This window comes from Sceloporus occidentalis, unplaced genomic scaffold (assembly GCF_023333645.1).
Source record: "Sceloporus occidentalis isolate IW3139 unplaced genomic scaffold, rSceOcc1.0.p SCAF_12, whole genome shotgun sequence".
Lineage (NCBI taxonomy): Eukaryota > Metazoa > Chordata > Lepidosauria > Squamata > Phrynosomatidae > Sceloporus > Sceloporus occidentalis.
In genome coordinates, this window is record NW_028316992.1 from 10833609 (window position 1) to 10905697 (window position 72089).

Genomic DNA, 72089 nt, shown 5'->3' on the forward strand with positions numbered 1-72089 from the left:
TTTCGCTAGTGTGATAAGGTCCTGTGATTCTATTATTCTACTCTTCAGTGCAATTAGATGCTATGTGTTAAAGAATGTATGGCACTGCCATTGCAAGGGAGGAGGAAGAGATAAAAAATTATAATTAGTTGTGTCCACTACTATTGCCTTTGGCTTTACCTTCCATTGGCCCTTCCTGCATTACTAGTCCCAATGGGCACCAGCTACCAAAGTTCAGGAGTAAGCCTTTTTGAGTTTCATGGGACTCACTTCCAGGTGAGTGCATCTGTGCTGTTATCATTCTTGTGCCATCCACATCACTATGTAAATAATCTTATGCAAAAGAAAGAAAGAAAGAAAAGAAATGTTATACAAATTAACAAGTGATTTATCCACTTGTCATTATTCATAGCTATAAAATATTATAATGCTATAAATAAGTAAAAACATTTTTGCAGCTGTAGCAAATGTTTGATTTGTAGATGTAAACTTGGCTGGAACCACAAGGAACCTTGCAGGAGTGCCAAAAACACAGTGAAGTAATTAGCGTGTGTGCGTGCACCCGCTCCCCCCAATGTGGTACAGTTACTAAAAAAGACTTAGTCCATGTTTAATATTAACCGCACTGATATTGACCCACAAAAACCATCCTTCTGGTTGGCCCTCCAAAGAGGTAACTTTACTCCTCTCTCATCCAAAACGTGTGGACGAGCAAGGATGAAGTGTTACACAACTCAAATGATGTTCCACATTACAGATGTGTAAAACAGCTGGGTGTATGATGTCATTCAAAACACTTTGCCACCTCTGCTACTTGCTGTTATTAAAAACAGACATTAATTTTCTTTACCTAATAACACTGTGTAAACCTGTTGTGTCAAATTCTCAAGTTCACCCTGTTCTTAATTAGCCACGACAAGTAACAGCTGCTTCCCATAAACTTCCTCAGGCTCCTTTGAACTTTGTCATGTCATGAGGCAGATGTGTTTGACTTCTGGAAGGCACGGACTTTTTTATTTGCATAATAGAATCTTCTTCAAAAGCAATTCCGTACACAGACTAGGTTCCAAACCCTCTCCCTGTGGAGTAGACACAAGAAATAAAGGGGAAAGGGATGGAATGCATTCGACTAACATGTTCTCCAGATCAGTTCTTTCTCTTTCGCTCACTCTCTCTCTCTCACACACACACAACCAGTCCAGATGCTTTTCCCATGTAAGTGTCATAACTAACATCAAATCCATATGCATGTCCATTTTTTAAAATGAATTATTTGTTATGGCATGTTCTTATTTTTCCAAAAACAAAACAAAAATATTAACACCTTCAGTGCAGCACACAGAGAGTACTTATTCTTTATCTCTCAAGCATGAAATTAAAGTAGAAGTCAAATACAGAACAAGAGAAAACAATAGAGGATGAAGGGCTCAACCTATGGACATTATCGCACTAGGCTCAATGCAGCAGCAATTGCGGTAACGAAAAGAAAAGAAACAATAGCGCTGTAGTGCTCTATATTTTCACACTTTCATGCAAAAATGCAAGTCAGAAGCTCTACAATTGTGTGATTGTTTTCCAGACATATGAGTGATTGAATCAATGTAACATAGGAAATGGTCATTTTGCGCATGCACCATTTCCATTTCAAATTTCCTGGGATGGCCAGTGCGAAGCTATTTAACTTTTAAATATCTTTAGATGCTGCCAACAGCCACTTGTAAATATAAAAAAGTTTCCTGACCAGTCTTCTAGCCATTTAAACTGTAAATAGCCCTGGCTGCTGCCCATAGGCACTTGTAAATCCCATCTGGTCCTGTAACCTTTTAAAGTTTAAAGTTTAGCCCTGCCCCTTCAAAATGGCCAGATTGCTTGCCCATTACCACAAATGAAGCGCAATTGCCTTTCATACATTCACAATCATGCTTCAATCACTGTATTACTAAGGCTATTCATGGGATACCCCATGAATAGTTTGTTCCTCTTCAGCTGCTGGTTCTTCTTGGGAGAAGTCCAGATTTTGAGCAGTGTCATCTGAAAATCTTCCCTGTGGTTGTGCCATTATCTCTAGATTTCATCTTTTCCTTCCCCCCTTTTCTCCTATGTGATCATGTCCTCATAGATTTTTTTACCATTAAGAAGGTATAGATCAGCTTGAGGACCTACTCTGTCCAACAATCTATTTTCTACTATAGCCAATCTATAACCAATCACTATAAGCCAGTCAGATGCCAATAGAAAGCCTGCAAGCAGAGCAGAAGGACAAAAGCCGTCTTGCATGATCTTCCCCCTTACAAATGGTGTTTAAAGGAATCCTGACTCTGATCTCGGTGGCAACATAATAGTCTTTCTGTCATCAGTTTGTATGATCCCATTCTAATGCTATCAAAGGTGCACTACAGACCATCCTAAAGGACGGCCTGGCGGCGGTGCTGTTTGTGCCGCCACCAAGCCACAGCAGATATACTACGTGGCTTGGTGGCAGCAAGAAAAAGAAGCCGCAAAAAAAGCCTCTTTTTGCGGCGCGCCAGTGACTCCGCAGTGCGCCATTGGTGCACTCACAATGTCACCTGGGCGCCACAATGTGCAGACACTAGGCGTCCGTTACGTCAAAATGGCAGCGCCTGTGTGAACAGGGCGCTGCCGTTTTGTATGTACTCCATACGTACTAGGGTTGCGGGCATCTAAAAGAGATGCACCCAGGCAACCCTAGTACGTATGGAGTACATACTTGGGTGCCTGTCTGTAGCGCGCCAAAGTTGCCTTACATCTCGGGACAGCAAATTCCATATTTTTTCTATGTGCTGTGCTAACAGGAACCACATACTGTAGTGGTGTGAGTGCTGAAGTAGGACTCTGGAGATCAGGGTTCGGTTCCCCACTTGGCCATGGAAACCCAGTGGGTCACCTTCGGCAAGTCTCAATCTCTCTCAGTCTCAGAGGAAGCACAGGCAAATCTCTCTGAACAAATCTTGCCAAGGAACCCCTGCAATATGTTCACCTTAGTGTTGCCTTAAGTCAAAAATGACTTGAAGGCACATAACAACAACAACAAAGCAGAGCTAATAAATATATCCTTTTCTGCCTTGACACTCCAATCATCTGACTTGATTGCATGACCCTAAATTCTAGTTTTAAGAAGGGGAAAGGGAGCCATACCCAGTATCCAAACCATGAGTAAATTGTATAAATCATTATCACTTTTCCTGTTTTTTCCTAAGATAAAAAGCCCTACATGCTATAATATTTCCTTATTACTCAATACATTTTTGGTTAACCCTATTACTTTTTCAACTTTTGCAATATCCATTTTGAGATATGATGGCATGAGGTAAAGCACTGCAAGTGTAATCTCACTATAGGTTTGAATAAAGGGATCCTAACATTGAGTTTATTTTTGGTCCCTTTCCAACATTTTCTAGCTGCACACAGAGTCAATGTTTTCATGGAGCTAACCACCACAATCTCAGGGTCCCTTCCCTGATCAGATGCTATTACTGCTGCTGCTAGCTCAGAGTCACTACAAATTAAAGATCTTTTTGCCAAAATATGCAACATTTTATACTTTTTCCATTGAACCATACATATTATTATTTTAATGACTCTTTGCCCTGTTTTGTAAATTTCCTTTGAGGGCTTGGCACAATTTCTTTGTGTTTTGACTTTTCAGAATAATTAAAGGGATAGGGCTTATCTTTGCAAAAGCCTACTTCATTCTTCTTCAGCCAGATCTTGCCTTTCTATTAATTTAAGATTTTTATTACTGTCCATTCAGTTAATTGGAATAGATGTTAAGCTAGCCTACCTATAATTTCCTGGATTGTACCTGCTGCACGGCCCTAAGAAAAAAATTTGTCTTCCAGAGAGTATACAGAAGTAGAACTACAATATATGGTGTTACACAACATTGTCTCTTGCACAGCTTTAAACAATGTTTAAACAAAGTTTTGAGCCGCTTGCCACATACAGGGTTTTCCCCTACAACCAACAATAACTACAACAACATGACTATTATTATTATTATTATTAGTGTTGATTTTTGGTCTTCATGCCCATTTTTGGTCTCAGCTAATGCAATATACTAGGACAAAAAGAGAGTCCATGCTATTTTTTGGTGGACCTTGATTCACTGAAGAAGAGGTCATATGGTCTGGTTATCAGACGTTTAGTCCCCTTTGAGAAGAATCAAAATGTTGTCCACTGTGGAGAAATAGGTGTAAGGATATGCAACACAATGAAAGAATCACACATTTTCTTTCGTCTGACTTCATTTTATTTTTATTCTGCTTTGTGTTTATTGTTTTCTGAATGTTTGGGTAAACACACATCTGATTCTGCATCCAAAAACATTCATTTGGACACAGGGCATTTTTATAATCCATAGAATATTAGGATCTATAAAAACAAAACCCATAACTCATACATTACACATTTAAGTAATGATACCTTTATTGGAACAACCAAATTGCACAATTACATGTTGCAAGCTTTCAAAGTACACATTTGTTCATTGTACTATGTGTAGGTTAAAATTATGGTTACATTGGGTGCTCCTATAGTGTCTATAGTGTCCTGGCACAGAAGCTGGGATTGGGGCAAGTTATATAACTTGTTACAGCAGAAATGTCACATTTGATTTGAATCATTTCAATTCTGCGAATATTTTAATTCCATTTTAATGGTCACTTTTTGTAAGTTTTAAGCTGTATTTCTTTTGAAAGTCCCAGTTTGGGAGAAAGGGGATTTTTAATAGTAGTAGTCATCATCATCATGTTTGACTTTTAAATAACTTTTAGGTGAATTCCAGCTAGACTAAGAGTGTACTTGAACCCCATTTTGTGACCCTAGAACTCTCTAGTGATCTCCCCAAAACCCTTGAAACCCCCCTTCCTCAGTTTTTTCAAGGCTGATTTTTTGGGAGGTGGTACTTTTTGCCTAGAAATGGACCAAACCACAAGAAAACCACTCATATGGCTTGCCATTCCCATCCCCACAGGACTCTGCAGCCTCTCCCAAAGGCTTTTTCCCCATCCATAAATAGCCAAAATCTGTGACCAGAAGTGGCATAATGTGTCAGTTCTGGCACACAGGAGCATGCCAGTGTGTGGCCTGGTGTGAACAGAACCAGGCTTCCATTCTCTGTACAGTTGCCTAGGCACACCACTTAGGATCAAGTTCAGGGTTGTCTCCCCTCTGGTCAGTTTCATGGCTAACTGATTTAGTATACAGTCCATTTCTTGGCAAAATATAAAGTCTGCTACCTTGGCAGGAAGGATTAAAACAGTTTGTTGCCTGAGATGAAAAACAAAATTGTACCTTTCCCTCACCCTATTCTGCTTAATGACAGAGGCATGTAGCTCTATTCAGAGTTCTGGGACACTTGAGCAAATCACCATGTGATGTACAGACGTTAAAACAAACTCAGCTATGTGTGTTCAAGTGAGCAGGTTGCCCCACTGCAAATTATATATAGATATACGATAACCTCTAATAATATATCCTAATAAGCTTTGAGAGGTCTCCAAGATGATCACATCTAGGGAAGCAGAGGTTGGGAAGGTTACTTTTTGGACTTCAACTCCCAGCATCCCCAGCTGGCATAGCCATGCTGGCTGCAAGGTTCTAAGAGCTGTAGTCCCCAAAACTTTCCCAAGCTCTGTGAAAAACTACAACTATCATACATCACTCTCAGCTGAAAAAGCCAATGTGATTCTAAGCTGCATCACTAGGAGGACAATGTCTAGATCAAGGAGAGTAATATTATAATTCTGCTTTGATCAGACCCCACATGGAATACTGCATCCAGTTCTGGGCACCACAATTCAAGAGAGATATTGACAAGCTGGAGCGTGTCTCAAGGAGGGTGACCACAGTGGTGAAAGATCAGGAAACCATGCCCTATGAGGAATGACTTAGGGAGCTGGGTATATTTAAACCGGAAAAGAGAGGATTAAGAGGTGACATGATAGCCATGTTTAAATATTTGAAGAGATGTCATATTGAGAAGGGAGCAAGCTTGTTTTCTGCTGCTCCAGAGACTAGGACCCGGAAGAATGGATGCAAGCTCCAGGAAAAGAGATTCCACCTCAACATTAGGGGGAACTTCCTGACAGTAAGAGCTATTTGACAGTGGAACACACTCCCTCAGAGTGTAGTGGAGTCTCCTACTTTAGAGGTCTTTAAACAGAGGCTGGATGGCCATCTGTCAGGGGTGTTTTGATTGTGAGTTCCTACAGGGCAGGGGTTGGACTGGATGGCCCTACTCTATGATTCTATGTAGTGATAACTTGGCATGTGCTCTACTCTTCTATCATTCACATTCAATGGAAGTTTTGATTCCCTAGCCATCAATGTTCATAATTCTGGCTGTTACTGATGCAGTTATGAGAAATTACTTATGACAATGTTTTATTATCAAAGAAGATAGAATATACAATCAGTAAAGAGCTAGGACAGCTCTCACAAAGGGAAGATTTTCTGGAAGCATACAATTTATCAAGCTCAAGCTAACTGTTGTAACAAAAGGCCAATGCCAATACATAAGACTAACAACCCAGCTTTACTATTCCATTGGCGTTAGTGGAAGTCCTCTCTTGATTTTAGAGGCCGCCATTGGAAGAGTTCCAAAGAATAAAGGCATTTGTGCACAGGTAGCTCCGGGCTATTTCCATTACTTTTTTTTCCTACCAACAAGCAGCCCATAGCCGCTGCCCAGTCTATGTACTTGTAGTAAAAAAAAGTACATGTCATTCTACATATGTCAACAAAATACATGCTTTTTCCTCCTACACTGTGATTTTCTGTGTAGGAAAAAAGTAATACATGGCAAAATCTTCAAAGGCTTTCCGAGTTAGCATTTCTGCTGTTTAGAAAGTGTCATGCATAACAACGTACACAAAGTAAAGGGCATGAAATCCTCTCTTAATGAGACCAAAGACAAATTTCCCTCCCCTTATTTCCTTACAAAGATCTAAAAATACATGCAAAGCCGCAACAGAAGGAACAAAGCATTGAGAGTAACAGCAGCAGCAGCAGCAGCAGCAGCAAAGCAACAAAATGTATTTATAATACCCTTACCAACAAAAGGGCCCTTGAGAAGCCAAGGCTTGGAAACTATCACAGCCTTGCTTTAAAATAAGTAGCCATGCTAATCTCTCTGGTTAGTCTAAAAGCCTTGCTTTAGTGAAAGTCTGTTTCTTTAAAAATCTGAAGTAAATTTCCAATCACTGCTGGCTTTTAAAATCATTTTAAGAGGGGGTGGAGCCACCATGGTATAGTAGTTTGAGTGTTGGATTATGACTCTGGAGACCAGGATTTGAATCCTTGCTTGACCATGAAACCCAGTGAGTAACTTTGGACAAGTCGCACATTTTCAGCTTCAGAAAACCCCATGACAGGTTCTCTTTAGGGATGTCATAAGATGGAAATAACTTGAAGGCACACAACAACAATAATAACAGCAATGTACAGCAATGGGGAGAAACTGATCCCTGGATCTGGCAAATTTGCTCATCTCAGTCTGTACATACTGGCAGTGGGTTTCAGATAGGAGTCTTCCTCATTACCACCTGAAAATGTCAATGATTAAGCTTGGGACTTTTTACATATAAACTGCATGTGCCCTGCCATCATTATGGATGACTTGGGGCCACCATTATAGCCCTTTCATTCTACTTTAATACTTTTCACTGCATCCTGTATCCAGGGGTTTCTGTATGAAGTGGATTATTTAGATCCATGTCAGTCTGGTTTCAGGCCTGGCTATGGAACAGAGAAAGCCTTGGTTGCCTTGGTGGATGACCCACATAGGGAACTGGACAGGGGGAGTGTGTCCCTGTTAGTTCTGCTGGGCCTCTTAACTGCTTTTGATACCATCAACCATGGCATCCTTCTGGGTCGCCTCTCTGGGATGGGAACTGGAGGGACTGTTTTACATTGTCTTTGTTCCTTCCTGGAGAGACAACCCCAGAAGGTGGTGCTAGGGGACTCCTGCTTGACCCCCTGGCCATTGGCCTGTGGGATCCCTCAGGATTCTGTTTTTTCCCCTTTGCTATTCAACATATACATGAAACCACTGGGAGAGGTCATCCAGAGTTTTGGCCACCAATATACAGATTGCACTCTTTCCACCTCAATCGAAGGTGGCTGTCCTGGTCCTTAACCAATGTCTATCATCAGTACTGGGCTGGATGAGGCCAAACTAATTGAAACTTAATCCGGACAAGACAGAGGTGCTCCTGGTCAGTTGGAAAGCAAATCAGGGAATAGGAACACAGCCGGGGTTAGATGGGATTACAATCCCCCTGAAGACGTAGGTTCACAGTTTGGAGCTACTCTGGATTCAGCTTTGGACCTGGAGGCCCAGGTCTCTGCAGTGATGAGGAGTGGTTTTGCACATTTAAAGATTGTACACCAACTGTGCCATTCCTTGAGACCTCAGATATGGCCACGGTGGTCTATGCCTTTGTTACATCCCTTTCGGATTACTGTAACACGCTCTACTTGGGGCTACCTTTGAAGAATGTTTGGAAACTTCAGCTGGTCCAAAGAGCTGCAACCAGACTGTTAACCAGGGCAGGTTATAGAGATCACACAAGACCCCTGTTGAAACAGCTGCATTGGCTGCCAGTTTGTTTCTGGGCACAATTCAAAATGCTTGTTATAAAGACCTATATGGCTCAGGTCCAGGACATTTGGCAGAGCATATCTCCCTGTATGAGATGGCCCAGGCCCTGAGATCCTCAGGACAGCCCCTTCTCTCTTTCCCACCTCCATCACAAGCATGGTTGGTAGGGACATGAGAGAGGACCTTTTCCATGACTGCTCCTAGACTCTGGAACTCCCTTCCCTGGGAGACCAGAATGGGCCCCACTTTTTTGTCCTTCCGCCAGCAGATTAAGGCCTTCCTGTTCTGACAGGCATTTGAAACAGAATGTTTTAAAAGAACAGGCTGGATGTTGTATTCTTTTACATGTGTTTTAAAGAATATTACCATTTTAACTATATTTTATTCTTTTATATGGAATCTGTTTTAATACTGTAATAATTTAATTCTCTTTTAATGTAACACTTTTCTATGTTTTTAATTGTAATTTATTGTTTTTAATTTTAATTTACTGTTTTAATCTTGTAAGCTGCTCTGAGTCCCAGTTTTGGGGAAAGGGTGGGATATAAATATATATAATAATAGATAATAATAATCCTATGGAATTCTGGGGTTTGGAGTTTTCTTTGATGCACCAGAGGACCTCTCTGGCTGAGGATCCAAAATGTTCCTCCCGAAATTGCTAATACAAGGTTCCATAGGATGCAGCCATGGCAGCTATAGTGGAATCATGTGTGTGATGTGTGAAAGTGCCCAAAGGTGTCATAGCAGTTTCAAGACCCGGCAGAAATTTTATTCCTTTTATTAATTTTCCCACACATTAAAAAGAACATTAATAGAATGCTAGCTTGCAGTTCAGTGTGTTTGGATTGAAAAATACAATAATGAGCTGTGTTGTATTTGTTTCAGATGTCAAGGAGACAAATCATGGTAGGCATCTCTCAAGCCTCACACTCAAACCAGACTTTCATTCACTCATGATTAAGTCAGGTTCTGATCAAGGTTTATTTATTTTATATCCCATCTTTCTCTCCATATGGGACTCAAAGTGGCTTACAATGTGTAGTTAATAGAACTCATTAGCTTTGGGATTTTTCCCACTCCTTCCCCCCAACTTTTGTTGTTGCTTTGTTTCAACATCTGGCTATGGCTGTCTGTACACCAGAATGCTGTCCAAAGTATATGAGAGCTGGTATGCAAGAAAGGCTTTCACCCACTGCAGAGTCAGTGGCTACAAAACACCATTCACCAGTAACCACACACAGAGAGACCAAATTGGCCAAAAACAGGATGCAACTTTATTGGTTGCAGTGGCAAATCAGCCGAGCATCAGCATGGGTCTATATCTAGTCATTGACTGAACCATCTTCCAGTTTGCTTGGCAAAATCTTGTATAACAGATGTGGGGGTCTACATGGATGGTTGCCACTTCATATTTCCCCTGACACTTGGGAATGGGGTAAAACTGGATCTGAGTCCCATGCCAAATGGCCTCCAAATGTTTTGATGAAATACGTATAAGGAAATAGTGTGATAGCATGGGAAACATAAAAAGGGCAGAAAAGCTCCTAAACAGAATAAGGAGAGTGCTGAGAGGCCAGATTGTATAGTCCAGCCCCTGACCAGAGGGAAGCCTGTGGCTTGCTGCTTCTGGTCCCACCTACCATTGAGCCCCGGTGGTGCAATGGTTAAATACCTGTACTGCAACCACTCATTCAAAACCACAAGTTTGCGAGTTCAATACCAGCGAAAGGGCTCGAGCTCGACTCAGGCTTGCATCCTTCTGAGGTCGCTAAAATGAGTACCCAGATTGTTGGGGGCAATTAGCTTACACCTTGTAAACCGCTCAGGGAGTGCTTAAGTGCACTGATAAGCGGTATAGAAATATACCTGCTGTTGATATTGCTATTACCAGCCTTGAACATGACTGGAAAAGAACCAAGAAAACCAGCCAAAATCTGCATGGGATTCTTGGAATAAAAAAACAATTGAACTGAGAGTGAATAGCATGCACCATTGCTCTGCTCCAGTGTCACAATCTGCAACAAGCTCCTCTTGGCAAATCGTTTAGCACAGTTACTGATCCTCTCATTAAGAAATTCCTGATAAGCTTCATAGCATCTCCTTGAATGCAGGTGGAAATCAGGCAGCCCTCCAGATGTTGTTGGATTGTAACACCCTGTTTTTTCACCATGGGCTATGCTGGCAAGGGCTGCTAGGACTTGCCAGCCAACAACATCTGGAGGGCTGCATGATTCTCATATCTAGTTGAGAATGCAGCCTGAAAACCACTGTTGTAGGGCAAAGAAAAACCCAATTTTCTCTTTTCTCAGATCACAAACCAAAGACACGGGGGAAATCTATGAGATCATCATCTCTTTTTGGCTCTTAGCCAGATGCCGGAGTGAAAAGTTATAACTGCGGAGAATCTATCATGAGTTCCTGGATCAGATTGCTTGTTTTATTTGTCTAAGGGAGCTATCAGTCAGAGTGTGTTTGTAATAAACATTTGGCACTTGTTTTAGGGCTTTTCTTTGCTGTTTTTCCCTCACTGCAGCCAAAATGTATAACTAGGGGTTATCAAGGTCATATCTTGGTAAGGAGAGACTTGTATCAATTGGATATAATTTACCTAGTTTTGGACTGCGTGGTATGTCTTTATAACAAATTAGCCTTTATGTTTTCTTCAAGCTTTCCCCTGACATTCCAGATGCATATTATTCATAACCAGCAACAGTGAAAAGGGGTCCCCAGTCTGCTACAAGGGATAGCAGAGAGCTGTGGGGCATTATGGGAACCGGCTTGGCTTTGAAAGACCTTGAGGACCTACATTGCCCCCAAGGCTCAGCCTCAAGGCCTATGCCACAACCCTAGAGGAGCCAGGAAGAGAGCCCACACTGCAGAGCTGTGGAATGTATGGCCTTTCTAACTGTTCTCAAACTGCAAGTCCCATCAACCTTGCCTGTGATAGACAATTGTGGAGAATGCTATGACTGTAGTCTAAGAAGGCTGCATGCTCCACTTTCTGCTCTAGACAGCAAACTCAGTGGGGAGGAGCAGCATATTGGGACATAGCTATTCATCATTTAGCAGAGTGACGAAAGGTTGTTTCTTTGAAAAATAAAAATTAAAAAATCAAGTTTATACTATAAGTAAATAACTTTTCATCACCCCATGGCCAATGGACTAGCATATTTGTTACATTCCTAGAGATGTTCCTTCTCCTGGTTTGGCTTCTCATTGTTGTGTTGTGGTGTCTTCCAACTTTTGGTGCCCCTAAGGTGGCCCTATCATGGGGCTTTCTTGGCAAGTTTCTACAGAGGAGGTTTGCTTTTGCCTTCCTTATTATCCTTCATTAAGGCTGCATCTACAGTGCAGAATTAATGCAGTTTGACACGACTTTAACTGACATGGCTCAATGCTATGGAATTCTGGGATTGGCAGTTTTGTGAAATATTTAGCCTTCTTGGTCAGAGCGCTCTGGTGCCACAAGAAACTACACATCCCGGGATTCCAAACTACACATTCCAGGATTCCCTAGCCTTGAGACATGGTAGTTAAAATGGTATCAAACTGTATTCATTCAAAAGGACCCCAGATAGATTGTTGTGCAAATTATAAGAACAATGGAATCGGAGCCAAATATTTTAAATTTTATAGAGATTTTTTTAATGTAAGTTTTAACTATGTATGTTTTTTTCCTCTTATCTTGTATTCTTTGAAATGGTCTGGAGACTCATTCAATAAAGATGTATTGTATTGTATTCATTCTACAGTGTGACAGCAACCTAAGTAGTTGATTGTTGCTGTTCTCATAATATTTTATGTGTTCTGCTCTCACAACATTTGTTCAAAATACCAGTATCGGTGTGTTTTGCTCCCATGCAGACCCCCATCATGGGAAAGTAATTCACAGGGACATTTCACTTGCACCAGGGGATCGCAAACACTTACAAGGCTGGAAGAACTTCTTGTCCAACAGCTGTCTGTAGGACAGTGAAGGTGCAGAGAGCCAGCAATGGTTCCAGCAACTCCAGTGGGACTTCTGTCACTCTTCCTGCCTTGAGGATGAGCAATCTTTCAAGTAAACTTCCAGGGTGAGTCACATTGCTTGTGTCAGCAGAACATTTTGTCTAGTTGTCCATGCCAGTCTCCTTGGATGCCTCATCAGAATGGGTTACAACTGGGATGGGGGATGTGTGGTCCTCTAAGGTGTTCTAGGCTGTAACTCCCATCATCCATCACTGTAGCTTATGCAGGCTAAGGTGGCTGGGAGTTTCATTCCAACAGCATCTGGAGACCCACACATCCCTTGCCCTTGAGTTAAAGTGTAAAATCCTTCACACGCATCTAAACAGCTGGTATCCTATGCCTTTTAAAAAGTTGTAGCTTGTTTAATCCCATTTTTTCATGCTCACCTTTTAAAATCTCCTTTACCTCTCTGCTGCCCATAGAAGAATTTTACATTCTTAGGAGCAGCTGTTCAGCAACAATCAGCAGCCATAAACTAATTTGACAGAAAGGCCTCATTAACACTGTTGAGTTTATGGCCACCCAGAAGTTGTCGGATTCAAGGTGCTTGGCTACAACTAGCGAAAGTAATTTTGTTTAAGGCAAAGTTGTTTCTAGAATGTAAACACAAAACTCCAGTCCCATCTTTACAGCTGAGCCATAACCAAGCACCTTGATCATCTTAATAATGACCATATGTTGAAACAGCAAGGCCTGTTAACACTCATGTTGGTAAATTTGTACATTTCTGTGAAAGGTACTTTAGAAAATGCCAGCAAAACAGCATTATCTTCATCCAATAAAAAAAAGTAGCAAGGAAACTTCATGAGCATCAAGTGTGATGATTGCGGACAACAGTACTTATTTCCAAACATGGTATAAGGTAGGTCTAGAATTCCCCAAGAGTTTCAACTGTGTGTCCTCTGGCTTGTATAGGGTTAAAGATATTTTATCATGTCACATGTATTAATCACCTCACTGCACTTGATAACAATAGTTAAATTATTATTTATTCATGGCTAATGCTAAAGTAATGGATACTGTTTTAACCCAGTTTGGCATGGACAGTCCCTGTGATCCCACTTTTTCAGCTGCTTCTAAAATGCCAGTTTCTCTTTCTTCCTCCCAGTTCTTCCTTTGTCTACAACTTACTTTACTTACTGCAAAATGAGTTCAGAGTGCAAAAGTATGGCTTATGACAAAATATGGTGGACTCTTGACTTTATCACATGAGCCCCCATTCTTGCTGCAATTGCGTTAAAGAAAGGAAACTAGATACCAATTTGGGAGCAGTTCTTATCACATGTCTTCAAATGCAGGACTGCAGCCATAGCAGCCATTGTCATTCTGGGAATCTCTTTCCCACAATACTTCGTAACTCTTACTCGCTGCCCTATGCTCTGCCCAGCATGCCATTCATTTCATTTGCTTTTTAAAAGACAATTCCACAGTTCTGGTGATGCAATTTAAGGTTTAAAAAAGAAAAAAGATATACCAAGAAGAAGAAAGACAACGAGGCTGCTTGAGAATAGTGAAGGTGGGGTACAGGAGGAGACCCTAACTCTGCATGACTGCCAATCTGGCAACTGCACTGGCAGTGACATTTTTTTTCAATAGAAACCGGAATAAATTTAATAGAGGAGAACTGAAGAGAGCAACAACATATCCACACACCAGAAAGATGCCAGTAACCTTCATACAGGCCATGGAAATTCTGCTAGACTGCAACTTCCATCATCCTTCACTGCTGGCTACAGGAGAAACGGCTTGTTATCCAAAATTATCTGGAGGGCCACACGTTATGCATATCTGTTTTAAAGACTCACATTTCTTAAGCTGAATCATATGCATTGTCAAAGCCCCAGGTACAGAAAGGGGCAAAACAAGGTCTGGCCAAACTTTCATCATTCACTACTCAACTCCTCAAGCATGGAAAGCTGGTTTCCATATTAAACACCAGGCTAGGATTGGTAGAGTAAAAACTGAAGCGATTTCCTGTGCCTTTAATGGTTGTGTTGAAGAAAGAGTTTCAACGGATGTTGCTTGACATGTAACCAGTCCCTCTTCTACCATTAAAGGTACAGGAGCCCTCTGATATTTTTACCCTGATGACTCTAGCAGCACAAGGTAGCAGTCTTGTCACCACCCCTTCTATCTAACTTTTGCCAGCTGTGCCCATTCCTTGAGACGTCAGATCTGACTACGGTGACACATGCCTTGATTACCTCCTGTTTGGACTACCACGATGCACTCTACATGGGGCTGCCATTGGAAACTGTCGGAAACTTCAGTGGGTTCAAAACCCCACAGCCAGAATGCTGACCAGGGCCAGTTACAGGGAGCATATAACTCCCTTGTTAAAACAGCTCCACTGGCTACCTTTTCATTACCGGGCACAATTCAAAGTGCTGGTCATGACCTATAAAGCCCTACATGGCTTGGGCCCAGACTGAGAGACTATATCTCCCCATATGAACCTGCAAGACCCCTAAGATCTGCAGGAGAAGGCTTTCTCTTGGTCCCACCAAGATCACAGGCTTACCTGGTGAGGGCATGAAAGAGAGCCTTCTCAGTGGTTGCCCCCACCCTCTGGAATGCCCTTCCTTGGGAGGCTAGGCTGGCCCCCTCCCGGCTGGCCTTTCACCAGCAAGTAAAAATATTTTCATGCAGGCAGGATTTTTGTATATAATACATAGCAGGGTGGTTTTATGAAGCAGGTGGGGTTTTAGCCTGTCTTTAATTTGTGTATATTTTATATGATTTTATATTGGATTTACATGTTTTAATTGTTTTGAATTTTATTGCAATTTTAAGGGTTTTATCTGTGAGCTGCCTTCAGTTCCTCTGGGGAGAAAGGTGGGATATAAATCAAATAAATAAATAAATAAATAAATAAATAAATAAATAAATAACTCAGGGGACTTACAGAACAACCCTGAGAGTCAAAGGAGACAAGAAACAACTGTTCCCACTGTTCCCTGAGCTTCAGGAAGAACTTTACTGAGCAGCCCTGTGTGAAGAGGGCAGCAAAATGTATGAGGCTTTGGGGAATAACCAGCATGCATAATATTTCAGTTTGTTATAATACAAAGAAACAGGACAGCTTGGATATGGTGCAACAGATAAAAATAAGAAGCATTAATTTAATCCCTATTCTGTACCTAGCAGGTAGAAATCTCCCTTATGACAGAGCCAAAGTAATACAAGCCAATGAGGAATGAAATAAGAGACTAATGTAGGCTCTATGGCCCACTTGTATCCTTGCAGATCAACTGCCTTACTAAAACATGCTATTTTATTTACAGCTGGCATTCTAACCTAGAGTTGCAGATCCATAATTGTTCCATATTCAGCCCGACTATGTGTTCACAATTGTGGCACTATTGCCATTATCATAAATGCCCACTCCCCATGCCTATCTTAACAGCCAGCAGTCACACTGAGCAATGGAGGTCCGTCCAGCTGGCAACGAAAGTGCAACAGGATGTTTTCAGCCCACTCCCACCAGTACATGGGAATGCAACAAGGAATTGCAACAGGTATCCTGCTTCTGATTTTTAGACTGAACGCATCACCATCCTTCACCCTGATCACCAGCTCAACAGACCTCCATTGCTCAGTGTGGCTGCTGGCTGTTACAGTAGCTTGGGAGGTGTGACATGATGGGCTAGGAACTTTTACTTATTCAGAACCAAGTAGGTGATGTAGGATATTAGTGTATATGCTTACTAATGTCCTGTCCTCTTCTCACCACCCTAGTTAGTAAATGATGGACCCTCAAGCTTCTGTGCATCATCTAATATAATGAAAATCGGATATAATGGCAAAGGACAACATTTAGATCTTGTAAAACTACAAATCCCAGGATTTTATTAGAGCTACTCCACTTAAAGTGGTGTCCAACAGCATTATTTCTACAGTGAACATGCACCTCATGTTGCTTTTGCCCTGTTTGTCAAATTATTATTAAAGTTTGTGCAGATCCTCTATGGAAAATGAGAAATAGAATGTTGCATGTCAGAAAAGCAGGAAACAAGGGTGGGGAGAGTGGCCTGTCAGAACTACTTGAGGCTTAAAGTTTGCTGAAGGAGGACACATCTGCCTTCAGACATATTGAACAAAATATAGAACTGCTACTCTCTGTATGTGTAAAATCCAACTGGATAGGCAACAGATTCTTTCTTCAACACTAATGATGGGACAGCAGTGAAGTAGTGAGTCCTGGAAGCAGCATGTTGGTGTGAAGGCAGGAAGTGACTGAAAAAGGACATATACTGGACGTAAGTTTGCACATGTCACTCACAAGATACCTGTCCCGATTACTACCGTCTAGTATCTGCCATGTGAGATAGCCATCTCAGTTTGCCTGATGGTAGAGCCAGCTGTGACCCTTTAATTCTGTCTCACTCTTTCTCCCAGGCTCTCTTTCAGTCCACCTCCTTCATCCCAGAAACTGGTGATAATCCAAGCCATTAAACTTCCAAAACCAAACAAAATACTTATTTTCCCTTTTATTCACACCAGGTTGTAACATCTGCTGATTGTCATCATCTGTTTTTATATATACCTTATCCTTAGTCTTTGAGATGCCTTTCTTCTGCAACATTTCCAGTTTAGGGTGTGGGGGAGGGAGGGAGAGAGAAAGTGAGTTACATGTTAAAAATAGATTAAAATAATGGGAGGTATCAGGTTCCAAAACCCCTGCTCATGCTCATAATAAAACATTTTCTAGTTGCTCCCACAAATGATCCCTGCCTCTGGCCTTTTGTCTGTCGCACTTCATTAGTCCACGCATGGAGATCACACATTCCACCTCTCAGCCATCCCCTTTCCTAGACTGCCTAGCAGCTCAGTGTACTCAGTTAATCCTCCCCAAACAAACATGGATTTATAGTAGAAAAACCAAACAGGTGGCTGAAAGGCAGACTGGAAATGCTAAGCAGTCATAACAATGTAAGTAGAATTCTGAGACATAGCTGTGTTAGTCTGGAATATCAGTACACAAAGGGATCTTATAGCACCTTTGAGACTAACTGTGTGAAATAAATACATAAATAGGTTTTAGCATGAACTTTTGTAGATTTGATCTACTTCCTCAAATGCATGGAGTGAACAGACTGGAGTACAATCGTAGAATTATAAAGTTGGAAGAGACCACAAGGGCCATCCTGTCCAATCCCTTGCCATTCAGGAAGCAGACCAAGAAGCTTATCGCACAGCTTTTCCCACTGTTATGGGAACTGGGAGGGGAAGCTTGGGGCCGTACATGACCTGGAAAAAATGGATTTCATCGCACAGCAAATTGTCCTCAAAAGGACCCCGTTCTGTCCCCCAGCACCAAGTCATCCCCATTAAGTGCTGAGGGGCACCATTTTCCTCGGTCTGAAGACTTCCGACCAGAACATTTAACGCTCCTCAGCACTGAACGGGAACACTTGGCACTGGGGGATGGAAGGGGGCCCTTTTGAGGATGATTTGCTGTGCAATAAAATCCATTTTTTCCAGGTCGCATGCGACCCCTTCCAGTTCCCATAATGGGGGGGGGGGGGGGAGCTGTGCGATAAACTTCCAAGTCTATGAATGCTAATGCTACAACTTCTTTGACACAGTTAGTTTCAAAGGTGCTACATTATTCCTTTGCATACTGATAACAAGGCAAGTTGTCCAACCCAAGACTCTTAGTGCAAGCAGATATTTCAGTGCTCTCCACTATGATGGGAAAACTCTTTCTTTGCATTCTGTTTTTTAAAACTTCACGTTCCTTCCAACTAGCATATGACATTTGCAAATCTTGTTAAATTCCTCAGGAATGAACTGAATTGAATTCTGCTTATTTGCATTAGCCAGATCAGAAAGGGACAGCTATTCCTCATATGGAAAGGAAGACTGTACTTTACTTGCCTGTTATATAGGTGTTAGAAGATGAGGAAGCTCTCCAGGGCAGAGGGAAGAAGAACCAAGAACCCAAATTAAACATTACTTAATTTATTTATTGAATTTATATCCCAACTTTCTCCCCAAAATGGGATTCAAGACAGTTTACTGTAATCAAAAAATATTAATCCAAAAAAGATGCTACTAAAACATTGATTTACAAATTTTAAAAAGGAATTGCATATCAGTATTATTAAAAACATGCCTTAAAAGTTAAAAACACTTAAAACTTATTTAAAACATAGTTGAAATAAAATATTACAGATCTTTAACATTAACATGAAGCTGAATGCTAAGGGCTGCAAACTCAGACTTTTAAGATTTAAGGACTCAAAGTATAGATGGATAAAACTTTCAGTTTTAGCTTTGAAGGAGAAAAATCAGAAAGTGACTATACAACCTAAATAAGGTAGAACCATGTTAAAGAAAACAGTTTGCTTGGACATAGAAAATGTTGTAAGTTTCTGGTGATTTCAGGTTAAGTTAAATATGTACACAATGTTCTGAGCCATGTTCCAAAACATCTTGACATGTCCTGCTGATAGAATAACATCTTGAATACTGAAATAAGATATAAAGAACAAGTTTTATGTACACAATTTGGAAATAGTACTTGCTCCTTAATGGTGAGTTTCATGTATGTCATATTCTTTTGTTGCTCACTTGCTGCCATGTTGATTTAATTGCTTTTTCTGGTTTGAAACCTTGGCTTCCAAGCCAGAGTCCACAAACACTGGGTTGTTAAATCATTTTCTAAGTTGAATCTGATATTAGACTCCATTTATGAACCATAAGGAGTTAAGAAAAGTCCCCTTTGGTTTTTCCCATATTCAGGAGTTTTATATCTCCTGGTATGGAGACTGGGAAATTTTGGTAAATTCTTAATAAAAAATTAACCAAAATGAATTAGCACCTACCATTCCTATTCTTCACTTGGCTGGGTTTGCTCAAAAAGCAAGGCAAACAACCGGGATGAATTGGCCTTTCCCTTTCTTCTTTTCCCTTTACCAAACCATCCTTGGGCAACAGGCTGGGCTAATGGCTTGGTTTTAGGTACAGAAGACGCACAACTACAACTCTGGAGACTAGGGTTTGATTGTCAGAACACTATAACCTCCAAATGGATCAAGGAGGTGCTTTTGACATATAAAGACAAATTTGGAATTTATTGTTCTATTTTTCTATTGTATCCCACACTATGTGCTACATGTCTCATTCCAGACACCTATAACTGGTCACTTTGAGCTTTTATAAATACTTTTGATTATTGCAAAAATACATACATACATATATAGGTATCTTTATAATTTAAAATTGTTTTCCTTGATCTGTTTGGAGGTTACAGTGTTCTACTGTCAGAGGGGTGAGTGCTGAGGGGTTTCCGCTCTTTGTTGACCAGGGTTTGATTCCCAGCTCAGCCATGTATTGGATGACCTTGAGGAAGCTCCAGGTACAGAGATTCCACCCAAACCTTAGGAGGAACCTTCTGAGAATAAGGGCTGTTCGACACACTCCCTTGGAGTGTGGTGGCGTCTCCTTCCTTAGATGTTTTTAAACAGAGGCTGGATGGCCTTCTGTCAGGGATGCTTTGATTGTGATTTCCTACATGGCAGGGGGTTGGACTGTATGGCCCTTGAGGTATCTTCAGACTCTACATTTCTTCTATGATTCTAAGTCACATGTTCTCAGCCTCAGGGGAAGGCAATGGCAACCTCCTCTGAACAAATTTTGCCAAGAAAACACCATGGTAGGTTCACCATAAATCAGGAATGACTTGAAGGTACTGACTTCAGTAGCCACAGGAGTGGCACCTCCTTTCTGGATTTCCTATGACCCCTGCAAGGACCTCAGCTTCACTATCTTCCTTTGTACTGGTTCTGAATGTAGGCAGTTGGAGGACCGAATCCTAGTTGCTTCACCACCTCAGGCCCAACCAACTAGGTCTCAACCAAGCTGTAGAGAGAAAAAGAGCCAAGAGATTTCTACAGAGTGCCACTGGACTTGTGAGTTTTCTGATTAGCAGTGTTCCAAATCATAGCTCCATCCCATTAACCTTTTCTTCTTGCAAAACAAAACTCAGTTCTATGCAGTGTGTTTGAAGTTACATTTCATTTTGAATAAATTGCTTAAAGTTGATGTGTGGTTTGCAGGCAAATTTAAGTTTGTATTTAACTTGTTTTTGAAATTTAAATTCCTTTAAATACCTTCTGATATTGATTTGAGGCAATGGAGGCTGGTGGCTGCCATGTCAAGAGGCAATAAATACCAATGGATTTAGGGGTAGTGAAAAAGACCTCACCAAAGTACTGAATCTAATTGGGGTAGGGCTCAGCACCAATGGATAGCTCCTTTGGGCCTAAAACCTGTGTAGTCCTGATTAGAGTAGGGCCACTGAATCACTGGTATTTACTTGTGTGGCCTGTTACAGACAGCCAAAATAAAGCTGCTTCGAGTCACTTTGAAGATATGGTATTTCAATGATACATGCGTCCTAAGAGTCCAAAGGCTGCACCAAAGCCATGCTCCAGTCCTAAGGACTGGAGTGCAGCTGTGGTGAAGCTTCCAGACCCATAGGGCTCATGCATCATTGAAATACCATACCTCCAAAGTGACTCGAAGCAGCTTTATTTTGGCTGTCTGTAACAGGCCATAGAATCATGGAGTTGGAAGAGACCACAAGGGTCATCCAGTCCAATCCCCTGCTATGCAGGAACACACAATTAAAGCACTCCCAACAGATGACCATTCAGACTCTGTTAAAAACCTCCAAAGGGAGAGACTCCACCACACTCCCAGGCAGTGAATTCCACCATCAAACAGTTCTTATGGTCAGGAGGTTCTTCCTAACGTTTAGGTGGAATCTCTTTTCTTGTAGCTTGAATCCATTGCTCCATGTCCTAATCTGTAGAGCAGCAGAAAACAAGCTTACTAATTGATTTACTCTACTTGGGACTAGCCAATAGGATGCCAGGCTTAATGTGTGATCTGAACCTGGAGTGGAGCCACCATCACACCACCAGCTTCCTCTGGTTTGAAGTGATAGCAGAAGAAGCCTGTCAGCCAGATAAGGAGACCCACATGGGACAAGCAATCATCTGATATAGGATAATATATAGTGGTTCTATTTAATAACCTAATGCTTCTTAATACACTTTAACAGCAACAATTAAATGCTGACTTTTTGGTTACTTTTTTCTCTCTCTTTCTCTGGTCCTATTAACTCTGACCCAGGTTGTGGCCTGCTAATTCTGCTACCTATCTCTCCATCCCAACTCGATCTCCAACTGTCTCCTTCAATGGTCTCTAGCTACATCCATCTTTTCATTCTGGCCCATACTGTCAGTGTTTCCTCCCCTCATTCTACTTTTACAAGCATATTTATCGGGAAAAGCTATCATAGCATCAGAAATTCTCAAAATTCACAAGGCCATTTTTGAGCATGTCAACACAGTTAAGGATGTCTCTGAAGCAACATTTTTTTTTCAGACATACACAGGAAGAGTCAGAAAACGTTGACCCTCACCAATGAGTCTTGACAATCACAGCCCTTCATACTTTCATAGTAACATTCAGTTGCTTATTATTCAAGTTGATCCTATTCAAACGGATGTACTTACCACATGGGCAATGTGCAACTACCATGCATTCATCATGTTTGTGCTTTTTTAAACATACCAGTAGTGATTACATCTGACACTTCATTTTGGAAACAAGGATTACTTCATAAATCTCTGCTTAGTTTACGTTTTGGTTAAGATCTAGATCTTTAACATGAAGTAATATAAACTTCCACTGGCTTGCCTCAAATAGTTAGTTACTGGCCTGAAGAAGATTGTTTGGTGAAACAAATTAGTTCATCTTGTGGATATTAGCATCATTCTATGCTTCACTCACTAGATGGCATTAGACAAAATGGCACTAGTTACTTGCATTTAATGTTTTTAAATTGTTTCACCATCCAAAACACTTTAAGTATTGGGCAGTTCAAAAATATAATAAGTCAGTCAATAAATAAGTTGTACATCTGGGTGGAGTCACACATTTCCTGAGTGTTATTTTCTTGTTTAAAGGAGATAATAAAGTTCTTGCAGCCCTCCCTGTATGTGATGTCCTTTAAGCTTTCCATGAGCACTCTAAGGCTTTATTTTCCATGTGTAATATTGCTTTGATGTTCTCTGACCATTCACCTGGTTTTTGAATACCATGGTGCTAGGAACATGAATCTAGAAGCTTGTAACAAGAAGAAGGATGGTATCGTTTTCTTAAAACTTGTTGGAAAACAGAATGAAGATTATGCCAGCTCTTGCAAAATGGAAAGTAGTAACCTGAAATAGCCTAGCTTTCACATCAGAAAATGGGCACCACAGGATGAAACTCTGTCAGCTGCCAAGTTTTAAAAAGTTTGGGTTTGCCAGGTGAGAGAATGTTGTAAAATCACCAGCCTTTTTACAAAGCACAGTACACAGGAAATCATATTTGAGAGCCATGGCATGTAAGGTATTTTTATAAAGGTCACTGTTTTTTAATAGACTCCTATGTTTTAACTGCATTTTCCTCCTGATTCATTCTCCTAGTAATCTATTTTTTAAATAATATATATTCCATCATGAGGCATTGTAATGTACTTCTTATAGAACATTAGTGACTGATAAGCATCCAAGTTTTTAACAAGATGATCTAGTCCAAAAATTAATCTAATCCTGACCAAACTCTTTGGACCTAGACAGTGGGAGGATCAAGATGGGTGTCTCTTCTAACTACTGCTTTTTTCAGTGTTCCAGAACATATTTACTTCTCATACATCCACATATCACTTTACCCTGTTTTCTTTCCATAGAGTTCCCTTTCCATACTGCTGTGGGTTCATCTTAGGCCATTTTCCTACCGTCCTCAATGTGCTGCTGTCATCTGGCTGCCAATCGTTTTATCAGTTACAATTCCCTATATTAGTTATGATGACTTCAGTTAGATTTCCCTGTATGACGCCTATTAGGCCACAAATAAAGAAGGAAAATATTGGATGCAGGGAGGATAATAGAGGGAAAAGTTGTAGTTAGAGGACACACCCATGCATCTGTCATCATCACCATAATATCACAAGCAACACACCAATGGTGAAAGTCCGAATTAAACTTAGGATATCATAACAGCTTTGTATTCTCATTTGTGATCACAGCACTATTGGTCTATCTGTGAATGATCTGAAGCCTACCTTAAAAGTCAGTGTGAAGCAATGGAGGTCTGTGCAGCTGCTGAGCAGGGTACTGTAGAATGGTATGACTGTCCCCACCACCACCAGTGACTGCTTCGGCAAAGAGCAGAACCAGGAACCCTTGCAGGGACCTGTCACAACTCATCACTGCAGCATGGTTTTCTGGTGAGAGGGAACTAGTAACACCATCTTGCAGCAACCACTCGGCAGCAGTACAGACTACCATCATTCCAAACAAAAACAAACAAGCTTCATTTATATACCACTTCATACCGCCTAAGCAGTGTCTAAGCAGTTTACAACTGTAAGCTAATTTGCCCCCAACAATCTGGGTACTCATTTTAGCGACCTCCTCGAAAGGATGCTAGCCTGAGTCTAGCTTGAGCCCTTTTCCTGGACTTGAACTCGCAATCTTATGGTTTTGAGTGAGTGGCTGCAGTACAGGCATTTAACCACTGCTCCACCAGATGGCTGACTGGCTTTTAAGGTGGGTTGCAGGCACGAGATGGGAAGTTAAAGCATACCCGCAACACTGTGGTAGGTGTGACACAGGATCTTGGCCATCTGTTTCTGCCTTTTGTCCACTGGTTACTTTTCACCTTAGTGTGTGTGGAGAGTGACTGTCGCTCCCCTTTCCCATGGCTGCCATGCAACAGGTGTATTTTGTTCAGGAAGAGCAGAGCTGTCGATTTCAAGAACAAATCTGAAAATGAAATAGAATTTCATTAACACCCTAAACATGATTATGCGTCCTCTGTCCTGCTTTATTCTTGATCCTTTGGAAAGCCAGTATATAAATAAAATTTATTATTATTATTATTATTATTATTATTATTATTATTTGTTTTGTCCCAAGAGCGAATCTTAACTAAATATATGTCTCAAGAGCATCATAGATGCTCTGGAGGCATGACATTATTATTATCAATTTTATATGATATGTGCTTTTAGGTACTATTTATTAGTTTCCATCTGCCTATGCTGGCATGTACTTGGCACCCAATCTAATCAACATCCTTGGCATAGCTGCATGTAATGTGCTATAGAGTAGCATAGCACACTATATGCTTTTCAACAGTTACAACTCAAGGAATTCATGGGGAAATGAATGGGGTCTTCTAGCACCTTCATGAGTACTGCTTATTTTTATTTTATTTTATTTCTTTAAGTACAAGCTTCTATGGATTAAAATCCACCTCCCATTATGGACTGAAGAATCCACTGAAACTGACTACCAAGGCAATATTTTTCAAAGTAAGGACCACCAAAAGAAAAAGAAACATAATACAATGACCTTACTCCTATTGGTTAGTCCCAGCCAGAATTGACCTATTGGATGATAATTGAATAAGTAAGTCAACATGTAAGAAAATCCCACTGATTCCATGGTTTCACTCCAGTTGGAAGTAACAATAGGATTTAAGCCATTGGCTGTTGCTTTCTTTACAGCAATCATATTCCAAGTGCTTGGGTTATACATAGAACACCATACTGACATCACATTATGTGATAATGGCAAACTCTGATCATCTGATGGGGCTCTAATAGTTTTTTGTTTGTTTTTGTTGTTGTGCTGGTGCAGAGTTTTGGGAACTTCTCTGTATAATCCTTCCTGTTACACCATCTGTAAAGATGAGAAACTAGGCAAGGGATAACAGGAGAAAAAGTTGTTGTTAGAGGGCAATCTGTGTTTTTGTCATTATTAAATATTCTTTTAACTGATGTTACATGTAGTCTTATTTGTTATTTGTATTTGTTACACACCTCAATCCACAGTACTGACAGTGACCCCCTTGTGATATTTTAACAGCAAAGCTTATTCAGAGAGGTGTGCCATTGCCTTCCTGTGAGGCTGAGAGAGTGAGACTTGCCCAAGATCACACGGTGGGTTTCAATGGCTGAGTAGGGATTTGAACCCTGGACTTCCAGAGTCCCAATCCAGCACTCAGTCCACTACACTACAATGGCTCTTTCCAGACTTAACCAGGAGTAAGTCCCACTGAACTCAACTGAATATTTCTAAGTCTATAGGACTGCACATTTACAATTAACCTAGTAACCTTTATGCTATATTTAAATTAGGCCTGAAAGATACCACTAACTCTCTACTGTCATGTTTTCTCTGAACATACGTGGGGAAAAGAAGAGATGTGAGGAAATGTTTACATGATACTGAGAAGAAAATGTATTTTATGTTGTAATATAATACTTGCTAGCACTGCAGTAGTGTGTACACTTACCATTGAATCTGGTGGGACTTGCTTCTCAGTAAATATTCATTTGTTGTTACTGTGTAGCTTCAGATCATTTCCGACTTTCTGTCAACCAGAATATAGGACTGTATTATAATTTTCCTGATGCAAATCAGAATGGAAAGTAATAGAATAGAATGAAACTTATATTCTAGTCCATGTATTGTTAATTTGATTTGCTGATACAAGAAATATGAAAACCATGGAAAGAGCACTTGTGGAATAAGGACAAACAGGACTTCAAGAATTGGTGATTTATAGATACATAGGTAGATCCAAAATAGCAAAATACTATTCCAGCCATTAAAAATAATAATAATAAAAAAGAATGTGTTAGCCACCATGCTTTTTCTTCCAGAAACCAATCTTGTCGGCCGTGACCTCTTTAAAAAATCTAGTTAGTATGTTAATCTCCAAAACAGCCTCACTGTCAACAGCAAGTAATGTTGTGAATGGTACAAGCATGCTTGACTTTTTCAGTCTCATGCACACACATTCTCCTGGGAGCTATTAACTGCATACACATGGCTAATTGTATGCTGTGGTATAATGAGGTGAGCTTTAGAAACTGCAAAGTTTTCCACTCCCTTCATCTACAGGTGATGTCTGATGCCCTGTGTAGAATAATGAATGTGGTTGCAAGAGTTCCCAAGAGCATGGTGTGATTCATTCAGTTGCAGACATTCTGGAATAGAACCCTCAGAGACTTGCCAGCAACAGAATGGAAGAACTATTTGGCCAAGGGCTTTTGTTTTTCCTCTTCCCCACTCCCCACCAAAACATTCTAAACATATTTTCCCACTTTCCAAATATGAATTCTGCTTCCACTTCTCTTCATCTCCCCCTACCTACCCATTTCTCCCCCCCCCCTTCTTCTCTCCTTGAAGTGTTTTGTTAAAGTGGAAAATGACCTTTATGTCTGATCTTGAAATTCTAATCGCAAGACATTGCCCATGCCAATGACATGTGCTGCCCAGAACAATAACCGAGAGAGAGAGAGAGAGAGAGAGAACATTTGGCAGCCTCAAAAAGAGCAGAATTGACTATATCAAGGTATGTCTGTCTGGGCACGCAGCCCTACCAATACGGCTGACCACACCACAAAGTGCCACAGCTAAGTGGAAGCAGAATTCAGTCTTGCCTCTCCTTACAGATCACAGCTCAGAGACAAAACAACAGGAAGGAGGTGCTCCTGACAATTGCTCCTGGACAGAACTAATGTGGTAGCTGCAGCTGATGTTACTTGAAGCAACATTGGTGGAGGAGGAAAGTGTGTAAATTGAATTAAGTTCTAGTACACACACACACACACACACACACAAACATTCTGAACAAATCTTGCAAAGAAACCCCCATGATAGGTCTGCCTTAGGGTTGCCATAAGCCGGAAGCAACTTGAAAGCACACAACAACAAATGCAGTCTAGAAACAAATGTGTGAAGCAACCAACTTATACTTTCTTAAGCATAAGAACAGCCCTGTGGAATCAGACCAATGGTTTATGCCTCTTCCATACTTTCATCAGGTTTATCCAGATGCTTTTTGAATGCCTACAAGCACAACAAGAAGGCAACAACTTGTCCTATTGTTTGTTCCCAGTAGCCAGTATCAGAGCTTGATAAAGGTGTTTTGCTGCAAAGATGAAGGACAAGATGGCACTACTTCCCCAATTCCATATTTAAAAACTAATTTAACTACTAATTGAATCTCACTACTGTACCAACAATGAAATAGCAGGGAGCAGAAGGGTCACATGGAACATATAACTTTGTCCTCTGTCAAAGGGAAATAGTTAAGGGGCTCCAAAGGAACAGTGAAAGGACTACCATTGTTGCCCCCACATCATCTGCCACTGAGGAGGACCTCTCACTGTCTAAGGATACCTGCCCCATCAGGTATTCAAAAGTATACTGCTTCTGAATCTTTGTGTGCTTGCTAACTGGGGCTCATAAGAGTTTCAAGGATTATGGGTCAACAGTAAGGCACAGATGTTGCATTCAGAAGCTCCTATATGCAGACCTTGTCATCTTCAGGTCAGCAAACATGAGAGTCACTGCCAGTTAATGAGGGCAATACAATTGGGAATGACAGTAGATGGATCTGATTCACTATAAAGTAGCTTCCCATATTTCTGTGTCAATGTAAAAGGTCAACAGAAGCATTAGATTGGGGTGTATATACTACCAGGATTATGGGAGTTCCATTGGCCAAACAGGAGATCTTTGGGGAGGCTGTACCACTAGCCTCTTTGCTCTCCCCCCCCCCCATTTTCCCCAAAGAGCTTTCTGACATCCCCTAAAGGGCATGGAGAGCAAAATGTAGCCTAGGGCCACAAAGGGACCATTTGGGGCTCAAAAATCTTTTTTAAAATCCATTCCCCACTAAAAACAAACAAACCCAACTCTCATGAAAGCTACACATGGTTCAAGGGCTTCAGTTTCCTCACTTTTGCATCTTTGCATTGCATCAATACTATGTACACTATATCAAAAATTTTAATATGAAGGTTTCATGCAGCTGTCATGGCCTATATCCATTGCATTCAGAGTATTCATCTAATTCTCACTTGACTGCTTAGTATGAAAATAGTGCTTTCTCTTATGTCATCCAATGGTAGGATGGAGCATTATGTGCCTTTGACAGCTATCACAACAACAGCAACAGCAGCTATGCTATTCTGTTCTTCACAAATAACCAAACAATTCTATCTCTGTTGCTACCAGTACAGTTAACTTCCTAACTGAAGAAGGGTTTTTCCATTGTTGATTTTGTTGTTATTTTGTGGTTGTATGTTTTCAAGTTGTTTCTGACTTATGGCAACTCTAAGATGAACCCATCATTAGGTTTTCTTAACACAGCTTTTTTCAGAAGAGGGTCTGCCGCTGTCTTCTTTTGAGGCTGAGAGAGCATGACTTGCTGAAGCCAATGGTTTTTCATGTCTGAACAGGAATTTGAACATGGAACTCCTAGATTCTCAGTGGAACACTCAACCTGCAAAACCTGTGCTCTCACTCTCTCCTCTCTCTGTGCTTTGCATTGCTTTTAGCTTGGAGCAATCAAAAGAGAATATATAGGGAACTCCAGGGAACTCCAGGGTTCCAAATTACACAGAACTCCAGCGGCAAATCCAAATATGTTTTTGTATCTTTATTAATAATAATAATAATAATAATAATAATAATAATTTTTATTTTTACCCCGCCTTTCCATAGAACTGATCAAGGCGGCTTACAAAGATTAAGGAAATAATCAACACACACATACAAAACACACACTCATGTGCACACACAAGAACTAAGAAGCAAAGGTGGGAGAATAGTGGAGGCCTTGCTAACGATGATAAATTACTGACCATTGATCATGGTTCATATCAATGGGATCCTGGAAAAGAAAGGGCTCAACAGCTGCCAAAGCAAGTGGGGTGGCAGGCATATTGAAGAGTCAAGTTTAGGCAAACCAACAGCATCCTTGTCTGCTTGTTAACTTGACCAAGGAACTGTTGTTTAAGCACTAATATTTATACCCAAAACCTTGTCTTGGGGGACAGAAACCAAGAAATGAAAGGATTCAATTCTTGCTAAATGGTTTCCCAGGAGGAAAGAAACCGTCAAGAGCTGCAGTAATTTTGGGGGAAGATTGGTGTGAATATTGATGTGAATATCTGCATTCCTTGCCAGAACGTCCCTGCCCTGTGTATGCACAGGCAGTCACCTTCTTTGGCCATGACCCATTGTCATCCTCTAAAGACAAAAGGGATTGTGTTAGTGCCTCAGGAGATCTCATCATGGTAGGTGCCTTCCTTGCTCCCTTGCTAGCACCAACTGGTTTTCTAAATATAAAGTGATCAGGCACTTTACAGTGCAGTCATTTCTAGGTCACAAATCCCAGCATCTCTTTTAATATTAACTTGATATTAAATAAGAGTGATGATCTGGGGTCTGGTCTTGGGATAACAAGTGAGATCTAAACTTTAGTGACTATTCAGGGATGAAAAATAGCTTTATATCACACAAGAATAAGGTCTTGTCATACCATTGTTTTCTCTCGTGGTAATGTTTTCTGTAATCAAAGATAACTTCTGTTAAATGTATGAAGTTTTTTTGGGGGGTGAGAAAGAAAGTAATACACTTTTTTTTAGAAAAACAAGGAATTGGTTTTTACTGTATGGATTTATTTCACATTATTTTATTGAACACTTTCACAATTTCCTATTGTTGAAACACTAGAGATTTGCCTGATTTTTACACACACACACACACACACACACACTTACATTTGTATTTAGGGATAAATCTGTGAATTCTTTGGGAGTTTGGGTTATAAATGAAATTCATAATGATCTGCACAGGACAAGTCAATTGATATGGCTATACCCTGCACAGAGAAGTCCAAGTTGTACATTCTTGCCATGCACCTTTTAAAGAGAAGGACCGTGTCTGGGGGGAAAAAAGTGTAACAACCCTTATTCAGCACTACAAGCATAGGTGACTACATAGTGATTCAAAAGAAGCCTTTTACAAGAAACAGGGGCTGTATCCCCACTGCAGAAATAATCCAGGTTGACACCACTTTAACTGCCATGGCTCAATGCTATGGAATTCTGGGATTTGAAGTTTGTTGTGGCACCAGAGCTCTCTGGCAGAAAAGGCTAAATGTCTCGTAAAACTACAATTCTCATAATTCCACGGCATGGAGCCAAGGCAGTTAAAGTGGTGCCAACCTGGATTATTTCTGCAGTGCAAATGAAGCCAAGGGCTCCAGACCTTCCACCTAAGTCGGTAAATTTATCACTTTCTCTTTCCTTCTCATTCTTTTTTTTAAAAAAATCTAATATTGTTTGTATTGAATTTATGAAGAACTTTGTAAAGTTTGAAAAGATTTAATACTTTTTAAAAAATCCTAATGAATTAAATGCTCATCCATCCCTAGTGAGTGTGTCACATCCTCCTACACTTAGGATCAATGCGCCTGGATTTCCTGTGATGATTCTGCCACCTAATGGAACTGCCCTCTAGAACATCACTTGTTGTCATGGGGATAACTGCAACAAGTTACTCTCAGTACATGCTGCAGGTCTCCAACAGGACAAAGCCAAGCGGACCAACTGCCCATTGAAAGGAGAAAGAAAGGGGAGAAGAGTGTGTTCATTTGTTAATAAAACATAACAAACAGGTAAGAACACTTTTAGGATGCAGTAGGCAGAGAAATCATGCCCTCCCTTCAGCCACCATCTTGAAGGAGAGGAAGGGAGGTTAGCTCCACCAGGCCTGCCTGGAAGAAAACAAGCCCTCCCTTCATCCACCATCTTGAGGGAGAGAGAGGCAGGCTAGATCCACCAGGCCTCCCTGGAAGAAGACAAGCCCTCCCTTCAGCCACCATCTTGAATGAGAGGAAGGGAGGTTAGCTCCACCAGGCCTGCCTGGAAGAAAACAAGCCCTCCCTTCATCCACCATCTTGAGGGAGAGAGAGGCAGGCTAGATCCACCAGGCCTCCCTGGAAGAAGACAAGCCCTCCTTTCAGCCACCATCTTGAAGGAGAGGAAGGCAGGCTAGCTCCACCTAGGCTTGCCATATCCCGCCTGTGGGCGGGACTTTCCCAGTTTTGGGCGGGTTCGCACGGTCCCGCCCCGGGTTGCCCCCGCCCCCGGGATTTCCCCTGCCCCCCTGGGCTTTGTTGCAAAGTGTGCAACAGCGGTGGCGGGGGAAAGAGAGAGGCCTCTGAAGGCCTCTCTCCTTTGGCGGGGGGGCTTCCCTCCCCTCTTTGGCTCCACTAGAGCTGAGGGAGGGAGAGAAGCCTCGCCTGCCAAGGCCACACTTCTTTCCCCGCCTGAGCTCCGCCGGCAAAAATGGAGCCCAGGCGGGGAAAAGAAAGCCTCCCTGGGAGCAGAGAAGGAATCCTCCCCTCAGCGAGGATTCTTTTCCCCCTGGGCTCCGTTGGCAAAAACAGAGCCCAGGGGGAAATGAAAGCCTCCCTAGGGGAAGGATTCCTTCTCCACCTGGGCTGCATCCAATGGAGCCCAGGCGAAGAAGGAATCCTCCCCTCAGTGAGGCTCTTTTTCAAATGTAGGACCCCCCCAAGTCCTACATTTGAAAATTTTGTCCTACATTTGTCCCAGTTTGGAGGTCCTGACTAATGGCAACCCTAGCTCCACCAGGCCTGCCTGGAAGAAGAAAAGCTCTCCCTTCAGCCACCATCTTGAAGGAAAGGAAGGCAGGCTAGCTGCATCATGCCTGCCTGGAAGAAGACAAGCCCTCCTTTCAGCCACCATCTTGAATGAGAGGAAGGCAGGATAGCTCCACCAGGCCTCCCTGGAAGAAGACAAGCCCTCCCTTCAGCCTCCATCTTGAACGAGAGGAAGGTAGGATAGCTCCACCAGGCCTCCCTGGAAGAAGACAAGCCCTCCTTTCAGCCACCATCTTGAATGAGAGGAAGGCAGGATAGCTCCACCAGGCCTCCCTGGAAGAAGACAAGCCCTCCCTTCAGCCTCCATCTTGAACGAGAGGAAGGTAGGATAGCTCCACCAGGCCTCCCTGGAAGAAGACAAGCCCTCCTTTCAGCCACCATCTTGAACGAGAGGAAGGCAGGATAGCTCCACCAGGCCTCCCTGGAAGAAGACAAGCCCTCCCTTCAGCCACCATCTTGAACGAGAGGAAGGCAGGATAGCTCCACCAGGCCTCCCTGGAAGAAGACAAGCCCTCCCTACAGCCTCCATCTTGAACGAGAGGAAGGCAGGATAGCTCCACCAGGCCTCCCTGGAAGAAGACAAGCCCTCCCTTCAGCCTCCATCTTGAACGAGAGGAAGGCAGGATAGCTCCACCAGGCCTCCCTGGAAGAAGACAAGCCCTCCTTTCAGCCACCATCTTGAACGAGAGGAAGGCAGGATAGCTCCACCAGGCCTCCCTGGAAGAAGACAAGCCCTCCTTTCAGCCACCATCTTGAACGAGAGGAAGGCAGGATAGCTCCACCAGGCCTCCCTGGAAGAAGACAAGCCCTCCCTACAGCCTCCATCTTGAACGAGAGGAAGGCAGGATAGCTCCACCAGGCCTCCCTGGAAGAAGACAAGCCCTCCTTTCAGCCACCATCTTGAAGGAGAGGAAAGCAGGCTAGTTCCACCAGGCCTGCCTGGAAGAAGACAAGCCCTCCCTTCAGCCATCATCTTGGGGGAGAGAGAGGCAGACTAGCTCCACCAGGCCTGCCTGGAAGAAGATTAACCTTCCATTAAGAAGCCAAGCCCTCCCTCCAGTCCATCTGCCTTGGTCCAGGCCTTGGAGATAGAGAGGAACTGCTGGACCTCTTACCCTTTCCCTCCACCTCTCCCTTCTTCTGTGTCATGTCTTTTTAGATTCTAAGCCTGAGGGCAGGGAACTGTCTAATTAAAAAGATTGTACAGCGCTGTGTAAATTTACCCTACTTTATAAATAAAGGTTAATAATAATAATAATAATAATAATAATAATGCCAATTCAATAAATAAATACAGTAGTCCCTCCACATTCGCTGGGTTTAGGGATGAAGGACCCCTGTGAATGTGGGGAAAACTGCAAATAAAAGAACACTATTCTTTTTCCTTAAGAGAACACCATTCAAGGTCCTCCAGTGCAACTCTATGATCTACATCTGATAGACGCTGATCATAGAATCATGCTGGAGAACCTACAAATGTTCTCTAGGTTTCTAGCACAATTTTATGGTCCATTTCTGGCATAGTTGTGCTGGTGGACCTAGAGATTCCTAGAGCGAACACATTAATAAATGCCACATACAATCACACCCGCAAAAGTGAAAGCTGCAAATGTGGATGATCAACTGTAAAGGTTTCACTTTAAAAGGTTATATAGCTCATGTGAGGCACATTCAATCCCTATAGAGTGAAAAGTACTACCACCACAAACCATCAGGCCCAGCCCTGTCATTAGACAGAGCAAGGCAATTGCGGTGTGGTGTGCAGAGTAAGCAGATGCAATAGCCCTCTTGTTGGTCCCCTATGCTGGAGGGCAGAATGGTTTCTTCTGACCCAGATGCCCTGTTCTCCACCATATTTGCCATCCTGATCCCCTCAAGTGCAGTGAAGGATGCCATCTGCCTCAATGGTGTTGGGTTGTCATGGTCGGCTTCATGAAGGCATCTTGTCTTCCCTGTCAAAGGGTAAAATTATTAGGATCGCCTAAATACAGGCGGGGGGCACATTCTGTTCTCAGCTCTACTGTGTATGTATCTGGCTGTTTTTCTTCCTATTCTGGAATAAACTCTTGTTAGACAACCGGAATATTAAAAAAAAATTCAACAGGCACCTGCACTTGGACAGCACTGCTTTTTTAATAGTCAGTCTGATATTTGTTTTAGATTTTCTATACAAGAATGCTTGAGTTGCTTCTCTCTAAAGCTGCACCCACACTTCAGAAATAATCCAATTTGACACCACTTTAACTGCCAGTGTCAAACCAGATTGTAGATGCAGCCTAAGAAGGTTGTTGTGATTCATCTGAAGTAAGTACAGTGTGATGTTCAGCTCCTTCAACAACCGACTGGGTCTGATATAACAACTAAAACAAAGGTTAAGTGTTGCATTCTTTCTCTAACCTGTACAGGTTCACTTGCATTAGTCATGCTGTTGCATCTGGTTCTGGCACTGCATTTGATCAGCTACATTCCTGGTAAGTGTTGTTTACTTGGCTACAGCCAAGATTTAAAACTTAACTCCTTCTTCCCAAGCGATTTGAACATGGTGCCAACAAATGTTTCTTCTCTGCAGCAAACAGCAACTTTGGAGAGCCCACCACCACCACCACCACCAGCAGCTGAGAATATGTGAGGAGAAATAGCTAACTCCATTGCTTCACACTATAGGCCTTATCTTAACTGGGGGAGGGCCTGCAGCAGTTATCAAAGAGAGAGTAATTAAGAGCCTAAATACCCTAAAGTCCCATGAATAAAAAGCAATGGAAGAATTCCTCTTTATACACGAGATAATGATGCAATTATTGCAACATCGTGCAATATTGTATGATAATCTTTGTGCAATTGCACAATAGTGACAGGAGCATCCCATTATGCTCCCATCACTTTTGCCTGTTTGGAAATCTCCAAACAAATGGGCTCTAGAACAGACCAAGGCAGAACTTCCTCTGGAAGCCTAAATGAATAAAACGAGATTGCCATACTTGGCCACCTCATGAAGAAAAATGAATCATTAAAAAAGACAATGTTTTTAAATTAATAATTAATTTGTTTTATTTATATACCGCTATTCCAAAGATCATAGTGGTGAACAGCAAGTAAGCTAATTTGCCCCCAACAGTCTGGGTACTCATTTTAGTGACCTCGGAAGGATGCAAGCCTGAGTCGAGCTTGGGCCCTTTTGCTGGTCTTGAACTCGCAACCTTGTGGTTTTGAGTGAATGGCTGCAGTCCAGGCATTTAACCACTGCGCCACCAGGGCTTAAACAAATACATAACAACAACATTTGAGTCATCAGTACAACTGCCAGAAATTACAATATCAAAAACTACAAATTTAAAGTATAAAATATGATTACAAAGTTAAACCTGAAGCCAAAAACCAGATACTATTACAACAGAAAAAAGAAGGGGAAAAGACAATGATACTAGAAAAGTGGAAGGCAGTAGAAGGAAAGGAAGACTTATATGGTTGTACATCTAGGTGCGCTTTTGCTTATGACTTTGTTTCCATATTGGCTATTTTAATTGTTTTAATTGTTCATGGTATTTTATTATAGTATAGTTGGCGGGGAGGGAAGTAATAGAATGCTTTTAACATGCATTGCATGCCAGATGGTTCAACTTGATCAGAAAAGATACAGGCCTGGCCTCCAGGACCTGAGCAAAAAGGCTGAGGACAGGGGGACTTGGAGATGAATTATTATGAATTATTGGACTTCTGTAATGCGCTGTATATGGGGCTACCCTTGTGCCAAGTTCAGAAACTTCAACTTGTACAAAATATGGCAGCCAGGTTAACTACAGGTACTCGTCGTACCGATCACATAACACCGGTTTTGAAATCCCTTCACTGGCTGCCAATTAGTTTCCGGGCAAGGTACAAGGTGTTGGTGATTACCTTCAAAGCCCTACATGGCTTGGGTCCAGAATACTTAAGAGATTGCCTACTTCCATACTGTCCGTCCCGCACTCTAAGGTCCTCGGGGAAGAATCTACTTCAGCCAATTAAATCTAGGCTAACTTCAGTCACCCAGAGGGCCTTTTCCATTGCAGCTCCAAAGCTATGGAATGACCTGCCGAAGGAGATCCGTGACATTTCTACACTTACAGCCTTTAAGAAGGCTCTTAAGACGGATCTCTTCCAGCAGGCCTTCCCTACCTAGTTCTACTCCCCATTTACTGCGACTTATGTCACTCTGTCCACCAATTCTTCTCTTAAATTTAATGAGAATTACATTAAAATTAATTAAAATAAAACCCTTGCCTCAAGAAGAAGAGCCCTCCCTCCATGACATCACCATCAAACCTGGGAGGAAATTAAAAAGAGAGGCCCAACTTCCATCAGGCCTAACTGTGAATGTACTCACTTCGCTCTCTTTAATTTTATTGTATTTTATTTATTTATTGTATTTTATTTTATTATCTTTATTTTTACTGTTGTAACCCGCCTGGATTCCTTGTGATTGGGCGGGCTATAAATAAATCATTATTATTATTATTATTATTATTATTATTATTATTATTATTATTATTATTATCCACAGGGTTGCCATGAGTCAAAGTCAACAACAAACAGTACTTACATTGACCTGTGGATTAGTTGGTCCAGGTTTTTGGGGTCAGTTTTTCTAGACATATTCATGAGCATGTATGGTAAATAAACCATCCAAATATACCAGTATGGTGTAGTGGTTTGAGTATTGAACAAAAACGCTGGGAGACCAGAGTTTGAATCCACATTTGGCCATGGAAGACCACTGAGTAGCTTTGGGCAAGTCATGCAGTCTCAGAAGAAGGCAACTGCAAACTCCATGTGAACAAATTCTGCCGAAGTAAAACTGGGGTGCGGTACACACCACCCCAAAGGGGCAGCCTGCCAGTGGCCTAATTCCCTCCGGAGGGAAGCCACAGCTGCCAAACCACGTGGCTTCCCTCCAGAGTAAAAAGAACCCAGGTTCTTTTTGTGCTGCCGGGCAGACGTCACGAGTGCGCTAATTGCACACTCGCGGCGTAAGTGACATGTGGCACCTTGCAGATGCCGCACGGCACTTATGTCACAATGGCAGCACCTGTGTACATGGGACACCACCATTGTTACGCTGCCCACATGTACTAGGGTTAGGGCCATGCAGTCCCTAACCCTAGTATCACTGCCGCCACACCACAAAGGACCCATCTGTCTCGGGCCTGTGATAGGTTTCCTTAGGGCTGCTGTAAGTCAGAAATGATTTAAAGGCACACAACAACAATATAAGTGAACTTTTTACTTATAAATGTGTGCCTTCACAGCCAATGTATTCTTAAGAATGAGAAGAGACTGTAATTTTAGAGTAAGGGAGTGTCACAGTTGAGCAACTATTTCTTGCATAACTTTTTTTTAAAATGTTAGCATCACACATCTTCATGCTTTGTGTCCAGTCTGCCATTGTGTGAGCCCTGCTCTCCATGTGCTAATTGGAACTGGCAATAAGGGAAACCTTTTCTTTGCTGCCCTACATAGAACACCACATGGTGAAAGGAGTGTGAAGGACTAATCCCCATGGGTTTTTTAATTACAGTGCCATCCTATATTTGTCTGCTCATAAATAAGCCATGCTGAGCTCCATGGAACTCATTTCTAGGTGATGCATTTGTGGTTACAACCTTAACTACTAGCTTTTTTCAGATCTCGGACACTATGTATAGAATTGTCTTGTATAAAGTTTATATACAGAACATTATCCATGAAAAGTTTACATTGAAGACAATTCTGTATTCAATCTTCTCTTTCAGTTTCTGGAGGGGGAGAAATCACTGACTTAAATACAGATATGATTCAACATTATTTTGCACTGTCTCCTATTTTAACTGTGGTCAGAGGGGAAAGGGGGAAAGAGAAAAGGTTGAAATATATCTTTTCCACCCTATCCCACTGAAAAATCTACTTGTTCTGTGCCACTAAACCAGTCTCTTCCCATCTAGTCTATACTAGATTTCATAGGACTCCAGCACTACCAACACCAGGTAGTATAGTCAAGGGTAATGCGAACTGGAGTCTGTTCTAATCTTTAATCTGATATCTGAGAGTGGCCTCTAGCAAGCACACACATTCAATTTACATTTAGTCTAATAATTATCTAGAATCTTTTTGCAATCAATGGTATCCTACAACTGATACGTTTTTCATTCGTTGAGCCAGGGAGAAGCTGGTGTTACTCGAAAGAGTCTCATGATGACTTGTACCTCTCTATTCAGGTATGGTTTATAATGGCATAATTTGTACTCCAATACAAACTGACATTTATATTTTGTCTTTTGAAAGAGTGAGCTATTGTGAAGTCGAAGGCTTTCATGGCCGGCATCCATAGTTTTTTGTGGGTTTTTCGGGCTATGTGGCCATGTTCTAGCAGAGTTTCTTCCTGACGTTTTGCTAGCATCTGTGGCTGGCATCTTCAGAACATGGCATCTGCTAGAACATGGCCACATAGCCCAAAAAAACCCACAAAAAACTATAGTGAGCTATTGTTCAGGTATCTTCTACTATATAATTATTCACATAGGCTTCTGTGTAGTATTATCTAGTTTTGAAACTGCCCAATGGACTCACTTCCAGTATTAGCCTCCCCTCCGTCCCACACCTGTACACTAGAATGTGTGGATGAAACTGTTGCCCATGATCTTATCCACCCTATTTGCAGGATTTGGGTGTTTCCAGACAAGGCTTTTATCATTCGATCTCCATGCCTCCTTCATGGCATGTTGGCAGCCAATAATATAGTGGAAAGTTTGAGCCAGAGTTCTTCAGAATCTGGATGCTTTATGCTTTTAGACTACAACTCCAAGAATCCCCTATGCTACCAGAGGGATCTCCTTGACCAGGATTTGATATTTATTATGACAAGTAACCATAGCCATGTCCTCCCAAGGGCACACCAGAAATGTAGGCAATGTTCTTTTCATCTTTCCCAGGAACAGTTCTTTTTTTTGTAAGGCTCATAGGGTTTAACCACCCATTCAAGACCAAGCCATACCAAAATACTTTGTAATAGCAGCAGGATAGCTCACAACAGTAAATTGTGTTTGAGAATACTCACTTCATCCACAGCTACTTTAAGGATTGTAGAGGAACAGGAGACCCTGAGGGGGTGGCAGATTATGTCATTGACCATCTTAATTGTTTCAAAAATAAAACCTGGAATTTTTAATAACTGTAACATCATTGGTAACATTAGGAGTCCTCTGTCTGGAGCACACTTGGAGTGAGTTACAGCAGTTCAGAATGAACATGCTGATAATAATTGTTTGTTTGTTTTTAAAGAAAATTTTAGAGGATTTTTTTGTATCATTGTGCAACACTGTGATATTTTCCTGAGAACAATATGGGAGATACCATTTTCATTTCGGATGGCGTATCTTCCTTCTACCTTTTCCAGATATTTTTTGATGGAGTGACAAGAACAGGAAGGAGGAACCAGAAAAAACAATAGGCTTGTCTTTGCACTTTTTTCCTTGATCTTTCTTAGTAGTTGTTCCAGGTCTTTGATGTTTTTTGCCAGTATTATGGGGTCATCTGCATATCTCAGATTGTTGATATGCCTTCCTCCTATTTTCACTCCTTCTTCTGTGTCCAAGCCTGCTTTTCATACAATATATTCTTCATATAAGCTGAGCCAGCAGGGTGAAAGGATACATTCTGTTTTTCCATGTTCTGTTCTGACAGTAGCCTCTTGTCCTGATTACAGATTCCTCATCAGGACTATCAGATGTTTTGGCACGCCAATGTCTTTAAGGGCATTCCATAGCCTTTCATGATATAAGCGGTCAAAGGCTTTGATATAGTCTATAAAGCACATGCTGATTTTCCTTTGACATTCCCTGGTGCCCTCCATTAGCCATCATATGTTTGCAATGTGGTCCCTTGTGCCTCTTCCCTTCCTCAACCCTACTCCTCTGGTATTCTCTCTCCATGTATAGTTGGAGTCTATGTTGCAGAATTTTAAGCATAATTTTGCTTGCATGAGATATTAGTGCTATGGTCCTATAGTTGCTGCAGTCTTTTGTGTCTCCTTTTTTGTGGATGGAGATGTATATTGATGGTTTCCATCAGTATCTGTTCGCATATGTTAGTTAGCACTACAGTTGACTCTATCAACGTGGATAATATTGTAGTATTGTAATATAATATATATGATAATTTAAGGTGCATCTATACTGTAGAAATAGTGCTGTTCGGCAACACCTTAAATGATGTAGCTCCATCCTATGGAATCCTGAGATCTGTAATTTTGTCCGTATCTTATGCATTTCCATTCCTTCTTCTTTTTTTTCCTCCCTTCTCATTCTTATTCTTTCTGGGTTTTCCCTCATAATCTCTCAAGCGGCCAAACGTCTCTGGAGAAAGTCCAGGGAGTGGACTGACTTTATCCATTATAAGTTCATTCTCTCTTCCTTTTCACGCACTTTAGCTACGGCAAAATAGAATTATTATAAACTATTGATCAGAGCCAACGAGAGGCGCCCGCAGTGTTTGTTCTCTTGTTTCAACACACTACTAAAACCTTCTGCTCCCCCTGTTTCTTCATTATTTTCTCCTTCCAATTTTGCCAGTTATTTCATTACAAAGATCACTACTATTTGGTCGGAGTTGACTCTTTCTGATTTGGTTCCCACCATTAATCTCCTGGCTCCATCTTACTAACAAATTCTCTGTTTTCTCCTGTTTCTCTGGATGAACTCTCTATGCTGCTGAACTCTTCCAAACCCACCACCTGTTCTCTTGACGCAATTCCTTCTCATCTCCTAATCTCCATAGCTCCTTCTTTTTTGCCCTTTTTCCTCTACATCTTTAACCTCTCTCTCTCTCTACAGGCTCCTTCCCCTCTGTCTTTAAACACGCTCTCGTTTCCCCTATTCTGAAAAAACCTTCTTTCGATCCTTCTTCCTTGTCTAGCTATCGCCCGATTTCTCTTCTTCCTTTTCTTTCTAAGGTTCTGGAACGAGTCGTCTACTCTCACTGTCTTGAGCTTCTCGAAACCAACTCCATCTTGGACCATTTCCAGTCTGGTTTCTGCCCACGGCACTGCACAGAGATGACCCTCACCAAGATCTCGAATGATCTCCTGCAGGCCAAGGCGAATGGCCTTTACTCTATCCTTGTCCTCCTCAATCTGTCTGCGGCCTTTGACACCGTGGACCACTGTCTCTTAATTGACTTACTTTCTGACCTTGGCTTCTCGGGCTCCGTTCTCGATTGGTTTAAATCTTACCTGTCAGATAGATCTTTTGCAGTGGTCTCGCGTGGCCAGACTTCATCCTCTATTTCCCTATCTGTTGGAGTTCCTCAGGGTTCTGTCTGGGTCCCCTCCTGTTCTCTCTATACACACTGTCTCTTGGTAAACTTATCAGTTCTTTTGGTTTCTCTTATCATCTGTACGCCGATGATACTCAGCTGTATCTTTCCACCCCTGACCTCTCCCCAGGGCTTGAGCAGCATGTTTCATTTTGTCTGACAGCTGTCTCCCACTGGATGCGCCATTGGCGCTTGAAGCTCAACACGTCCAAGACAGAGCTTCTTGTCTTCCCTCCTAAGCCCACCCTTCAATATTCCTTTTCTGTCTCTGTCGACAACATCTCTATTCAGATGGTTCAGGAAGCCCACAGTCTTGGTTTCATTTTTGACTCCTCTCTGTCATTTATCCCTCAGATCCAGGCCACAGCCAAGACCTGTAGATTTTTTCTCTATAATATTTCCAAAATCCATCCATATCTCTTTGCTTCTACTGCAAAGACCTTGGTCCATGCCCTAGTGGTCTCGCAATTAGATTACTGCAACCTTCTCTTGGCAGGGCTTCCTCTCTCCCACCTCCACCCATTGATTTCTGTTCAGCACTCAGCTGCTCATATTATCTCACTTGCTTGCCGGTACGACCATGTCTCCCCCCTATTGTCATCCCTTCACTGGCTCCCCTTTCCCTTCCACATTCAGTACAAGCTTCTCCTGCTCACTTTTAAAGCCCTGCATGGGCTGGCACCTCCCTATCTCTCTGAACTTCTTTCTCCCTACATTCCTACTCGTTCCGTCTGTTCTGGTAGCCAAGGTCTCCTGTCCCAGCAAAGGATTTCCATGGCCCTGTCCCGGATTCATCCCTTCTCGATTGCTGCCCCTCACTTCTGGAACCTCCTCCCCTTACAAGCACGACTCAACATGTCTCTAACCAGTTTTAAAACTGAGTTAAAGACCATATTGTTTAGAGAAGCATTCCCAGGGAGTCTGTGATTGTGACCTGGTTGTTTTGATACTTGACTCAATATTTGATATTTGCTGTTTCAACTTGTTTTCTTATTATGTTTCTAACTTGTTGTTTTAACCTCTAGATTGTACGCCATAGGCAGGCTTTTTATATATCCTTGATTTTATTTGGTTTTTGTACAGTGCCATGTACATTTACGGAGCTTTATAAATAAAGCTAATAATAATAATAATCACACTTTTTAAAATCCAATATTTTCTTTTTCTTTTTCTTTTTCTTTTTAAATGACACCAGAATGTTAGTACAAGATACATTTCATTCAGTTTCATCTTGTTATCCTTTTCTGATCTGCTTGTCTCAAAAAGAGCTGGGAAATACAAATTTTTTGGCCTGTAACATCTTAGTTAAGGGTAGCAATTATGAAACATTTCATATATTTAAACTGTGAAGTTAGAAACAACCATTCAGGATGAGTCAAAAACAAAGAGAAAAAGAAACAGGTGAAAGACAAATAAATGCACAGGGTAACATTGTGTCCTGCTTTATAGAGGACCTTTTCTCTATTTAAAAGGGCTCTACTCTGTTTAAATGGATGTTTAAAACTACAAATAAAATAGGTGCATCTACACTGTAGAAATAATGCAGTATTTCTACATTAAGTGTTGTAACTCCATCCAGAGAATCCTGGGGCTTGTAGTTTTACAAGAGCTTTAGGCTTCTCTGCTAAAGAATGCTGGTGCCTCACAAAATTATAAATCCCAGGATTCTTTGGATGGAACCATGACAGTTAAAGTGGTGTCAAACTGCATGATTTCTACTGTGTAGATGCACTCTTAGATTTAAATTAACTGTAAATAAATCTTCCATTTTCAACATAAACCAGAGATTTTAATATTTAATTATTTTGTTCTTTCAAATGAGGATGAATAATTTCCAGTTTTCTCCCTGTAGTGGCTAAAACAAATATTTCTGTACAGAACTCATCTGGTTTTCAAATATCCTGAAATGTTTTCAGAAATCATTCAGCACAGAAATACATGTAAGCTTTGGCATGAGAATCAGAGTTTTTACACAAAGAACACTCTTTCCATACAGTCATATGTGCTTTTCCTACACAAAACTCCAGCAATCTTGCACAAGAAAACCAAGTGGCTGCTATATGTTGTGTGTGCATAGGGTTGCCATATCCCGCCTGGGGGCGAGACTTTCCTGGTTTGGGGCGGGTCCGCACGGTCCCACCCCAGTTTGCCCCCGCCCCCGGGATTCCCCCCCCCCCCCCCGGCGACGGACGCCAGGCAGGGAAAGGAGCATCGCCTCAGCGAGGCCCGTTCCTTGCTTGGCCTCCTCCGCTGGTGAGGGAGGTGGCCTGACAGGGGGAAAGGGTCTCGCCTCAGCGAGGCCCCTTTTCCCTGCCTTGCAGCCTCCACCGCTGGCGGGGGAGGCGGCCTGACAGGGGGAAAGGGTCTCGCCTCAGCAAGGCCCCTTTTCCTTGCCTTGCAGCCTCCTCCGCTGGCGATGGAGGCGGCCAGGCAGGAGAAAGAGCCTTTCCTCTTCTTTCTCCTCCTCCTCTTCTTCCTCTTCTTCTTCATCTTCTTCCTCCTCCTCTTCTTCTTACTCTCCTCCTCCTCCTCTTCTTCTTCTTCTTCCTCCTCTCCTCCTCCTCCTCTTCCTCCCCTTCTTCTTCATCTTCTTCCTCCTCCTCTTCTTCTCCACCTCTTCTTCCCCTCTTCCTCTCCTTTTTCTTCATCTCTACTTCCTCTTCTTCCTCCTCCTCCTTTTCTTCTTCTCCTCTTCCTCCTCCTGTGCTTCTTCCACTCTTCCTCCTCTTCTTCTGGGTTTTGGCCAGAAAGGGAAGCACATTTCTGCCATCTGTCTAGGAATAATGCCAAATGCCCTCCATTTTGATCACGCCTAAGAAACATGCATTTATATGAATTTTTTTTTAAAGCATCAGGTTTTTTTGCGTGTCCTCCATTTTTAAAAAAATGTGTCCTACATTTGAAAATGCTGTCCTACATTTGTCCCGGTTCGGAGGTCCTGACTTATGGCAACCCTATGTGTGCAGGACTACTAGATATTGTGCAGGTTTTCTTTGTAAAATTTGTCTTGTGCAAGACAGTGGCATTCCCAACTCTTGTGTCACCTGGCATGGGGAGGCAAGGCTTCCTAGGAAGCAGGGCTTCCTGGGGTCACAGGATGGGACTTCAAGAGAACATGCACTTGTTCCTGCAATGGCACCAAAGTGGGGGGGGGGGGGCATGCTCAGCTTCCCTTGATGCTATGGCATTGTTCTCCTCATGAGGACAAGGGAATGGCACAGAGGTGGGGGCATACTTGGCTTCCCTCAGTACTGTAGCATCATTCACCTTATGAAGAGAATGAGGCAACAGCACAGAGATGGGGGGAGGGTGTTGACCATGTGGCACCCCTCTTCTGGGGTGTCACCTGGTGTGGACCGCATCACCCCACACACCTAATGATACCACTGGTGTGACATTGCTGTCTTCTCCATAGAAAACAGCAAAACACATACACACAAAAGCATGTGCCTGTCAGGTTACGGGGTCTGAGATCCTGCATCAGATCCTGTAACTTTATGATGGTGAAGCTACATCACAGATACTATACCCATATAGTACATATACTAAATATATACTGTTGTATATGTAGCATACTATATATAGTATATCTATTATACCATGCTAGTAAATTGAACAGGACACCATGCAGAATGTCCCATTTTGCAATGAGAGATCACTTTGTTCATCAGGACCTGTTGTTCTCCTACACCATCAGGGTCATTGAGCAGATGGAGCCAGCAGTGTGGCCACTGTTGTGCAATGACCACACCTGCTTAGCAGTGGTGATGGTATAGCTACATCTACACTCTCCTTCTGAAAACATGAATTGAGTGCAATATCACAGTTCATTTTTATGTGATTATAAATCAGTTTATGACGACGTAATTTCTCAACTGGATGCCAGCCATCAATGTTTTTTGTTTTGTTTTGCACAAACCCCCACAATTCTCAGATTTTAAACACTGTGTACTTCTGTGCAGAAGAAATTCTTGAAATTTGGGATGTATGAAAATCAGGCAAAACCTGCCACTATGTAAGTCTTCCCAGCCAGGTTTCCCAAGTGTTCACATTTTTCCACCAGGGAACAAATAACAGCAAAAAACATAAATAACTGAAGGGCTTTTTAAATTTTCTAGTCTAAACCTAACATAATACCATTCTTTCACTGACTTTTCTATCTCTGATGTAGGCTGCTGCCACACTGCAAAATTAATGCAGCTTGACACTGCTTTATCTGTCATGGCTCCATCCTATGAAATCCTGGGATTTGTAGTTTGTTGTGGCACCAGAGGTCTCTGACAGGTAAGCCTGAATATCTCACAAAACTACGAATCCCAGAATTCCATAGCACTGAGCATTGGCAGTTAAGGTGGTGTCAAACTGCATTAAATCTGCAGTGCAGATACAGCCTGTCATTCACTGACAGCTTTGCATTATTACAAAGGAGCAGGCGGGGGGACAATATGGAGGAAATATAAAGGTAATTCATCATAAAAGATTAGAACGTAATTTAAAACACACCAATAAAAGACATGATAAACCAGGTTAAAGGTATATTCTGCTCTAACTGCTATCAGCTACCAAAGGCCTGCCAGAACAGAAAGTGTGAACACACACTTCTTGCTTTTGCTTGCTGGAGGCAACATTAAAAGTATGTATAATCTGTCCATGCCATAGTATCTCTTTTGGAATCCCCAACATACCAAGCATTGGCTCAGCCTCTAAGATATAGCCTTTCTCCTTTTGTCCAGTTTGGATGACAATGTCCTAAAAATTATCTGTTGTATTATGTGTGCAAATTTAAAGAGATATACATAATAATTAATTCCAGTATCACTTTTCTTTTTCCACATGCATTGTGTTTTCCAGAGATTGGCAGAAAATTTTGAAAACTACCTTAAGGCCACAAATCTTGTACTGCAAGAAATAGACAGTTTCGTGGAAGAGTATATGGGGAATTCAAACGTATTGGTAACCAATCATGTCAAGAACGTATGGGAACTGTTTGAGGAGCTTCTCGAGGATCTCAATGAATGGGTCGACATGTACCTTCATCTGCTCCAAGTGTTTCACACCAGGTATCTGAATTATGTGGACTACAAGTTGGGAAGAGAGATTCTATTCTGTAATAAATGCTGGGATTTAGATATCAGAAAGGCCAAAATGTGTCTGGAACACCCAAATGTCACCATGAGCAAGTGGATGGATGAACCGGCACTGCTGTTGTACAGAAATGTGAAGAATTTACTGCAAGTATGTATTGAAACACATCTCCAGTACTTAGAAGACCATGTCAAAACTCTAGAACAGTTGTTGGACAATTACACAGCAGCCACCAGTAAGTGGCTGGAGAAGCATACCACATATAAAGAAGCGACTTCTCAAGACTTTGCAAGGAAGCTACTAAGTCTGAGTCCACGGGCAGAGATGTTAGGCACAGCTCAAGTAAAAGCACTGCAAAGGAAATGCTTTGCTGTCATAAAATGGTTGGAAAACCATATAGTTGCCTTAGAAGAGTGACTATGGTCACAATAAATTAGCAACAGATGAAGACACATCTTATAAAGGCATTTTCAAGGAATTTGCAATGATTTTTGCATCGTATCCATTCCAATAGTAAAATATAAAATTTAAGCCATGAATTTCATCAGTCTAAGCATGAGGAGACTACAATAACCTGTTTGATCTTGATCTATTTGAGATATTAACACTGATTTTAACCATTCAGCCAAGATAGATGCAAAGTACTTAACTATGTTAAGTAGGGAAATTGGTCTGTAATTCTCCACACTAGTGTTATCCTTTTCCTCTTTGGGGATTAATGTTATATCGTTCGTAGTCCAAGAATCTGGGATGCCTTCCTCGTCAATCTTATTCATAGTATTCTTTAAAGGAATTATCTGTACGTCTTCTAGTTTTTTATAGTATAGCGCTGTGAAACCATCCGCTCCTGTTGATTTGTTCAGTTTTAAATTTCTGATAGCTTTCCTTATCTCTTCCTCTGTGAACTCTGTGTTCAACCTGTTTTGTAATTGTTCCGGTATTTCTTCCCATGTTTGTTTGTTAATATTTTCTCATATAAGGTTTTCCCTTCCTTCTGAGCAAATGTCTCATAAGGAAATTTATAGTGTAAAAAACTATGCTTGCAAAACTTTGTATAATTGGTAACTGCATTTTGAAAAGCAAACTGTAGAAATAGAAAAGGGGCAGAAGAGGGCAAACCAATTAATAGAAATTTATTTCTTACAGTATATAATCATATAGTAATCGCCAGATAGCACCTTGTATCTTCATTATACAATTATTACATAGAGGTTGTTGTATTTTGCAGGTTTAAAAAACAAATAAACTTTCAACGTATAACATATGCCTTGTGTGTTTATTACTTTCTTCACTAGTGTTTCCTTACAAAATTAATATTCCTTGATACCTTCAGTATCAGTATTGCTTTGTTATTTTAAATCTCTCTATCTTCTCAGAGTTGAGTGGTATTTCTTAGCAATTCTTATTCATTCCTACCATCTTATATGTCTTTCCATTGGTTTCCACAAAAAATCTTTAATGCCTCCCATTCCCTTTCCACCTTTTCCTCATCCTTTCCTTGAATAATATTTATTAATCTGTCCATTTCCATCATGTCATATACTTTTAACAACCACTCGTCAATAGATGGAGTTTCATTGGTTTTCCAATATTGGGCCAAAAGTAGTCTTCCCGCTGTGACCATACAGAGAATTTTTCGCCAGTGTCGGCTCTCAATTCCCCTTGGGATTTTATTTATCATGTTCAACAAGTAAATGTCAGGGATCTGTTCAAAATTTATCTCAAGAATTTTTGTTATGGACAAGTGAATTTGGTTCCAGTATTTCTTTACTTTTGGACATTCCCACCATACATGGAGCCAGGTTCCTTTTGCATTTGCACATTTCCAGCACTGATTGCTATTTTCTTTATGAATTTTTGCAAGTTTTGCTGGCATCAGGTGCCATCAGAATTCCATTTTTTAATAGTTCTCATGTCGATTCTGACATGACGTAAATTTCCATGTTTTTTCCCTGGCATACTGCCAGCTTTCCAAGTCAATTATCCTTCCCAGGTCCCTGGCCCATTGTATCATAGAGTCTTTTAATTACATTCTGCTCTATCTTTCTTTGCAGTATTATTTTATAGAGTTTAGATGTTAGTTTCTTTTGCTCTTTCCGCAAGACATTATCCAATTCCATGTTGTTAATTTCAAAGTTTTCAGCTACTACATCAATTTTGAACTTTTCTGTCAATTGGTGATACAGAAACCAATGCTTTTGAGTTTCCATTGTTTTTATATCTTCTGTCTTTTTCACGTTGTAATTATTCAGGTTGTCTTTCAGTAGTATATCTTTGTATCTTAGCCAGTTGGAAATCTGTGTTTCATTCCTCAGTTTTTTCATATATGCACCATGACATATTAGCAAGCAACAGACAAATGGTTAACTGGTATCCCATATTACCATATTTTTTGTCTCCGTGTTGCAATTATCTTGGAAGAACACTTTTATTTGTGCTTTAAAATCTTCCAAGAAAGCATCATCGCAAAGGATTTAATCTCCAATTATATTTGTTTTTCTTTATTTTCAGTTCTAGTTGTATAGGCTTGTGGTCCGATTCTGTTTTCGGTAATATACTCATGTTGTCCAATATTTTCCCTAATGTATTAGTAATAAGAAACATGTCTATACGGGAAGCAGAGTTATATTGTTCCAAAAAGAATGTATATCCCGGTGTTTGGTCCTATAATTTAGACCAAGCATCTTCCAAATTGAACTGTTCACATAGCTTAAAAAAAGAAGTTGGGAGTTTCCCTTGATTTTTCTTTACTTTCTTATCTGATTTCCTGTCTCTGGTAGGTTTAATGACACCATTCCAGTCACCTGCCATCAAAATGTTTGTGATTTGTTGTTTGGTTATTTCCTTTTCTAATTTTTTATGAAATGCTGTCTTGTCACATATAGGGGTGTATACACCTACTACCAAAATTTCCTGTTCTTGTATTTTAATCTCCACCTTTCTTCTTTTCATTGTTTGAGCTAAATACTTGTACCAACTTCCAGTTTCTTAAGTATTTCGCATCCTTTTGTTTTATTTTAGTTTCCTGTAGGCACAAAATATCAAAACGTTTTTCTCTAAATAATGAAATATACGTCTCAATCTTTATTGAATTTTAGTATATTAAAAGAAGCAAAAAAATTTCTTATTCACTATAATCATACATCTTTCCCTTTGCTCTTCCCTCCCCGCTTGCCCTTTATTGTTCTTAGTGTTGCTGTCTTCTTAACTATCATTCTTTAATTCCTCAAGAAGTCAAATGAATATTACCTCTTTATCTCTTATTAATACTTCCTCTTAAGCTTAATTACTAGGACTATATAGATCTAACAACCTCTTCTATCTTATCCTTACAAACTGATTATTATCCCTTCACCTCTAACTTAATCTATATTTTATTAATTCATTATATGCTTATCTAATTTGACTTAATCATTTCCCTTTCATATCAGACTGGTATATTTGCAGCAACCTCGTCCAGGCAATATTTTCTTCTTTGTCGTCGTCATTTAATATCATTGTTAATTTATCCATTTCCATTATATCTAAACTTCTTTCTAGCCACGTCTCTATATCCGGTATATCTTTCCTTCTCCACTGCTTTGCTAATACTATCCTCGCCACTGTAATTAAATATAATAACTTTTTTTTTCTTTCCTTAATTCTTTATTTTCGATTATATTCAGCAGGCACATTTCCGGGAGCAATGGAAAGTCTATTTGGGTTATTTTTATCAATATCTTATGTATTTTAATCCAAAATTTCTTGACTTCAGGGCATGTCCACCACATGTGATAAAAACTACCTATACCTTTTTCACATTTCCAGCACAGCGCTTTGTCTTTTTTATATATATATTTGCTATTCTACTTGGGGTAAGGTACCATCTATGAACCATTTTATAAAAATTCTCTTTGATATCCATACAAAGCGTAAATTTAAGACCTTCTCCCCAGGCTTTCTCCCAGCTTCCTAATTGAATATTATGTCCTAAGTTTTGTGCCCATTTTATCATTCCTTGTTTTATATAGTCTTGTTCTAATTCCAATTTTTAAAAAATCTTATAGAATTTTCCTATCTTTCTTCCTTGCCCATCCCTTAATATTATGTCTAATTCTGTCTTTTTATCTGTTATACCATTATAATAGATTCTCATCTATTCGGTATCTTTCCCTCAACTGGTAATATAAAAACCAAGATATGTTATATCCTTCCATATTTAGCTTTTCCCTTGTTTTCAGTACTAGTTTCCCTTCTTCCCTTTTCACTAAATCCTTATACCTTAACCAAGCCTTGCCCTCTATTTTAACTCTTTGTATAAGCGCTTCATGTGGTGAAATCCAATCCAGTAATTGACTATAAATTTTCCCCTTATAGATATTTCAAACTCTCCACAATGCTCTTCTTATTATATGATCTTTACATTCTTTATTTAATTCTACCCTATCTAGCCACATATAAGCATGCCAGCCATATCTTAAATTAAACACTTCTAAATTTAATATTTTTTCATCTTCTAGTTCTATCCATGTCCTTATCCAGTCCATACAGCATGCATAAAAATACAATTTAAAGTCTGGCATCCCTAATCCTCCTCTCTCTTTAGCATCTATTAATGTTTCCCATTTGATTCTCGCTTTCCTCCCTGCCGAAATGAACTTCTTTAAATCTTTTTCCCATTCACTAAATATTTTATTATTTGCCATAATTGGTATGTTTTGAAATAAAAACAGAATTTTAGGTAGTACACACATTTTTACAATCACTATTCTCCCTAATAAAGATAATTGTAATTTTGACCATTTTTCCAATTTTTTCTTTCTTTCTTGCCAGTTTGTTTTGGTATGCTATTTAAATGATGCATGGGTCCTAAGAATCCGGAAGCTGCACCAAAGCTGCACTCCAGTGCTTAGGAATGGAGTGTGGCTTTGGTGCGACCTTCGGACTCTTAGGACCCATGCATCATTTAAATAGCATACCTCCAAAGAGACCCCAAGCAGCTTTATTTTGGCAGTCTGTAACAGGCCACTGTTTGGTGGATTTTTGACAGGCTTTGCTATAACAATATGTGTTAGTATGTTGACATATCAGTTGTGAGTCATGAAGAACCATCAAGCAGCCAAAATGTTATGCTACCTGGAGGAGAGGACAAGATGGCTCCTTTCACGTCTCACCCACCTTTGCCTGATTGCATGTACAAAAGTTGACCACATAGGCAGATGAATCTTCTTTCAGTACAGGTGAAAAGGCAGTATCCTCCACCACACCTAAAAGCAGCAAGGAAGCTCAGGGGAGGCTGTGCAGCAGAAAGACCTCTATCTATTCTGTGGCCTTCAGCTGCTGCCACTTGAGGCAGTTGCCTCACTCAACCTAATGGTAGCACCATCCTCAGGTCTATGTCAGTAAACTGAAATTGGGTCTGAATCCCATACTTGGATTGCCTCTGGCATGCCAATGGTTAATTGCAATCCCAGTGGCCTTCATCTGCTGTAGCTCACTATGCTTAAGATGGAATTCAGAGTTTCAAGACTGCAGCTCATTTCTTTCTGCAGACATGTGCCAAAGTCTGGGCTTTTTTGAATTAGACTTCCATTTACCTTAATGTCCCTGAGTCTTTCAGACACATTATGCTGACTTCTAATTCATACTGAAGAAACACATCGCCGACAAAGCATACCACAATGCCTTCAAAGCCACGTCTGTTTACATTTGAACTCCAGCCTGCTGGCTCCCTTTCCTCTTTTTCTCTTGGGTGGAAAAGGAAGAGCAGGAGGTCATAGAAGGGTAATCTTTTTTTAATGCAGTGCTTTGGATAAAAACCACACCAACACAGCCAGAGCGAGACAGATATTAATGACATTAGAGCTTGCTCCTCTAAGAATTTTAACTTTTTTCCCCCTTAAAGTCTATTTCTCCACTTTGATGGCTTTCTCAACCTGGGATGCATTCCAGCCTACTGTATATGTGTCTACACAGAGAGAGGGAGAAATATAAAGGGATTTGCACAAATTTTCATATATAGTAGGGATGGAGAATTTGTGACCCTCAAAACTACAACTCCTCTAGAAGGTCAGTATGGCATAGTGGTTTGAATGTTAGACTATGACTCTGGAGACCAGGGTTTGATTCCCAGCTCAGCCATGAAACTCAGTGAGTGACCTTGAGCAATTCACATGCTCTCAACCTCAGGGAAAGGCTATGGCAAACTTCCTTTGAACAAATCGTACCAGGGAAAACCCATGATAGGTTCACAATAAGTTGGAAAGAACTTCAAGGTACACAACAACAACAACAAACAAACAACTCCTATTAGCTTTAACCAGAAAATTCAAAGAGATGGTGTCAAGTGCAGACTAACAACATCTTGAAGGCAGCATCCCCCCCCCCCCGCCCATCCATGCAACAGCAATCTCTATTTGGCAGGTGCCAGACATTGTATAGCCAAAATGGTACCATCCACACTAGAGAGAGAAGGGTGGTCTCTACGTTTTTAACTAAGGGACAAACTAAAAGTGTAGCTTCCTAGCCTACTGAAGAATGGGCATGCTTGGTGGGCATGAAATGGTGACTGAGTATTGGGGAGGGATGAAAAACCAGGATGGAATGGCTCAATGGAATGGAGTATCCTGCAAGAAGAAGAATTGCAAGTGCTATTTCATTTATAAAACGTGGAGTTTGCAACAAAATGTTGCAATGTAGAGTACTTGTGCTCACAGTTTCAGCCAAAGATCCAGATCTTTGGCTGGAACTGTGAGCAGAGGTACTCCACACTGCAACATTTTATTGCAACCTTCAATTGTTATAGATGAAATAGCATTTGCAATTTTTTTTAAGTGCTACGCAGACACAAGGGGAGATACCAACAGGTTCGGAAAAACCCAAAGAGGTGCAGAAGTTTTATTTTAAAAAAATATTAAGTAGGGCGATGAATGGAGCCAATCCCAAATAATGTGCTTAGTGAATACAGAATGCTGACCAACAATTAGGTGAAGAATGGGAACATGACAGTAGGTGGAATGGCCAGAGCGAAGGAGAATGGCAGGGGGCAAAATCCCCAGGGCCCAGATTCCAGGAGGCCTGGACAATGTAAAAACAATTTTGTTGCAGGTCCCACTTCTGAAACTATGGCTGGCATCTTCTCAGACAGCTATGATGTCAAAACCATGAGAGTTATCCCTCTAGGTTTTTGTAGGAAATTGTTGTATGACACATAGAGGTGTCCCTAATTGACAAACTTGCTGAATGTGCAAGCTGTAAGGATTGCTCTTGCACAAAAACTCCTGCATGTATTGTGCCATGATCCTTTCACAAATCTCCCTGCACATTTAATCTAATCTGCCAAGAAATAAAAAGGTGTTATCGGTTGCATTTTCATTTTCTAAAAAATAAAATAAAATAACCAAAAGGTAATGTTTGTGTGGCATAAGAGCCTTTGCACCTATTTGTGATTTGTCTGGCACAATCTCCTCCTAAGGGGCTATGAAGCCTTAAAAATGGAATCCTAGTTCTGATAAAAAGAAAACAAGTTGCAGCAATTTCTTGATTTCTCATGATAGTCAGTAGAAGGACTGGGTTTCAAAAAATGAGATTTGGCCCGAAACAGATGGGCAAAAAAAAAAGTGGTGTGAAGCCGCTCCAGCACCAATCTTGCTCTGGCTGCAGCAACTGCGTGTGACTGGCTCTGATCTGGGCTGCCATAGCAGTGCTGAGCCAGGCCACCAGAAGGAGCGGATCCTATCCTCTCCATCTTGGCCCTGCTCTTCCTGGATGGTGCAGTGTCGGCACAGCTTCCAGCCACATTCTATGCCCTGAATGTGGCCAGAATCCATGCTATTTGGCCTGTGTGTTTTGAACCTTGGATCCAGAAATGATTTGTATGGATCCAAGCTTGTCAAGCTTGCAAGAGGCTGTTTCCATAAGCAATGTGTCTGGATCTGCACAGAATCTTGTGCACATTTCAAAGATACCATGCACAGGTACGCCTACATATTCCTTTATATTGTTTATTAAGGTCCCTAGGGATGCTAAGAATATGCAAAAATGTTCCTTGGGTTTGGGAAAACCTGATGAGGGAAATCCTGGATTGACAAGAATCTTCAGGGTTTAGGACTTACTCTCCATAAAATTTGCACACGGTTTTTTGATGTAGAAAAAATTTTCTACATAGGAAACACATTTTTGAGCAAAAAATTATATTTCTGCACTGAGCAGATCATGTTGCTTCCTGTGCAAAAAAAAGCTTCTTCCTTTTTGTACCGAACAGTCATGTGAGAATTTTGCACAAATAAGCCCCAAACTGTGAATAGTGTTTTTTTAAAAAAAAATATTGCGATTTTCAAAGAGTTTCTCACAGCAAGAAGAAAAGTGCTAAAATTATCCATTGCTTCTTCTGAGAATGAAATTAGTAGATTGAGTTGCCACTTTCTTCAGTGGAAACTGCATGTTCCTTTACATATGAATGCATGCACTAAACTAAAAAGTAAGGCAAAGGGAGACTATACACACCTTGATTTTTTTAGTAATACAAGTTTCAAAGGTTAAGAAAGTCTTTCCTGATTGTTTGGTTTCCTCCAAATAAGGCCAAGAGGAAGTACAATGTAAGAACAAAATAGAATGAGTAATTTCTGAAGGATCTCCCTTTCCTCAAAATGTCATTCAGAAAGATAGCTTCATGCCTTTATCAAGCAGAGGCCTGACATTTTTAATTTCTAATATAATTTCTAGCCCCAATGCTATTCTAACATTACATATTCTGAAAGCTTCAGATGAAAATGACCGTAACAATAACAAATTACAAAACATATCTGCCTTCACCTTTTTAGTGAAATGGATTATATAGAGCAAGATTCATGAGAATTAGAAATCAGGAGTCCCAATCAGTAGAGTCACATAAATCTGAGTCTGTCTTGCTTTGAGGCAGCATTTCAAGGCTAAGTTTGGACACAGGTTCAGTAATACAGTTCAGATTCTCGCTTTCTCCTGGTGTATACAGAAGACAAAAAATGAATCAGGGTTGTCTTTGGCAGTGCTGGGAAACATATAACACAATAGTCAAAGTTCAGGTATTTCTGAAGATGGGCAAATGCTAGTATATTTCCATGCTCCAACAGTTGGAAACTAATCTAAATGTTTATGTCAATCCCAAGGAGCTGGAGCAGGGTTTTCTTGTTGGGGGTGTTGGCTATAGGTGTAGGCCATAAGTATGTATGGAATGTGTTTATTGTGAACTCCACAAAGCTGGGAGAAGAAGAGATATTCATGTCTGGTAGAACAAGGGGAAATCCTAAAGCTATACATAGTTTCTTACACTAGCTGGGTTATTATTTCATTTACTCAGTGGTATTGTGATCAATTTTCAAGTGAAGGTGTTCACATCATGGCAGCCCCCATAACTATGTCCCCAAGAAGATTCCAAACACACAAGCAGGGTTGCTGAATTGTACCAGCAAACCTATTCTACTAGTTCCTATCTCCAGCAAGAAGAAGTCATTTGTAAAACTAGTGGGTCTTCATTGCAGACTCAAGGCCAAGGCATTCCAGAGTGCTTCACATTTCATCTGAAATAGCTCACAACAAAACATTCATGCTGAGAAAATGTATTCCTGTTGTTATCTTCAGCTACTGTGAGGACTGAAGCCAGGCTCAGTAGGAACAGGGAATCGTGAGCAGATGGAAGATATTATAATCATCCCTGCCAATCAAAAAGAGTTGGTACTTCAGCCCTGGGAGTCTTTGTTCCAATACAACACTACATTTACCCTGCATCAAAACAAAAATTCACCTAAGAGCCTTATCACATGACAAAAGAAAGACGAGATGCAGAGATAGAAATGACTTTCTCCTTGCTTCTGCACATTCTGTCATAGCACTTCTGTTCTCCTTCCAGAGGGAGATAGTCATAAAAGCTCGTCTTTTGCCGAATTGATTTTTCCAGTGTGACAAAAGACACACTTTTATGACCATTCCCCTCAGGAAGAAAATGGAAGTGCTTTGACAGTATGCAGAGAGACAAGGAGACAGCTGCTTCTCTCTCTCAACTTTTTTTTGTCATGTGATAAGGCTCTAAAACAAAAATATATGGATCAAGATGCACATTTATCCATGTGCTGATATCACCTAGTAATTTAGGTGGGATACAGATCGCCCCTTTGGGGCGGACTGCACCCACTCCTTTCCCCACTCGATTGGGGCCTGAGCAGCCACAGCGGCAGCCCCGGAGGCCCTGATCCACCGATTTTCCAGGCCTCAGGGAAGTGGCAAAATGCTGCTTCCCTCCGGCCTGGAAAGGAGTTTCCTTGGGGCTTCATGCCCCAGGAAACCCCAGGGAGCTGCTGCCGGGAGAGAAAGGGGCCATTCAGCCCCTTTCCCTCCCGCTTCGTTCCCTCAGCCGTTTGGTGGCTGCGGGAATGAGGCACTCCCCAGGAAGGAGCTCCATTTCAGAGCTCCTTCCGGCACTACAAATAGGGCGCCCTGTGCGCCCTGTAGTGGCGTGAGCACGCTACAAAATGTACAGGGCGCCACCATTTTGACATACGGAGTACGTGCTAGGGTTAGGGAGCATCTATAAAGGACACTCCAAGGCAACCCTAGCACGTACTCGGTACATGCTAAAAGGCTCATCTGGAGAGGGTCCTATTTATACAGAATGGTCCCCCATTATTTCCAGAAACTCTAAAAAGTTTTTTAAAAAGTGCTATTTTATGGGGTCTGCATGCATCATCCAGCATCACCACTCAGCAACCTGCTCAGTCATCCTGCTCAGCACTCAGGACCTATGCAGGGCACTTTGACCAGGGTCCTTCCAGCTCCGAGTTGGCCTTGTTCAGGTACTTCTGGCACACCTGTAGTTACTCATTTGCAGCTTCCTTACACTGACAGACCAGCAGTCAATAAAGCTAAAGGTTTGTTTTTCCTGCTCTTCCTTATCAGTGGCTATCCAGGGTCTTAGGCACAACTCCTTAGAACCCAACGTCTTTTTAGATGAAGATGACAGTGACTGACCCAAGAACATGCAGCTTGTGTGTTCTGTGACTGAATAGCAACCTTTCCCTGCTTGAGCTTGCCTTCTTCAGTAAAGGACTATGCCATATGGGGTGCCACTGTTAACACGATCATGTATCATAGCCCATTACTTAATTAAAAAGTGTGCCTCCATTTGACTTCAATCACCCCTTTCCACCCTGCACCCCTCCCTGCATTATGGAAATGACCTCACTATCAACCACAGGTTTGAACTGGATAGCTTCTTGGTTTCATCCTATCTCTATGATGCCAGTGCATTCAAAGCCCCAATTTAGTACTCATCTATCTCTTGTTACTCCTATGGTCCTGTGGGTTTGCTGTATCATTAGACACAGTGAGAGAGCCAATCAATCAATTGTATCATTGATGCCTATCCAGCCATTCCTCCTAAGCTTGCTAGGCATTAGTTTCTTTTGAGGGACGGAGTATGGATAGGTAGGCACAGAACACATCTGTCATGCCCTAAACTAGTCTGTTGCCGCTAGGGACAGGAGAATGCATGTTTGGATTTTTCATTGTTGGCATGTATACAGTTGTCTAAAAATTTATTGATGTTGTGTAATAGGTCACCTAAGTCATGCGGTGTTCCTTATGATGGCTGGCTGACTAAAAAGGCAAATGTTTAAAAATAGTATTATAATAAATAGCACATCCTAAATAGCCTTTTCAGGTCCAATTCTCTGTGAAGAAGGACAACTCCCTGCTAATGCAACAAATGCCCTGCCCATTCAAAAGCTTATAATGTAACAATGAAAAGGGCATGAACATTAAAAAAATATATCAAACAGAAGTTTGGAAAAATTATATGCCAGAAGGAAATACTTGTAGACAGTTTTGTATAATTCCATTCAGCCTTTTCTGATCACACGGCTGTGGAAAAACCTTTCAGTTGTTAAAATAAAATAAAATTGGCTGATCCTTTTCAGGTTCCATTTGGGGTTTTGGAGGACTCGGAAGTGGTTCCAATGTAATGCTTCCATTACTGTCGTTTCCCCTATCTGTGGTCTAATAAACCATCCCTGGAAAAGTTACTTTATTGGACTACAACTCCCAGACAGTGGCTAGAGTATTCTCGGAGCTGAATTTGAAATAGGTTAACTTTCCCAGGCTGGAAAAACTAGCCATTGCCAAAGTTTTGAACACTCTCAAAATGGTTGTTGCATAGCAGGAGCTGGCTGCCAGCTTGGACGTTATGTAAATCACATACCCTCACCACGCTTGAGAAGAAGCTGTTTCCCTGCCACAAGCTGCCTTGGTATGCAAGTCTGGCCAGGTACTCACCTGGGTACACATATTTACCTTCTTCCATTCTGTTGAAGGATGGTCCTTTTGAGCAGAGGGTAATAGGACCAATGGGCTATCTGTTGGGTTTCTCCTGTGTTGCCACATTATACTGATATACTACAATTGCTATGAAGTAGCATCTTATGTGTTTGTGTGTGGGGGGTGCCATTTGAACACTCAGAATAGTCTCCAGCTTATGGTGACCCTAAGGCAACCCTGTCAAAAGGTTTTCTTGGCAAGATTTGTTCAGAGGGGGATTGCCATTGCTAGCACCCAATTACAGTACAGTGAGAAGCGGTGTATTTTTCTTTCAGTTCTAGTAATTATTTTTAGTTTTTCATTTACACATATGAGTAGCACACATACAGACACTGTATGCAAACCAAATCAGTGGCTTATTTTGACCTCTCTTTTGGTGTCCTCTGTTTTGATTTCTCTAGTAACGTTGTGGGTTCCCCCCTCCTTTTCCCCCTATCTTGTGGCATTTAATCTATTTGACTGGTTCTGACCATAACCATGTAAAAGCACGTGTCTCATTTATTTCATAGCATAGTCCTTGCCCTGATATAAATCCCTTATTTACATTTGTATTTAGGTAACAGTGAAAGCTTTCATGTGTCTTTTCCTAGTTGACAAAAGATTTTGGTTAAAAAAAAATAATAGACTGGTTGAAGTAAAAAACAAATAAACTGAAGCCTTCATTCACTGGACAGGAATTAACAAGGAAAACGCTTTTTTCCTGTTTTCTAGTCTCCACACATGCCAAAACACCTCTGGTATGTCCAAATCCCTCAAAAACAAAAACTGCCCAAAACTGAGGGAATTTAAGCCTAAGGGAATGTATTCTTGTCATTAATGCATGGTTTCCTGGATACAGTAGTACTTTAGTGAAAAGCTGGATGTGAAATTTCTTAACAAGACTTTTTTTTTAAAATGACTCAAGCCGACTTTTAGGTCACTTTTTCAGTAACGCAGTAAAATAAGCAAAACCTCCTCTTTTAAAAAAAATGGGGAAGGGGGGCGAGAGGAGACTGCTACACCTGCAGAGTTTTACCAGCTCACATTACAAAGGCCTCTCTGAAGTGGTTGGGGAGCGATTTCCATTGCAAAACAGCAAGTGTTCTTGAAAGGAATTCAAAGAGCCAAATTAGACAGATTACATCACAGTATATTTCCCTGCAGCGTAAGGTACTTTTTGAAACACCTGCCTGACATATTAGAAACATTTCACAGAGGGGAAGGGGTTGCACAGGCTGGTTTCGGGATTGGGGAAGAGTCCAGCAAAAATGAAGCGAGAACCATCAGAGAAAGTGTTTTCAAGGCAGGTTAGGCTGGGTTGGGTCAAGGCGAAAGAGGCAACCCAATCCTCCACTTCCACCAGTCCAAGGGTAATAGCACAAGAAAGAGCCCTGCTGCTCCACTAGTCTATAACATCAACATTGCTGCTGGCATGAAAGCTACACCAGCACATTTGCTCAGAAATGACAGCAAAATATGTGGTTGGTGCATTTACAATCCCATGAAAATGCTGGAGTGACCATAAAGGATGGAGTGAGATGGAGCACTATCTTCAGTGCTGAAATGGGGCCTCATGGACAGGCATGGAGGAACACTCTCACACTGCAATCCTATATTTTCTCATGGAACACAGGCCCTTCTCTATTGATGTGCAATTTTATATCAACCATGGAGCCAACCATTGTCTGTGAGAAGGCATTTGGGATTCGAATGGCAATTGGTAGCATGCTACCTTAGAACCTGTGTGATCTTGGCCAAGTCACATTCTCTCAGTCTCAGAGGAAGGCAATGGCAAACTTTCTCTGAACAAAACGTGCCAAGAAAACCCGATAACAGATCCGCCTTAGAGTCACCTTAAGTTGGAAATGACTTGAAGGCACACAATAACAACCATCTCAGAACTGCTCGGTTTTTTATTAGTTTTAAAATTCACTAATTTTGGCTACCAAACGAAGTAGTTGAAGTATATCATTGCTACAGTTCATTTAACCTGCAAGGAGGCTTACCTTTGAGTAGGTCTGTCTCAGATTGGGTAACTGGAAATCCATCAATATCAAACCATATCCCAGGTCAGCCTTCCCTAACCAAGTATCTTCTAGATATCATCAGACTACAATTGCCACCATTCTTGTCAATTGGCCATGCTCTCCAAGGCTTATAGGAGCTGTAGTCTAAAATGTATGGAAGGCATCACATAGGGGGAGGCTCTTATACTACTTTGATTATGAATCGGGGGGGGGGGATTCCAGATGTGTGGGCCCACATCTCCTATAAGGGCCAAAGGCTTACAAGCCCCAATTTGTGGAAAGCATTTTTCATTAACAAAAATGATGTGAGCTTATTAGATTCTAATAAGTGTGCTGAAGTAAAACCAATCAATAAAAATGAATTAATTGAATGATATGAAAAATATTTTAAAACATTAATATTTGATGTGCTATAAGGCAGCATAATTAAATGAAAAATAAAAATAATAAAAAATAAAACAATGTTTTAAAAGTCCAGAAAACATGCTGTGTTGGCCATTTAGTAAATTAAAAAAAAAATCTACCAAATAGTAGGGCTCGACAGACCACTCTGAAAGGGCAGGATGAAGGTGTCCATTTTTGCTGCTGAGGGATGCTGCAACAGCCAAACCGCATGGTGTCCCTCTGCACCGAAAAGAACCTGCTAAAAGCCATTGGTGCACTGTGGTACATCGATGATGTAAGCACAGCGTCGCAACATGCGAATGCTGCACCACGCTTGCATCAACATGGCGGCCCCGCCACATCCTAGGGTTCGGGAGTGTGCGGTTGCTCTATGCTCCCCAACCCTAATTTTGGCCCCAGGCCACCGCAAAGTGGCGGTCTATTCTGGGCCAGTGATACTTTTATTGGCCAACTGAAATGCACAATATACTTGTTGCAACCTTTAAAGCGCCACTGGCTTCTTCATAAGGCAAGATGTTATATACCAAACAGGAGAAAAATTAGAGATGTTAGTAAGATGCCTGCATTTTGTTGTTTCTGTCCTTAGTTAAGATGTTATGGGGAGGGTATCTTTAGCAGGCTGGCCCCTTCTCCTCTGGCCATGCAGCAATTGGGCAAAGTCCAGGAAATTTAAAGTCCATTTGCATATCAATAAGAACTCTGCTTTTGCAATCCATTGTGTCTCTATATTTCCACAGCCATGTGATCAAAAGCTTGCAACAAGTACATTGTGCATTTCAGTTGGCCAATAAAGAAATCACTGTTTGGTGGATTTTTGTTTGAATGTTTCAAAAGGTGTGCCCTCAGGTAGTTCCAAATTTGCCCTTCAATCCCACTGTAGTTGCCCACCTCCCTCCCCAAATCTGAAGAAATTAGTTTTGCCCCACAGTGCAAAAGCAGTGTTGTTGTGTATTAACTTGCACACCTATGTGTCTGCCTCTGCCAACCCCTGCCGAATCCTCTTAACACTTTATTATTGTTTATTTTTTCAAATGTTACTGAACAATTTCACACACTGCTGAAGCCTAGTCACTTCCAAGAACTTGGAACATAACAACCACTTGTCTTAAAGCCAACAGAATGGAGAGCCCAGATTTTGTGTGAAATTGCAGCAGGAAAACTGGGCTGAAGAGTAATTACTGGATCCATCTGGGTGACAGTTACTTCAACAAACCCAAGTTAATGACTGTTTATTGTATAGTACTTTCTGGAAGCCCAGATTGTTTATTGTATAGTACTTTCTGGAAGCTCTAACAAAAATAAAAGCTAAGCATTGCCTGGATATCATAAGCTATTCTTGAACATTGACTTTTTTTAATTAGAGGGGTATGTCATTTTAAGTGTGGGAGCTGAAGGAAGGTGTACAAGCTATGTTGATTTTTAAAAAAAATGCCTTCTAGTGATAAACTTTTATCAGTGCCACAAAACCACAGTATCCTGAGCCTTGTCCCAGATTGAATCGGGAAGATGATTCGTTGATCGTAATAAATCTATATACAGCGCACCCTCGGCTTATGCGGGGGGAGGTCTGGAATGGATCCCCCGCGTAAGCTGAATTCCACTCATGCATGCAGCAGCGCTAACTGTTTCCAGCAGGCATAACTGTTTGTGCTCACACTAAAGGCTGGATTAATAGAGGGGGTTCAGTGCTTCCAGGACAAATTACACTCTTGCTTTTTACCAGGGGATGGTTCCCTTTTTTAATGAGACTTAGTCTAGTACCTACACTGACCCATCGATAAATCGACTCAGTTTTTTGGGGGTCAATTTTTTGACCTAAATTTCTAGTCTTATACATGAGTATGTACAGTACTTAGGGGCAAAACAGACAGTCAAAATATGCAGGTTTCTGGCCGGGACATTTAGACAAAGAACGCCTTGAAGTGTGTCCAAGCCAAGCTATGGAGAGAAAAGCTGGACTAAAAAGGAGCTGGATTTTTTCACTTCTTCCCAAAAAATGTGCACATTCGCATGTAGGTATAAATATACCAATGCCAGGGTGACTCTAAAGGGGTGCTCTTTCCAAACTCTAACCTCAACTGTGCATGTAAACGCCCTGTTGCAGGAGTGCATTTAAAAGGGACGGAGCTGCCGTACCCAAGCAGCGAGGGTGGCAATGACCAAAAGAGAAACCATGATATCTCTCATGGAGATGACTACAACATACACAAAACAGACAGTGAGATCAGGCTCATGGGGGGGAAGGTGTGGTGGTGAAGAGGGGCATGATTATACCTTGCTGGCATCTGCATGGGCACACTTCTGCTCCGATGCCCTGTCCTGGTGAAGAGCTGAACATACGAATGTGTGCAAGTTTACAGGGATGGCTATCCAATGGGATGACAATCGTCAGTGGTCACTCCGGCAAAGGTGTGCAGAAATGGTGGGGGGGTCTCTGTCAGGGCGTACAAGATGAGCTGTGTCTAGCATGCACACATGCAGAGTTGAAGCACGTAGGCAGGATGCCTAGATGTAGGTCTGCAAGGCCTCAGAGCTGCACAGTAAATTTCTTCTCGCACACAGAAGTGAATCTCTGGACAGCAAGGCTTCTCTCAACAAGAGGGTTTTTTAATCTTTGTTACAGAACTATATACAAATATTACATTGAGTATCAGACAGCCATCTTGATTATTCATCAAACCGACGTTTCAACAACAAAACATATCAGACCAGCACACACCAACAACCAACTGACAGAGAGAGAGATAGTAACTCTCTCCTTTATATATATGGTCTTGAGTGAAGTTATGTGACACCAATGAAACCTGGCTGATTTCATACTCAGTAGGTATTGCATCAGACTACCCATGATGCATTGCTGGCTGACTTCACTCACTGTGCTTATTGCATCAGCCTTTCCATGATGCGCAGCTTCAAAAATGCAGACTCATGTACTTGCCAGTTGAACTGTACTAAATTGTGGTTCAGCTTTACCTAGTGGCCACATCCATGTCATTTTCTCAGACCTGTGTGCAACATGGTCCTGATACACCCAACCAGAGGGTCACCATATGATGGAATCAACTTGAAGGCCCACAGCAAAAACTATGGTTGGAAAGGCTTATGGAGTGGCTTACATATCATTTTTTTGTTTTTTTAAGAAAATAGTGTCTCGTTCTTGGGGCTTATAATTTCATAAAGTGTGAGAAAAAGAAAAGAAAGAGGAATGTGAAAGGGAAAAGAAAATAAGAAAACTTAAGTACAAGTTTTTAATGTTATGAGATTACTCAGACCAGTTGAATGAATGCTGAATTAATGTCCACCTGAAAATAAGTATGTATCTTTGAACACATTTTCTAAGGTACATCTTATTACACGTGTTTCTGCAGAGGCGGGGTAGAGTTCCCATCAACCTTCTCATTACACATGGCCAGTAATAGAAGGCTGTGGGAATTATAGTCCAACATATCTGGAGGGCTGAAGCTTTCCCACCCTTTTTAATGAATGCATTTCTTCCAATGGATGCATCTTATAAGCAAGTCCCACTTACTTCTGTGAGAGATTTTATATAGTATGTACATTTGCTCACACGCGTTCTAATGTGTACACACATTTTTGTGCATATTTTTTGACTGGAGAACTGTACCACAAAAATCCAGGAAATGATAAATTTTGGTCTGCAAATAAATTTTGATTCACTTATTGGATGAGTTGAGAATAATACAATTCTGTCTGAAAACCTGAAACAAATGACTTTCTCTTCAATCTCTTTCTACAACGGAGGTGGTAGGTAGACTTCAGGACTCCAGGATCTTCTTTGTTTTAAAATCTTGTAAGCTACAAACCCAAGCCAGGTGTGATACAATAGACATACACTAAGAATTAAAGAAATAAGCTCCTCTGAGAATATGCTCAGCCAAGGAAGATGTGCGCTGCACCAGAATCAAAAACAAGAGAGAGAAATATGCCTTAATGTAGTAGCTTGACATGTTTCAGGGATTTCTCTTTTATCTAGAGGACACAGCAAACAAATGCAAAGAACCATTTGGCAGACATTCCCTAATCTGTTCTTATTCTTAATATCACACTTTTAGACTGTTAACAGAACAACCAAACCATGCTAAACAGAATAAATAGAGTTAACCCCTTACTCATTTGCAGCCTACAAACAGTGCACTCCACATCATTACTAAAACGGCATTACATGTACTAAAAACATTATAAAATGAATAAACAAATGTGGGGGACTCCAAATAGCTCAAACATGTCATGGGTTGCTGGAAGCTGTGGTGTGTCTTGCAGTTGTTCTTGAGCTTGTTTGTTTGTTTGTTTGTTTGTTTTAAAATATCCTAACAAATTATCTCTTGTCCCAGACTTTGGTGTTGTTGTGTACCTTCAGCAACTTACCTTCAAGTCCTTTCTGGCTTGTGGCAATCCTAAAGTGAATCTATCAAAGAGTTTTCTTGGCAAAATTTGTTCAGAGAGCGTTTGCCTTTGCCTTCCTCTAAGGCTGACAGAGCGTGACTTTCCCAGTGCATTTCCATAGCTGAGTGGGGATTCAAACCCTGATCTCTCAGTGTCCAACCACTATGCCTCACTGGCTGTATAGTACTGGACTAATTTTTTTGGCAATTTCCAGCACCAGCTGCCACATTTTATTCCCAATTTCAGGAGGGTTTCTTTTTAATTCCAGTTCACATCAGAATTTTCTTTAAAAAAGTTTTCATCTTCTCCCCTTTTTCTTCATTTTATTTTTTGGAAAACTATACATACACACTCATGCACACAAACATACAATTTTTAGAGTTATAGTGCTATAGTACATCAGTGAAATAAGACTTTCAGAGAGAACAAAATTAGACAAAAGGATCATGGGCCCAAACAGACTTGCCAAATGAAGCAGCTTCCAGACACTTTGGAAGTGCTGATTAAACAATGCATGCCTCCAAAGCAGCTAGAAGCCACACCAAAATCACAGAGTTTATCGCACCGCGACGGACTGGGGATGGAACTAAAGGGGCCAGGAATGAATGTAGAACGAGTGGGGGATGCATTTTACCGCACACAAAAGTCCCCATTCCGTTCCGTTCCCTTCCATTCTGTCCCCCATCCGTCACAAAGGAGGCAATTTTTGAGAACGGTTGCTGAACATTTCTCAAAAATCGCCTCCTGTAGGATGGATGGATGACCGAACGGAATGGAACGGGGACCCTGTGTGCAGTAAAATGTGTCCCCCACTCGTTCCAGCCACATTCCAGCCCCTTTTGTAATGTACAAGCCCCGTTCACAAGCTTGTGTAATAAACTCTCATGTTCTGGTCCTGAGGACCAGAGCAAGAAATAGGTGGGATGGTATGACTCCTGGAGTCACCAGTTGGCCTCTGTGTCCATGGTCCGCCTTGGGAGCAGGCCATATGGACAGTGGAGTTCCAACTCACTTCCAGCCAGAGCTGACTCAAGCCACTCTTTCCTACTCATCTGTTCCACCTGCACCTCCACAAACCATGCCCTGGGTTGTTTTTTTTAAAGAACTCTGGAAGAGCCCTACTGCTGATCCAAGCACTAAGAAAACCCTATGAAAGTCAAGGGGTGAAGAGATGATTTGAAGGCATAAGCACACACAGTTCTTCTTATGTTCATGGTGGAAAGGATTCATGAGACTGCAAAGCTACTTCCTGAAAAGTAATTTGTGACCATTTTGGTTCCAAGACCCCAAGGTAGCTAGTTATAATTGCAGTTGAACTTTAAAAGTTACCCTTTATTTTGTTAGTCTCCAGGATATCTCTAAAGGGATGTGTCCAAAAAAGTAATTTTTCTAAGTTCAGTAAATACAGACTGTAAAATGACATTCATGAGGCTTTGCTAAAACTGTACTGGAAAAGGAGTGTTATCCCTTGTTGTATTACAACACATGATGACTTATAATGATGTTACAAGTAGTATGTAACTTGGTTATGGCTTTATTACTTAAAAAGAAATTAATTCCAGACTCTATGACAGTTTACTGAGTAGTAATCATATTGTGTATAACATCTGTGAACTAGCGGAGGTTGCCAAAGTCATGACCCTACCTGTTCACCCAAGGTAAGTAAGCCACCTTCTCCTTTGAACCTTCATTTACAATTCTGTGCCCAAAGTCCTATTATAGACATAATAATGTTTGTCAAGCAGTTAGTGATGTTTAAATATCTGGCTGATGCTCGATGACATTTATGTCTCTCATGAGCTTCACAAGGTTTGAATCCTTTGCCAAGTGCTTGACAGCATTCATAACATCCGCCACACATCTCACATAATGTTTAATAATGCCTGCTAAATGCTTCATGATGTTAATGATGTATCCGCCAAGTGTATTGCACTGGGTGCCAAGTACTTGACCACATTTGTAACATCTGATTCGTGGCTTGTGGCATGTGAAAGGACCAATCTGAAGTCTGATGTAATTTCACCCCACAGAGCCTCTCAGTGGTAGATGAACATGGCCCATGAGCTCTCTGTGTTTTCCAATGAGGCTGACACCAGAGGGAGGTCACCTCAACATAACCTATTTGCTTTTTCAATGAACTCTGCCAGGTTTAGAATGAAACCCACAGATTAGTGGTTCTTGAAATAAACCCAGTGAGTCATATGGTGAAAGGGCAAAGTGTGATACAGAGGTTAGAGAGCTGGAAGGGAGATCCAGGTTCTAGTCCCCAGTGAGCCATGAAATTCCTTGGGTGACTGAACCAGTTACCTTCTCTCTCTCTCTTTTTCTTTCTCTCTCTCTCTTTCTCTCTTTCTGCTTCATAGGATTGTTGTGAGAATAAAATGGAAACAGATGTGCAGGCTACCTTAAGGTCACTAGAGAAAAGGCAGGGTAGAAATGTAACAAATTATAGTATTGATTAGGAACTGGATTGAAAGCTGATCTGTTCCTTACCTCGATTTTGAGTTTCAGCATGTGTGGCTCTGTAGCGATCATGAATACGAAACAGTTGCCTAGATTCACTAATCCATAACTGTTTCATATTCATGAGCTCTACTTAGTCATGATTGGGACACGACTGGCACAATGGTAACTGTCCCCCAACCATCAGACACATAGGGAAAAGGTGGTCCATTCTTCTGGTGAATAGAGAACAAGTAAATGACATTTGCATCAGGTTTGGGTGGGTCAGACCAGAAGAAGTTATTTAGTTAAGTGTTACGTAATGGTCAAGTGCTAAGTGTATTTATCTAAGGACTTCATACTAGGCCTGTAAGGCACCACAAACATGTTAGTCTGGGAAATGCAAACATACCAGGTTGGGAACATTCATTATCACACAACACTTCAACATTGCCATGGTGTTGCTTCTGTCCTGACTTCTGACTTCCTCATGCGAGTGGTTCTATATCCTTGCCACCCTGCCTTAGGCCCTTCCCAGCATACTTTTTGGTATGTATTTATTTTTATGTTTAGCACAATTGCATGATCATGACAATCCAAGAAAGAAAGAAAGAGTTGGAAATAGTGCATGGAAGGAGAGAGAGAAAGAGGAGCATAATCATGGCCATTCACATGACATGACCACCTACATATCAGAACTGCTTCAGAAGGAACATATCACAGTCACTCAATAGTGAAAAAGCAGCACGATTGGGAGGCATTGACGGATTTTACCAATCAATGAAAAGGAGCACTCAAACAATGGATAAACTACAGACCAGTTACCGGACAGACACAGCATCATGTGATAGGGTACGGCCACAGACACTACTATCCTACTGTATTTCACTTTTCAAGCCTTGTATGATAAAGTCCTAAGTAGCTAATACTGGATTCTGGTCACCAGTTTTATATTTGCATTGTGTTATTTTTAGATTCATATTACTCCCTTGTTTCCCTTATTCCTTTCTTTAAAAACAAATAGGTTGTCTGCCTTTGCAGAGCTTTCCATTTTATTGTTTTATTTTTGTACAGCACCAAATACATTGATGTGAGTAAACACCATGAAACATAGAGTTTGGCTTCTAAGAACACAATTCTATTCATTGTGGCACATGCTGTATTGGGGGGGGTGCCTTCTCCAAGGTGATTAGTTTTTTACGCACTGCAAATCCCCCTCCATTCTCAACCAGAAGTGAGTATGTGGTCCACTAGCAATGCTCAAGTGCTGAGATTTTGGAAGAAATCAGGAGTGGTAATTGTACACAAATGGAGGAGAGACCTCAACTCAATCCATACATGCTCACATCACGGCTAAAGGGTCAGGAGGTATAATTTTAGATTCTCCAAGTTCTGCCTCACAGTTGATCCTTTCTTCCTACCAATACATAATGTACTGCTCTTTTCCTTCACAGATGTCAAAGAGGAACTTTGACTGGCATCTTGCAATCTCCAAAATTGATATAACTGATTGGTAATGAGGCAATCAATCAGTGCTTCATTTCTAGAAGAAGGGAGATCAAGTGGGCTCAAGAGAAGACTGTAGTTTATAAAGAAACTTGTCCTTTTCATCTGAAATTAACTCTGAAATGGTCACATTAAACTAAACACAGGAAGTGGGGCAGAAGGGGGTAATCAGAATAGCAGTGATGTAATTCTTGTCACTTCCCTGCAAATAGCATGGTAATGTTGATTAAGGCTGGCTACATTCCTTCATCTCTGCTAGCACTAACCTTGTCAAGAAGACATCCAGAGAACAGTGAGGAGGCCTGGGGGATTGATTGGCTGGGTGGCTGGGTGGGTTGCAGCATGGATTGGCTAAACTGAATAGAATGTAGAAAAAGCTTGCTTGCTTGCTTTCTCCTTCAATTGCTGACACCACATTTTCATGTTTGATGACATCACAAAGTAATCCAGGATTGGCGAAACCATGACTTTGAAACACATGGAGGGTCCAGAGCATTTCAAAGTTAGCAATGGAAGGAAAGTGGATAAAGAACAGAAGTATGCATTGTACTGTTGTATATAAAACACAGACTAGCCCACCAACATTTTGAGCCCAAATCAAATGAATGTTACATGTTCTGGAAAAAAGAGGAAACATTGTCAAGTACACCACCATTGATTTAACTGTATGAGATGGCAGAATTGGATAGGATGACTTGTTGGATGAGGAGAAAAAACAAAAGAATGTATTCAAGAATGCAAGTTAGGGGATAGCATAGTTTTAAATTAGTAGAATACAAAGAAAGGAAGCTATGCATAGAGATAAATATGTGACTTGGAATTATAATTGCATTAAAAATAGTAACCATTATAATTATAATTAAAGTATAAATACAAAATTTTTTAAATTTACTTGAGTGTATTATATTAAAAGTAAAACATGATTTTTGTTTAAAAATAATTATACAGTTACATTCAGTACAAGATAAAACAATAAGTGTCAGAGATAGCAAGGTATGCATTATATACTGTAAGTGTTTTGTGTTATTATTACTTTTTTAAAAAAAAAACCTATGTCTACTGTGTTTGGTTTTCTTGTTTTTGTTTTCTTTTGCCTTGTAAATTATATTGTGATATCAATAAAAATATTTAAAAAAGAAAGTTACATGTTCAAGATCTTTGCAGATGTTGGGCCACAGTCTCATTAGAAGAAAGAAATATAAAATGACCACTGTTGTCCATATTGTCTGTGAAAAAGCTGCATAATGCTGTACCTTCAAATGCCCCGGTTTCCATTCCCAGCACCTCCTGATAGCGGTACTGTCGGTGTTTTGGTGCTCTTTTCCCTTTTTGTCTGAGGTCGGGGACGTCTGCAGGGTGGGGGGGGTTGTGGGCATAGTGGCATTTTTTCTTTTTTTAAAAAGGAAGAAGATGCAGGCAGTTGCATTTGTGTGGGTTCAGAGGACATGGAAATCTGTCCAGCCATGCCTGGGCCTGTGCGAGACATCATGGGAGATATGTCCTGCCAAGAAATGGCTCTGTGGGTGCCGACCAGGGACGTAGCCGGGGGGGGGGGGTTTCTTGGGGTCCAGACCCCCCCCTTCCATTAGATAAAATGAATGGTGTGTACTGCTGCGCCGCTGCACCCAAGCCCCATTATAATGGTGGCACTTAGTCTGGACCCCCCCTTCCCAAAATCCTGGCTACGTCCCTGTGCCGACATGGGAGCAATACATTGGCATGGTTTGGACACAGAATGCCATAGTGGAGAAATGGGCTACCATGTTCCACCCCTATGTCCACCCTCTGCCCATTGCCCCTCCCTCCCAGGTGCCAGCCCCAATAGTTATTCAAATGTGAACTTTGATGGGAACATGGACAGACTCAATCTTGACAAACATACTGTGAACATTGCTTCGGTTTCAAATCGCTTCATCGATTCAAAAAGATCCAGTTTAAAAATTGATTTAGCCCTAAGTGTGAAGGAGGCCGTTGAGTGGCAGCCCTTCACAAGTCTTGGAGGTCAGAACTGTGTGTGCTGCACATCTTGTTCTCCACCCCTAAATAAGTTTGCTTCTTGTCCGTTGTCAGTGTTGTATACAAGGTTCACCTTCAGTCCAGTTAGTTTTCATATGTGTTAAGGAGATGGATACCATTTTATTCTCTGGCAGCACAATCATTTGAGCAGGCTCTGCTTGTTATGCTGTGTGAGATCATAATTCCAAGCACCTCAAAGAATACAGGAAAATGTTTCTTTCATTATACAGTTGGACCTCCTTATCCATGGATTTTTTTATACACAGATTCAAGCATCCACGGCTTGAAAATATTTTTTAAAAGTATAAATTTTAAGTATCAAATCTTGATTTTTCCATTTTATATAAGGGACACCATTTTGCTATGCTATTAGTTAATGGGACTTGAGCATACACTGATTTTGT

At 41.1% G+C, this 72089-nt stretch overlaps 1 protein-coding gene and 1 long non-coding RNA gene across 4 annotated transcripts; one reads left to right on the plus strand and one right to left on the minus strand.

The window, feature by feature from the left end:
- Window positions 1-18969: 18969 nt before the first annotated feature.
- LOC149305265 (uncharacterized) lies at window positions 18970-26045 on the minus strand. The gene is made up of 3 exons (XR_016271781.1): window positions 25979-26045; window positions 24263-24441; window positions 18970-19087 (listed from the first exon to the last, which is right to left on the minus strand). It is a non-coding gene; the product is annotated as an uncharacterized LOC149305265 (long non-coding RNA).
- Window positions 26046-31062: 5017 nt separating this feature from the next.
- LOC149305266 (uncharacterized) lies at window positions 31063-47224 on the plus strand. 3 transcript variants are annotated; one of them, XM_089478017.1, is made up of 5 exons: window positions 34427-34477; window positions 34579-34644; window positions 36714-36787; window positions 38348-38403; window positions 46349-47224. In XM_089478017.1, exons 1-5 carry the CDS (start codon window positions 34443-34445, stop codon window positions 46997-46999), a joined length of 882 nt encoding a protein of 293 aa, XP_089334143.1. In that variant the 5' UTR covers window positions 34427-34442; the 3' UTR covers window positions 47000-47224. The 3 variants fall into 3 exon arrangements, with proteins under 3 accessions (XP_089334145.1, XP_089334143.1, XP_089334144.1); XM_089478019.1 differs by lacking the exons at window positions 34427-34477; window positions 36714-36787 and adding an exon at window positions 31063-31162; XM_089478018.1 differs by lacking the exon at window positions 36714-36787.
- The last annotated feature ends 24865 nt before the right edge of the window (window positions 47225-72089 follow it).

What these genes read in the sequence shown, in the direction of transcription:
- LOC149305266 (XM_089478017.1), top strand. Translation starts at nt 34,443, where the DNA reads ATGCAGCCTAAGAAGGTTGTTGTGATTCATCTGAA. An exon ending in GTTGTTGTGATTCATCTGAA is followed by an intron (nt 34,478 to 34,578) that starts GTAAGTACAGTG and finishes TAACCTGTACAG; the next exon opens with GTTCACTTGCATTAGTCATG. An exon ending in ACTTGTACCTCTCTATTCAG is followed by an intron (nt 38,404 to 46,348) that starts GTATGGTTTATA and finishes TGTGTTTTCCAG; the next exon opens with AGATTGGCAGAAAATTTTGA.